This window comes from Ictalurus furcatus, chromosome 18 (genome assembly GCF_023375685.1).
Source record: "Ictalurus furcatus strain D&B chromosome 18, Billie_1.0, whole genome shotgun sequence".
In the NCBI taxonomy this organism is placed as follows: Eukaryota; Metazoa; Chordata; class Actinopteri; order Siluriformes; family Ictaluridae; genus Ictalurus; species Ictalurus furcatus.
The window spans coordinates 5,656,762-5,725,354 of NC_071272.1; the positions used below are offsets into that span (position 1 = coordinate 5,656,762).

A 68,593-nucleotide genomic window follows, 5' to 3' on the forward strand; every position below is an offset into this window, starting at 1 on the left:
ATAATGTGGTAACAGTGGGTTTGGTCGAAATTGGGTTTCTTATAACTATAAGAAACCATACATAGATTTTGACAAAATGACCTAGAAATGTTTTGTAGGTACATTTGCTACCTATCTTTTTGTGATGAAAATGGTCATAATGCCTAAAATGTCTAAAACCTTGCTAGCTAAGCGTGATTTACTCGCATAATGAATGTCAGGCTTTGATCAAGTTGTAAATTAGACTACAAAAATGCCTAATCAATTCGGTCTGTAATCAGACAGCGGCTGTCAAAATGCCATACTCCTACGCCACAATCAGAATGAAATCAATGAAACTCAAACATTTCAGCTCAGGAAAGTCTGTGGTTGTCAGTACTACTGTATATATCACTGAAAATGATCACATTTCCGCATGTGAAGGGTTTTCCCAGGCTGCCTCACATACAGTATAACAAATAATGGCTAGTGGGAGCTCAGTAGTTAAAATTCAGTAGTTACGATTCTGGAAGGTTATGAATTCAAATCCCAGGATTGCTAGAGAACCAAAGAGCTCAGCTGTATGCTTGTAGCTGTATGCTTATCTTAAATTTACTGTCTTTAAAGGTGCCTTTCAAGGTGTCTTGCAAATGAATAGATCAAATGAAATGTAGATGTAAAGGTTCTAGTGCGTTCACATTAGGTTGGAATTATAGAAATTACACGGTTAATAAAAACTCCAAGCTGTTTATCTCCTCAGACTTGGAATTTATTTGGAGCTCAATGTACATAATGTATCACAATGGTTTCTCGTTTATTAATTATAGAAGTACCAAAAAAAATGAAGTCAAATAAAACCATCCAGAGCATGAATTTGATTAATAAATGAATATGATTTGTCATACACCCTTAGAAACCACAAAGGAAATTGTATTTGGGTGTAGATATGGGAGTGACAGGCATCATATTTCCAATCAAGAATTCCTGCACTATTGAATGTGACATGCAGAAAGATGTCTGTCAACACACGGCTTCACACACCCACGACTTTGCAATGTAAATGACAATTCCTAAAGTATACCACAATAGCACCATGGAAGAAGGCCAACCCAAATTCCCAAATAATTGGCTGTGACTGTGGTTTAAATAGAAAAAGACAGGCTAATCGAGTAACCTGGATGAAAACATGAATAAAATAAAATAAATAAAGTCTTAATGGTTGTGTCTGGTGGCTGGCCCAAAAAACAAAAGCCTCAAGAAACCTGGGCAGCTGAATGCTTGTGAAAGGAAAATCACAGCTAATAATTTTCAGAGCATTGAGTAATACCGTATATTGAACTGCTTCCAAAATTGGTAGCTAGAAAACCTCACCACAGCAACCAAATTTTAAAAATGTTAATTTTTCAAAAATTTTAATCCATTTATGTGGAGTGTCCGCCATACAATTTTATGTGTAAATTGTTGCTATAGAAACAATAATGTATTAGAATGAGTGCATTGATACAAAACTGAACTGAATTACAGCTAGCACTAATGTCAAGAGCTGTTACAGAAAATTAAACAACTACCGTAGTATAAAAGCTACTAGTGCATGGAACAATGGAAGCCTATTTAACCTAGCTGACAACTATGATTTAGCTAGCAATGATGTACTAGAGTACTGGAGTGTAGGTCAGATCGGGTCACACAGCATTACAGTATTAATACAAAGCTAGCTAAGATAGATAATGTCAGGAATGAAAAAACAAACTTTGGGTTTTTACCCTAGAAACGTCAACTGGATCTGTGAGAAGTTGAAATTGAAACTGTTCTCCTAAATAGAGACAAAGAAATAAAATTCTAGAAACCTATCCCCTGTTCTCCTTTCCCCCCATTTTTCTCATTTGAATTTTTATTTTCAGCTGGAAAAATATAACAAACCAGTATCATAGTATCATGTGTGCTTTGTTATGTTTAGAGCTATTCCTGCACCCATTTCTTAATCCGTAGTGCATGCTGGGATTCTGAAAGCCTGGTAACGAACTAAGCACTAAGCAGATGCAAAGACTCATGAAAGAGTGAGTGAGACAGGGAGGAATTGAGTGCAGAAAGAGAGAGAGAGAGAGAGAGAGAGAGAGAGAGAGAGAGAGAGAAAGAGAGAGCAAGAGAAAGATGTCAGAAAAAAAAGAGCAGAGACAGAGCAATTCCCCAAGGTCTTCAGCGCAACACAGTCTTCCGAGAGCACATGTCTGCCTTCTGAATCAACGCCTCACCTCTTCTCTCTTTGAAGAAGTTACTTTGCCATGCAGTTTCCCCCAGTGGCGGTGCCTGCATCGCAACAACACGCTCCTGCTTGTCTCTATATGCTTGATTTTTATTCAATCTTCACCAAAGATGCGTGACATTGACTCCTGAGGGCTGCGGGCCTCTCGAGAAACAAAATCAGCAAGAGAGTGTGATTCTGAGTCAACAGAAATACAGAGTAACTCATCGACATGTCAAAAAGCTGTAGGGGACAATCCCACTGCTCCCATAAACAACCAACAGACAGGGCTATGTCTCATCATTCACAGAATTGAATGTTAATCTGAAAGTTATCTGAAGAAAATCTGCTTTACTTCAACTGTTTTGCGGTTTCAAAAGCAGAGTTTTTTTTTTTTTTAAACAACATTTTTTCAAGTTCAAGGTCCTAAATGTGGCTAATAACATGGTTGCCTGGTTACTAATAATTCTATTAATTTTCTATTACTGCAATCTCTTTAGTGGTTGGCACATGTTCCTCACACCTCTGGGGTGGGGGGTTTGAATCCTGCCTCCCCAGTCTAAAGACATGCAGTGTAGGCTGATTAGCTGATTAGCATTTCCAAATTATTCGTAGTGTGTTTATGGGTTGTGCGATTGTGCCCTGTGATGGGTTGGCACCCAGCATGTGCCCCGCCTGGTGCCCCGAGTTCCTTGAGATAGACTCCAGGCTCCTCAGTGACCCTGTGTAGGATAAGCGGTATGGAAAATAGATGGATGGATGGATGGATGGATGGATAGTGCCATCTGTAAATCAAATCACAGGTTTATCTCAATATGCTCGATGTAATATGTTGCATTACTATAATAAAGTTATACAGAGACTTGTATGGTGGATGCGCCACATCATCTAACCCTAATAAAATATTAATTTCAAAAAGTATTGTTATTTAATTGGCTGTTTTTAATTTTGTAAAATACAAAGCAGTATTGGCAGTCTGAATTACTTCCTGGTATGTTGTGGTGTTTTATTTGCTTTCCTGTCTAAACATGAGGTGTTACAGTGAGATTAATTGTTCTGTTCTGTTGAATTTCCTCGGTATGTTATTATGTTATTATATAATTATGATCAGTTTGTTTTGTTCTTTAGTTATGAATGCCTAAAATGTGTCAGGCATTTCCTTGAAACTTATAATTAAACTGTCTGTACGCTTATCAAGATAGTTACTCATCACTTTGGTATTTGTATCATGCATTTACTCAGTTAATGTCTAGGGGAGTGGAAAAGGTTCGTATTCTTTTCAGATTTCAAAAACATTTTTAAACAGGTCACAGATCAAAAGGATCATTTTGGCTGTGTGGAGCTACTTTCAGTTAAGGCACGCACAGAGTACATGAAGATCGTTCTTGGACCCGATTTGTTTAACATAAAATGAAGTTAAGATGGTGTAAAGCAATATATTTTCAAATACGTTCGTAGATACTGCACTGAATGTCTCGTTTCTCATTCTCTCTCATGCAGTGAAGCAGAGTTTGTTAGCCAAGTGCCGCACCCTGGTGTGTTTCTGAACTCTGAAACACATACACAGACACTTAATCAATTATATATCCTGGAAAAAGAGAGAGAACGAATATGCAGGTGCTGAAAAACACTGATATACAGTAGATCATCAGGGCATCCCAGCATGCAGTCCTTCATGTAGCAGCCCATGTGCTGGATCTTTGTAACTGGGACAATGCTTACAACCAGCACATGGATTGATCAGTTCCTTTTAAGATCCAAGACGGTGCTGTTCTTGGGGAGGTGATTGGCAGGACACTTTACAGTAACATCTGCTTGTAGTTTCACTGATATATTGCTGCTCAAGCATTAAATACAGTACATGTATTACTAGCTTTAAAGGCTTGACTACGGCCTGTCTATGATGAGTCAGGCCAAGCATTGAGGGAAAAAAAAAACAGTACGAAGAGAGACTGTAAGTGAGAGACTGAAAATTGACTAAGGCATGTCACTAATTCAGCACTTCAGTTTGAAACTAGATCTCAATGCCGAGTTTTTAATTGTAGCTGTAAATGTTCTTTTTTCAGTGGGAATTATTACATATAGGGTCGTAACCCAATTGAAGCACATGAAAGTCTGGTCAAATATTGTTTTTAAAAGTGACCATTTCAATCTATGTAATGCTAATAATGTAATAATCTTTACATAGCACTGTATGCTCTATGGTTGTGTCAGTGTTTCCATTTGATGTGTGTGTAGTGCAGCAGGCAGTGGGATTCAGAACAAGTAGCAAGTGCTATGGTTACAGTATCGAGGTGCAATGCGCCACTATTGAATGTATTTTTTTAAAAAATACAAACGTTCATTTTGCTAAAGTCATTAGTAAATGGTTGGTGACCGCCAGCCTACTGAACCTACTTGTGCTCCAGGTAACTATGAATAAAATAACTAATATCCCAGACCCTAATCGTCTTGTCCTGGGCACCTGGGCTCCTGATTTGTCCCCTCCCTGAGTGGGTTATTTGTTAAGGGTACCCAGGTGTTAGGAGTATGATGCGGCATTTGACTTACCTTTGGAGTGGGAAGCCATCTAACTGCGATGTATATTTATCTCCTGAAAAAAAAGCGATCTACATAGTCAACATTATAGAATTAATAAGTGAAAATATGTATGTATGTTGACTGATCTAAAGAAAATACTTGTATACAGCATAACTCATTTAAAAGTAAGAAGTGCTACTTATGATGTTGTGCTTATGATGATGCTATGAGTAGCCACGTTGATTTGTTGAATTAGGAGGAACTTGGAGGAACTTGGAGTTGAGGGGACCATCCCAAGTTCTCCAGTAAGAACTGAGGTGGGCTCTTGTTTGATTTTTTCCTGGTCTGAGGTCTGAAATTGTGAGTTATGACCTCTAGTTAAATGCAGCATGACTAAGGGAGTGTGTGTTAAAGTGTGTGAGGTATTTAGTTTGCTCGGTTTCCGGGTGGCGAGTCTTTCCCAAACAGTATTTACAGATTTTGACCCTAGGTCACATTTAATTGATGACCCCTGCTTTTTGTGTTTGTATTGCTGTGCCTTCTCTTTGCATATTTTATTGAACTTACTTCGGATGAGTTTCTGGCTTAATGTCAACGTTAAAGCAAGAATCCACATCTTCCCCATCACCACCAAGCCCAATGATAACAAGGAGTTTGATTCGAATTTATTTGTATAGCGCTTTTAACAATAGAAGATGTCAAAAAGAACAGAAATCTGGATGCAGATTTAGATCCCTAATAACCAAGCCAGAGGCAATAGTGGTGAGGAAAACCTCCCTGAGATGACATGGGAAAGTAACCTTGAGAGAAAAAGGAAAGCCACACTTTTCTGGGTGATTATGTGCATTCTAGTATACATCTGTGCAGGAGCACTGTGTCGAAAGGACATTTGGAAGTCATCAGCTTATGTATAAATGTGCAATGTGGTGAAAGAACCTTTATGTGACCTTTAGTGAACAATCAGTTTAGCTTGCACAGAGGGAACTGGTTTTGCCACCACACACTACAGCATCCATGCCAGGATATTAGAGAAAAAGGTGGGTATTTGCTCCAAGCATTGAAAACAGCAGAAGCCACAGGGAGTGTGGTTGCCTTTGATAAAGTGTTAGTGCAGCTGCTCCTCCGCAGTGTTTTATCTACTCTTCACTACTGCTTCTCATCAAGCACTATTTTTACTATATAGTACTAATGAGCATGCTGCATGGAACAAACAAAAGCAGGCTGACAGGTAGGTCATACAGAAAGAGAAAGAAGATGGATTTCCTTTTGATTACGGTAATAAGAGCTAAGATTTGCTCAGATCTTGACTTACTTGCAAGTAGAAGAGGAGGAAAGGCTCAGACAGTGAGAAAAGGCCTCCACTAAATCAGCGAATTGCAGCAATCAACAGCTGTAAGGTTACACAATTCAGATAACATCCTGAATATTGCACATCCTGCTGCGAAATAACACGAGGATAAAATCAGAATGTCACACATGTAAATGGGACCTAAGCTATTGGTCATGGACACAATGTGTGAGCATTTTATTTGGAAATAAACCTTTCACTATGAGGCCACTATATACTCCATTTCTATTTCCCATACTGCTTTTTCTACACAGGGTCATGGGGAAGCCTGGAACCTATCCCAGGGCACTCACGATACAAGACAGTGGACACCTTGGACAGGGTCCCAACTCATCACAGGGCACAATCACACACCCATTCACACACTATGGACAATTTGGAAATGCCAATCAGCCTACAATGCATGTCTTTGTAAAAGGGGAAAAACCCGAAGCACGGGGAGAAAATGCAAGCTCCAGGCACACAGGGTGGAGGCAGGATTCAAACCCCAAGCCACAGAGGTGCAAAGCAAACATGCTAACCAAAAAGCCATCGTGCTCCCTAAAGCAAGCATGAACCTGATAGAAAGTTTCAACTTATTCTAACCTGCTACAAGCTGCAAAAACACAGGCCAAGCTGGTCCAGCTGGTAGACCATCTTTGCCAGTTGGTACGTGCTGGTGGAAAGGAAACCGTTTCTGAATTAGTGCTACTAATGCTACATCATAGACAAGCTAGTTATAAGAAAAAGATCCAACAGTAAGGAAATGAGAAAATCTCAAATACTTATTCATCAAGTATTGAATAAAAGGAATTTGGAAAATAACTTATCACCTGGTAAAGAGAGTCTACCAGCTTGTGTTTTGGCAGCTGTCAACAATATGGATTATTCAGCAGGGTTTGTTTGTTTTACATACCAGTACCATCTACACTAAACAACCAGTTCCATCACATTTGCTCATCAATTCTGAGCAAATATGCTTACACCTCATACTCGATTGTGGTGTATCGCACAAACCGAACAGTATAACACTACACTCCTACACATTGTTTTGTGTATTGGACTTGTACAATATGAATTTCTGACCATATTCTTTCCTAAAATGTGTCTAATGACGTATGTGTAGTTTTTTTTTCTGTGCTGTATGTTCTGGTATTCATAGTTTCACTCAAAACTGTACAAATTAAAGAAAGAGACTAAACAGGAATAACATTCCTCAAAGGTGAAACCCAGGTCTACGCTTGTTCATATACACATACTCACGTGTACAAATGTGCAGACACTCACACACACACACACACACACACACACACACACACACACACACACACACTGACAAACACAAATGACATCAGCACACACTGACATATGTGGCCTCTGGAAGGCTCCGGTTTCCTGAAGCCAGTCTGGTAATGACAGATACAGTTTCAGAGTCAAGTCTTAAACATTCCCTGATTCTCTTCGTCTCAGTAGCACACACGGCTCTAGCCAGCACACATGTGGTTAATAAGCTGATGTTGTGCAGGGCCTCCCTATGTGGCCAAGGGAGGCCCTGCACAACCCTAGCCAGCTAAAATAACCAAATAATCAGAATTTCTAAAAACAATGGCTTCCTGACTTTACCTCGAACTCTCACCTTAGCATTTTGGGGTCAGAGAGCCTAAACTTGAACCACCCGTTTCTACTGTGTTCAGCTAACTGACATTTCTGTTTAACCCAACACTCTGTCATCAAAACTGAGAGACAACAACAGAGCTAAACCAGGTCCAGCTGTAGGAGACAGGAGGCTCTGCTATACAACCCCTTTTCCCAGCTCAGAGACAAACAGGGGTGTTTTCAAAAGAATGTCCTCTATTGTTTCATATCTACATCTATTTCACCATCAGAAGAGCTTGGCACATTATCTGTATCCCATACTTGGAATGAAGCTCCATTGGAGGAATGTGTTTGGCTAATTATCTGCACTTTACTTGAGGTTTTTCTTTCATCTTATACTTTTGGCTTTTACTTACTTATTAATATTTTAACACCTCTGCCGAGTTTTTGAAGACCGAAAAATACTATATTCCCATGCTCACAACAAAAGAAAAGCAGGAACTTAAAGCTGCCAGTGACTACATGGCACAATCACAGTCTCTTAAGAGAGTTTGATGACACTTATAGACCTCGTCTGGGGAAAAGTTTGAGCAATTTCAGAACACAAACAGATTTGTTAAGAGCCTTTAAAAGCAATGCATTGCTACAAAATCAAGACAACCTTGTACATAAACAGCAAAACACATTTGGTTGGCAAGACAGAAGCACAGTTACCATGGTTACTAAAGCTGGTCACAATATGTGTGAATGTGAAAGGGCTAAAGGTTGATTGAAAACCTTTAAATATATGATGTTAAAACATCGTGTAACTCATTGAAACTCCACCCTTAAACACATCGAAATATTTGTGGTTTTGTGATCTAGCCACTTGGTCGGTGTCGAAGTCCTTTTGTAATTCCTATGAGAAGTTAGTGGTTGTCTGCGATGCTGACATCACACGAGAACGTTGTTAGTGCTGTTATAGTGGTGTTTTTAATAGGAGGAAAATTTTTAACAATCTCAAACATAAGTGATAATGGTCAGGTTTCGTTGTTAACTCCTAAAACAAAAGAGCACAGCTTTCTTTTCTGTCACACCATTTTCCGGTTATCTTTAACATCACATTAACTAGTTGAAATAGTGGAGACAATGAATTGCAGCAATATGACGGAATTGTTGTAGAGAGTAGTTAGTGATCTATTAAATAACAAACACAACGGCATAGATCGAGGACGGTGGTATTAACATGAAGGTTCGAGCTTTTTAAAGCTGATCTGTATGAACAGAGTGTCTAGGTGAGGGGGTGAGATAGCTGGACACGCTAAAGGAATAAAAGGATAAAGCGCTGATGCACAGGCCACTATATTATAAATATTGACATGCAAGACATTAAGGGTGGATTTTTCCTTAAATATCGAGCCTCAACTCAGGCTCATTTGCTGAAAGTGCTACTTGGATTGTTCTCTTATAAACATTATCTCTGTCTTTTATTCCCCGAGCAAGAAAACAGATCCCTCAGATGGTTGTAATTTAGGTTCAATACAAGGAAGACAATAGTCTCTTCTATTTCTCCTCACAGACATATGATCCCCATCATAAGAACAACAACCAGCTTATTCTCTCCAACACCATATATTTACATGATTCAATAAACATTTATAGACAGAGAGCATTGCATTACTATCTCTCAGGCCTGAAAGAAAGCCTTTGCAGCTCTTTTCCTATACAAGCAAACATCATGCATTTACTGAAAGGCGATTGACTTTTGAAAAACAGAATGCTTTAATAAAGAGGGAGATAAAAAAAGCAACTGTGTTTAGTGAGGTTAGAGCAAATTCGATCAGCTTCCTTTTTAAGTATTGGCTGATGTTAGATCGGTTAGTGAGGTTGTGTTTGTGTGAATGCCCACTCAATGCAGTTACCGTGTCACTTCGAAAGAATCGGTGTGTTGGGGAAAAGAATCAATTCAGTCAAACTTCAAACCACATATTAAACACCAATACAGCTACCTAATATATTGTAATAATTACCATTTATCATCATATGATGCATTTTTAATGAAGCCATATTAAAACTAGAGTTTTCCTAAACAGTCTTTTCATCAAGGTCCTTAAATTATTACACACATTGTCAAAAATAAAGAATAGCTACTGTATGAGATTGATTAATTCTCGGACTTCATTCAAGTGCATTCATACTGTAAAGATATCCTACATTTTCATTCATTTCATTCTTATTTATACTCATACCACCTTTTACCTGTAGATATTTCACTAACCCTGAGTACAGCTCACATACTGTACATATGAAGTAGACTATGCATTTACAATTTTGTTCAAAGAAAAACCTCCACCTTAATTGGACAAAAATAAAAGAGTCAATTATTTGGCTTGTAAAATGTTAATTAGCAACCAAGAGGCCACAGGTAACCCTGGACATGATGCTACCACCACCATACATCACTGTGGGGAAGGTCTTCTCGGCATGCTGTATTGGATTTCCACCAAAAACAGTTCCGGGGGTGGAAAAGTTTCTCATTTCAAAAAAGTCTGGCAATCCTGGATGTGTATTAATACCACCTGTGCTTTACTCAATTTTATGCACCATAGTTCATCCACTCCACTTTCAGGGTTTCTGCTTCTTTTATTAACATGACTAAACAGTCCTGGTCATGATGGAGGTTGAGATGTCTGAGTTTAATCAAGCACTCGGCATTAGCAATGTTTACTGGATTTCATCATCTTCAGAACAGATCCTCTCGTGGCACTTGTCTGATTACTAATCTCTCTTCGATTTGCCTGCCAGTGATGCACTATCACAAAAGAGTCTCTATTCCCGTGGTTAATTAAATCTGATTTCTCACACCGTCCTGGAAAAAAAAAAAAAAAAAAAAAGAGAGAGAACGGAGATGGATCTCAGCTGGAAGGAGAGCAGAAATTCAGCTCCAAAATGGACACACTATTAGGCAGCAGGTTGCACACAAATGGAAAAAAAAAATTACTTTTAAGACACATTTCATAAACCCTACTATTGCTCAAATACTGTTAGAATATTCCTCTAATATTGACAACTTATAATGATGGTGTAATGCCATATGATGTACTGCATGTCCTTTATAACTAATAATGACCTGTGAATAATCTTGTCTTTTGTTTTTAGCACCAATAAAGGAATACACACCCAGCTTGCACATGATGATTCTGGTTAAGTGATATCAGAGTGGCGTTCCTGTTAAAAGCTCCCCTGACCCATAATCACGCAAACAAGTTTAACTGCCTTGTACAGCAAGTGGAATATTCTGAGAAAATCCATCCACCACACGACAATTAAGCCGTCTGTGTGCATCGTGTTTGTCTCTGAGGAAAGCTTGGACCTTACTGGGTCTACAGCTCTACATAATTCCTTCTTTGTATTACCAAATGAAGTAATGCAACCAGACTAGGCGCATTTATGAAACCATAAATTGAATGCTTATAAAGGAAACATTGTGAGAGCAGGACTGCTGGTGGAGCTCAGGGGCGAACACGTCTCTCGTCGAACGAGGCCGAATTGAGAAACCGGTTGTGCAATTAGTGTTTCTACATGAACATTAACAGGAGTAAATCACCTCTTTTGCAAACCATGCATATTCTTCATATTCCAAAGTGTCTGTTGCAAATGATGCCTTTTATCCAGATTATGAGGTAGAGGCTTTTAAGGATTGCAAAATTATGAGGTATGTGATTTGAGTTCTACCCAGAAAGGACATTACGGAAAGAACTTTTGAGAGTGTATGACTTTTAAGCTCCACCGCAAAAACCACGCTGGGATAAGAGCCAGACCAACCATCAAACCCTGTCAGATAGGTCATTTGAACAAGGGACGGCAGACATCAAAAGATCCTATTGTTCCTGAAATTTTAAAACAAAAAAATCTGGGAGAACGTTCCTTTCCGAGCACAAAAGCTTATTCTCTAGACCTTTCGGAATAACACAATTAAATTCGGAGTCTGCTTTCTGCTTTCTGTTGCCAGTCCACGTGAACTCAGACTGTCCTGCTCTGTGTAAATAAAGGACAGAATTGCCTAATAGTGTTTCTCCTGTTAATGTGTTTCTAAATCATTATGACTGGTGTGTCAAGATAATGGAATGAGAACACTGTCAAGATGTATTTGATAATTCTTCACCTTTATACATGCTGTTTGAATGACATCAGTGGCTTTCCTGTTTTTGTCCTGGAACCAAACGGTCAATTTAATGACCTCAAGGTGGTTTTGTAAATATGTTTGTAAATGGAGGCTGGATTAGTAATGTTTATCTCTATTAGTAATATATATATATATATATATATATATATATATATATATATATATATATATATTACAACCCCAATTCAGAAAAAGTTGGGACAGTATGGAAAATGCAAAAAAAACAAACAAAAAGAGTCATTTGAAAATTCTGTTCACCCTGAACTATATTGAAAACACATTATTAATACATTATTTGATGTTTTGCTTTGTGAATTGAATTTATTTTTGAAAATATACACTTATTTCAAATCTGATGACTACAACAATCTCCAAAAAAGTTGGGACAGTCGACTGTTTAGCATGCGGAATTTTCCCCCATTCATCCTTTATGCGTTTCTTCAGCTGTGTGACTGTACGGGGCTTTCATTTCCTTATTTTGCACTTTATAATGCACCACACATTCTCAATCAGAGACAGAATGTGGTTTGGCATTGTCCTGCTCTGGATGGCAGCGTATGTTGCTCCAAAATGTGTACATATCTTTCTGCATGAATGCTGTCCTCACAGATGTGCAAGTTACCCGTGCCATGGGCACTGACACACACCCATACCATGACAGACGCTGGCTTTTGGACATGATGCTGATAACAGCTTGGACGGTCCTTTTCCGCTTTGGCCCGTAGAACACCATGGCTGTTTTGTCCAACAACTATTTGAAATGTCGACTCGTCGGACCACAAAACACGATTCCACTGTGCTACTGTCCGTCTCAGATGAGACCGAGCCCAGAGGAGTGGGCGGAGCTTCTGGACAGTGTTGATATATGGCTTCTGCTTTGCATAGTAAAGCCTTAACTTGCATCTGTGGATGCAGCGGCAAATGGTGTTGACTGACAAAGGTTTACCAAAGTATTCCTGAGCCCATGTCAGGATCTCCATTACAGACTCATGACGGTTTTTAAGACAGTGACTTCTGAGGGATCCGAGATCACGCACATTCAGAAGTGGTTTTCGGCCTCGCCCTTGACACACTGGGATTTGACCGGATTCCTTGAATCTTTTAATTATATTGTGCACTGTAGAAGGTGAAACGTCCAAAATCCTACCGATTTGTCTTTGGGGAACTATGATTAAACAACTGCCTCACCTGTTTCACATCACCTTCTTATTTCAACTTCTCACATCACTATTAGTCCTGAATTGCCCCGTCCCAACTTTTTTGGAACATGTTGCATGCATCAATTTCAAAATAAACGTTTATCTTAAAAAAAAAAAAAAAACTATGCAGTTGATAAGGTAGTTGATGTTTTACCTAGTCTTTATACGTTTTTTGTGTAAATACAGGTCAAAGTACATTTACAAATCACTCCTCTTTGTTTTTATTAGCTTTTTCCATATTGTCCCAACTTGTTCGGAATGGGGTTTGTAGATGATTTACCTTACAGTGGAACGATGTATTTCAAATAATTTGGAGATCTTTTTAAATCCCTTGCCAGACTCATAGACATCCACAACCTTTTTTTCTAAAGGCCTTATAGAACTCTTTAGATCTTTGTGTGATTACACCTCAATAGCAAAGGGAACACCAGACACTAGATATGAGAGGGGTATAAATAAGACAGGTTCCACCTGCTCTCCCTAAGCAGGTTCTAATCACTGGCACCAAATCATGAACACCTGATTCAAATTTTATGGATTTGAAGGTGTGATAAATGTAGGGGTGTACTTACTTTTTCCATGTGACTGATCTCTTTCTTTTTTAAATTGTGAACATTACTACAAAATGTCAATTTTATTTGTTTGGTAGAGTGTATCACCTTTATTAATAGGCACTGTTTCAAAGAGGATCAAATGTTTGCTTGTCCAAATATGTAAAAAAACAAAAACAAACAAACAAAAAAAAACAATAACAACCATTTCCATGGGATGTACTTATTTTTGCACATGACTGTATGCATATATTTGCCTTAGAAAACAACATAAGGTGTACTAAGTACTATGCATTCCCAGGCACTAATATTGTACACGCACATATAATCCATTCTAATTTTTTTTGGAATATTGCAGTCTTTCATATTAATCTCGACATAAGTTATAGAAGGAAAAATTTTTTAGTCCTCATATAAGTTTTAGCAGCTTATTCATTGTACACGCATTAATACACATCTATGTGACATCCCTGCAGAGAGCAAGGATGATGGATGACTTGATCCTGTAGAGCTCACTGACTTGGCGGACCACATACATAGTCACGTGTTTATTCGTTCATTCATTCTTACTGGGATTTTTTATTTTTTTTTTACAGACAAAGTGCTGTTCCAGCATGCTTTGGCAGGACGGTTGATGGCCTACAGTTATAGCCTCGTTCTCTTTATGAAAGAAGCAAACAAGCTGTTCTGTGACAGGGTACAGTAAAGCTTATTCTGGCTACAAGTCAAGCTAGTTGCAAATAGGAGTAGCAACATGACCAGGAAAACATCTACCCCTGTAAGAGTTCTGCAGTTTGCCAACTTTCTTTTGCTCTTTCTACAAAAAAAGTCAGGGCGGCTATCGAGAGATTTCTTACAGAAAGTCAAAGCTTTGATGTGGAGTAAAAGCCTTTAGAGCTGATACTCTAAATACGTGTCAGTGTGGATATCTGTTTGAACGTGTTCAGGATCTGAGTGTTGTTAAAGCCTGCTATGAGGATAGAACAGGAGAATGATGAAGATGATTGTAGCAAATAAAAATATAAGCTCGACGGATTCTTCCGAACAGCTGCAAAATTTGAACAGTAACATCTGTGGAAAGTTAAGTTTGCAACTGCCATTCACTTCGCTTGAAAATCTACGGCAAGTCCTTGATCGCAGCACTTAGAAAAGTATTTTATTTTTATAGTGCTTTTTACAGTGTTTCAAAGCAGTCTTACACGCATCGGTGAGCAACTCAAGGGAGAACATGGCAAAGAAAAACTCCCAAGATGGAATTAAGGAGGAAGCGCCCTTGAGAGAAACCTAAACTTTGAATTTATTCTTACATTGGGTAATCTTAGGATTATACATTATATGGAATAATGATCATGATAACGTAAGTGATAAAGGACTGTATTCATAGTTTTATGACTGGAGTTCAAAAGATACATCAGTGTTTACACTAGGAATCACTAGGTTACGCAGAGGCTCACAATTGTTTGAGATTATTAAAGATTGTTGAAATTACCAGAGTGTAGTTCATGTAGATTGCAAGTGTGCGTCGTGAAATATATATAAAAAAACAGACTGAAGACAACTGCAGTACGCTTTGCTGTAAACTGCAATACGATGTAACATAAGACAATTTAAAAACAAACAAAATGGAAAGACTAGTACAATGATATATAAATAAGAAGATATGATCATGATAATCACTGCAAATTTGTGTTTATTTAATAGTATGGCTTCCACCATCATTATTCTGTAATTTAATAAAATAGCACTAGTGCATCCTATTATTTTGATGAGCACTCTTGAAAAAAGTGCCTATGGAAGGATAAGCTGAAGGATAGTTTGAAGGATAAGCTGACCAAGCACTCATCAGCAACACTAATAGCTCAAAGAGTTGTCCATTTAAGAAAAACAAAACTTGGTTCTTGAAGCAATGTCTCCAATTAAATTTTCTTACTTTCCCCTTTACAAGGAAATTACTGGGATGATATCATTCATTAATTGATTTAGTCTCACATTTAATTATGCCCTTAAATGACATTCTATAGTTTTTGTTGTGTGCATTTACAGCCCAAAACATAATACTGTATATTACACTGAAATCTGTGTTGACGTTAATCATTAAGACTTGCTCAAGCCTTTAGCAAGAAAAATCAGCTTAAGTCCAGGTCAGAACTTTACATAACTGAAACACGCCTCTATTCTTGGCTCTCCCAAGCATGAGCAACTCCCAATATATTGTCATTTCCATAACCTGATATTTATGTTCCAAAACCGAATCACCTGCTATCTGGAACAGCAGCTTCGTTTACATTTGACATATTCTCTCTAGTGAATATACAGTAAGTGTACATTTCTGTCTGGCTTGGCTACACACAGATGCACACAGCATACAGACAGACAGAATAAGGGACACATTCCATTGCTTATATTTTCATCAGCAAAGTGGCCTAAAGTAAAAAATAAACCCTTATAAAGACCACAGAATTATATTATATTATATATATATATATATATATATATATATATATATATATATATATATATATATATATATATATATATATTTCATTTGTAGCAAACCACATCATTCAATAAAGTACTTTAAATGTCTGTCATTTTCTCTGACAGGCCACATTTGAAGCAGTTACAAGTTATCCAAGCCTTAACAGAAACACCGCCTGGATGAAGTATTTCTGACTGAAACAAAAAGCTTTCTATGTAAACTCAGGTGCCAAAAGCAATATTTTCATGTTGGAAGCCATACCTGTCTACTGACTTCCTGTCTTATATAAGACTCATACAAACAAGATAAGACTAGTCCAGGGTAAAACAGCAAGAAGTGCATTTAAGAGCAGAGAGTACAAATAGTCTTGAACGTCTAGGCTTTTCAATTGTCACAGATTAGAGCTGTGATAATCTCCAACTTTTAAAAACCTCTGGGTGGAAGTTTTTTTTTTTTTTTTAACTTCTTTTTTAATTCCCACCCCCCCCAACTTCCCCCTTTCCCCAACTCCCCCCCCCCTCCCGCACACACAATTATTATATTTTTTTAAATAGCTGGAAGTCACATTCACACCCTGAAAACCAAAGCTGTACAGTATATAACGTTCATATTAGGTCTGTTATTTCGTATTATTACATTACATTATTTAGTAATCATTTAATAATTCAAAAGTTGACTAGTTGTTTTGTTTTTAGTCAGAAAAAAACTGCACATTTATCTGCACAGGCTCACCAGACTGTACATAATGCTAGCTATAATGTTTATAAAAAGCTGAACTGCGTTCCAAGCCATTGTAAAAATCCTTAAAATACACGCACCCATGACCGTATCATAATAACAGAATTAACTGTATTAATGCTCCAGGTTTTAACTCAATACAACCGTTACACTTAAGTCATTGTTATGTTCACGGAAGCCCTATTATTTGCTTGTTATGTTACTTAGTAACCAAATCTTTCTGTTAACAGACTACATTACGTGGCATAGGAATGACTTATTACTAATCGTATTAACTACGATTTTTTTAAACAATGGATTTTATCATATATTTTTTTACCATTACATTTTATAAAAGAAATAAGCCACTCGAGGGTGTGTGTTACAGTGATTTTATCGCACGTGTGGGTGAGTGTTCTTTGGCACAATGTAAAACTGAAGCTGAGGGAAAACCAAGATAGCTGAAGCAGGGCCCCAATCCTGCATTCTGTCTACAGAGCTTCAAAAAGATTTACTATACCCCTCCATACTGTACGTTCACACATCTCCCTGTAAATGTAAACGTCTTTCATTGGATTATGATGTGTTAATTGTTTCAGCTAACCAATAACCTTGTGTTAGTTCATTTTAAAGCATATATGGACAAGTGGATTATTCATCGCAGCATAGCCTGTTGTGAACAAATGGCTTGTTTTAATACCGATACTGTGGCCTAATATAGCCTACTTGTAAATCTTACTGAATATCACTTGGATAGCAGTGCCTGATCTCTGAACACAAACAATATGCATTGTTAGTGCTAGGCTGTTGAATACGGACAGATTAAACAACACACACACACACACACACACACACACACACACACACATATAGTTTAACTGAAGTCAGCTTGGAAAATAAGATTCCTTGAAATCTTATTTTCCTCATTCTCAGGAACCAACTCTGACACTCAACGTAAGTATCACAGCAAAGAGGCTGATTTAACAAAGAGTGCGCTTTCAGATCCTGTTTTATTTTCTTCCATGCACTCCACAAAAAGGCAGTTTTGATGTGGTATTAAGCCGTCAGCGTCGACTGTGGCGCCACAGCCTGCGAGTCCGGCTCCAATAAAGGGAAATGAGAAAAAAAAAAGCCACATGTTTGAATATTCAGTGCTCAAGATGCAGCATTACGAGTCCCTCAGAAACACTAGGCACAAACATTTTATGATAATATGTTCCCATAATTTTTACAACCACTCACACTGATCCTTTTCCCACATGTCCAGTCCATTTTATATGATGGCCACACGTCTCCTGGAGCCTCATCCTACTGGCAAAATGGTCTACTTTCGTCCATAGCATCCACTAACATCCATAAATAGCACCAATACTACGCTTCAATTTTCTCTTTTTCTGTCTTACTTCTTAACATACTGTAGTTGAGGTGGGATTTGGATTGACTGCTCAGGAAGTGAAATTCCGTAGCAGTCACACCTGAGCATTATTACCTTTATTATGAGCTGCTTTTGTTCCCTAGACGGCTCCCGAGATCCAGTCTGTATTACAGCTAATCCCAGCTCGGGTTATGACTGAGCCAAAGATCAAAAGTTCAAGGAGATTTCTGGCAACACACAGATGATGGTAAACATCTCCATCTGGTGGACACAGCATAAAAAAATGAGCTCTGTGAGAGAAATCCATGACCTGAAGGATTAATTCAAGTTTTCCGAATCAAACCTACATTATTAAGATGGCCTGCTCTATCAAATATGAGCTTTCTTAGATTCCTAGAACTGTAATAAATAAATAAATAAATAAATAAATGATACAAGAAAAATGTTATTCATTTTTATAAATAGAGACAATGAACTTTAAATATTTCTATCCAAAAGTGATTATATGTGAACATGTCCCTACTTTTTTTTTTTCACACTCCAAGTAAACTTTCTAATATTTTAAATAAGGCAAGATCAGACAAGTAAGCTAGAGTATCAACAATGGCATGTCCAGACATTTAGCATTAAAAAGTAAATACTGCTCATGCCAAAGTCATCAATTACAGTAGTGCTTGAAAGTTTGAATAGAACAGAATAGAATTTTCTATATATCCGCATAAATATGACCCGAAACATCATCAGATTTCGATATGTAATATCACTGATATGTAATATTGGATCATTTTCATCAATAAATAAATGACCGAGTATAATATTCATGTCTTGTTTGTTTAATTGGGTTCTCTTCATCTATGTTTAGGACTTGTGTGAAAATCTGATGATGTTTTAGGTCATATTTATGCAGATATATAGAAAATTCTACCTGTAAATTTTCAATCACCAGTGTACATGCTTCTGGTGCCACCTAGTGTACACTGTTAAGAAGAAGAAAAAAAAGTTTCCAGGAGGGGTTATACTTCAGAAAGAAAAGTCTGTGACAGGAGAACCTTCTGCTGTAGATGTCTACATAGACTCTTTAAGGTTTTGCCAAGGGGCCACAAACCAAAGAGCTCTTTAGGGACTCTTTTGTACTTACAGTGCAGTGCAAAATTCAGCATAGCCTTAAAGAGTTTCAAAAACAAATCATTTTGTTTCAAACATTAGAAACTTCAGTATCAGATGGTAAGACACAAGTTCATTCTTTCATCTTCAGTGGGTCACTGAGGAGCACTCACACTACGGACAATTTTGCAAATGCCAAACAGCATGTCTTTGGACTGGGGAGGGAGGGTTGGCTAGGGTGCCTGGAGGGGGCCCTGAGGCATGGGGAAAGAACGTGAGCTCTGTGCACACAGGGCAGAGGTGGGATTCGAACCCCAAACCCTAGAGGTGCAAGGCAATCATGCTAACCACTATTTGTCAAACAAAAAATCCCCTTTCCTCCATTCCAGGCCTGAAAGTGAATATTTGAACAGAAGATGGCAGCAAATTCTCATGCTTTGGAAATCACATATGAAACATTTAGAAAAAACATGAACATAATGTTTTATATTAGTAGACTATAATTTATAATATAATATTATATACTATATAATTATAATATATAGCCAATCACAAAGCACGTTGCTAAAGAGGCGGGGCTTGAATGTGAACACCACGCAGGAGGCAGGGCTTGAACAAAAATTCCTTAAATAAAAAAAATAAAATAAAATAAAACAAATAATAAATACTCAGGTAGTGAGGTAAAAACATGAAACCTACACCAAATAGCTTATTTGTGACAGCACTAGGCTACTTTCAGCTGTCTTATTCATTTTAGTTGCATAATCTTTCTAATTTGGACTAACTTTCTCATTTTTGACAGCTTTGGGTGATCCTTTATTTTGATTCTTTCTTTATTTAAACATTCAACAACAAATGAAATTAAAAAATTAAGTCCATGCAGCATTCGAGTTGTGTTTTAGCTACATCTTCCCAGACCATTTCATTTTATGTATGTAACAACGTACCAGTATAATACTTATGCTAATTACAAATTGTATTTTTGTGTTTTGAGCAAATAAAAGTTGATCACTTTTTAAAAAAAATAAATAAATAAAATTCAAATATAAATTTTAAGTATACTTGCATTTTTAAGTATATTTGCAACTCAATCCAGGCACTTTTTTTTGCCATGAAACACAACAGCAGCAAATAAAAAAAAACTACATTTATCACATATATTCATTTTTAATCGGTGGACTACTTGAACTTGGTCTACATTTAAACCTGAGTTTTGTAGCCGCCATTTTGTTATTCAGCATAAAAACAATTTAAAAGCTCTCGCGAGCAAAGTACTCATTGGTAGTTGCCCTGGAAACCGAGCCCCTTTGAAGTTTTAAACGACCCTAAAAATGGCTGCCGTGGGCCTGTCCCTATTCCAAGTGCCCTACGTAGGGTTCATCACTTCAGAATGGACCGTATTGGAGACTAACCCCTCTCTAATTTCCCTGCGGGGATTAAACACTCCAGTGGCACCGCCCTCTCCTCCTCCTGCAGCGCTGTGTCAGAGGGGCGTCTCCCGGTCCAGATTACAGTCAAAGCGCTCTGTGTTTATTCTGCACACCGAGACAGGACACTCAGCTCCCGCAGTCACACCCAGAAGATATCACTCAACAGCAGGTAAGACGTTTTTCTGTGTATGTTTAAGCAGCATTACTTAATTACGAGCGACTGCAAACTGTCCTAGAAGACTGTAGATACTAATGATGTGTCGTTCCAGGACGAATCGGTTCAGTTGAGCCAGTTATTTTAGGTTAACGTTGAGAGCCGACTCGCATATATGACCTAATTTTTTTTAAATTGTCGTTATTGTTACAGTGTAAGCAAAGTAATATTATTTTGTTAATTAGAGGGTAGAGTAGAGTATAGTTGCTTAAACAAAATACTTAGTCAAAGAAAAACAATCACTGGTTAAAAAAAAAAAGTTAGGGAAAAAATGTCAGTGAAAAAGTCAGTGAGCTGAGTCAAATGAACTGATTCACTGAAAAGAGCCAGAATTCCCATATCATATCAGGCTGCGTAGTAAATTGGGTTGGGGTGGCTCACTGGTTAAGGCTTTGGTTTAATAACCAGTAGGTTACAAGTTCAAACCCCAGCACTGTCATAGTTGGGTCCTTGAGCAAAGCCCATAATCCTCATTTGTATCCTGTGTCAGTTGTAATTTTGCATAAATTCCTCATCCCAAGGAGCAACTGTAAATAAGTACTTCCTTCAACTAGTTCCCCTACTGAAGAGCGTTAATTGGCATGCATTACTGATCCAGAGTCAAACTGTAACTGTTTTACAGCCATCCTCATTTCCACTGCTCTTTCAGCACACCCAGGCCATATATGGCAAGGTAAAAATGAATTACAGAGCCAGTGTACACAATTTAGGCAAATTCACAATCACTGCTCTGAATTTCCTGGCAGAAAAGATAAAGATATAGTTATTAAAGCACATATAGTACTTGAAAAGAGCTGTTGTTTCGTTTCAAACCAGTGTAGCAACATTCTTTCCTAATCAATAGATGAATAGTGTTGTTCGTTGTCACCTTGGGGCATCAATATCCTAAAAAGTCTGGTAATTCAGTGCAATGTTTCATGTTCACTATATGACTGAAATAATGGCCTGCAGTGTTGCAATATATTGCCCACTCAATTGTGTATTAGCGTAATGCGTTGCAGCAAATTAAACTATGTACTAAAAGTAGGTTATCTCACACAGCTTTATAGAGATTTAAAATCCCCTCTCTAGTGCTTAATGTCTTGAATCCTGATGGAAAGGTTAAAAGGATACTCTACAGGGGTATACTCAAGCATGCAAATTTTTTATGAAAAAAAAAAGAAGGGATTTTCTGACGCATATTATGTTGGCTACAGTCTATATGCTAGATATACACCATTAATTAAAGAAGTATTACATATTGTAGGGGTTTCCTGTTTTGATTACTAAGCTCATGTCTCATGTTTGTTACCATGGAAACCCAGGCAAAACAACTAAACATTGTGCCCTAACTTTACCACAAAAGGAAGTGCATGGTCTAACGTTGTGTCATCGCTTTGTGGATTTTCAGTGTAATGACAAATGATGGTTACAGTAGGGTATGAGTTGTAATGTCAATGCATCGGATTTGAAGTGAAGAAAATGAGAATGTATGGTTTTCCAGGGGAGTTTCCGCCATGCAAATCCCTGAGTATTTAAACCTCTAATTTGCCTTGCAGCCCATGCTACTATCTGCAAATTAATCAACACCTTTCGACCAATCGGAGTAGAGAATTCAAAAACACTGTGGTATAACGACTGATAACGCACTAATGAGGGATGAGCTCACTGATCTGCTACAGCCATTGTGTTTACCTCGGGGTTTTTCAGTTGCAGGCTAAAATTATTCTAGTTCCTTGTCAGAGAAGGAAGTGTAGACTGACGAGTCCACTGTCCAACCACCACACTCCTTATCCTCTCATGCTGTACACACTAACTTTTTCCTTCTGCTTATTCCTGCTGCTCTAAACCTTCTTCAGATCCACCCCTGCATTAAATTGCAGCCTTGCTACCAACACAGCGCTCTCAGATCAACATCTATCCTCAGTTAGTGTTTACAGAACAATACAGTACAGTAGCTTGCAATTAAAGCATGCATTTGTGCCCACAGCAGACTTTGAACCCTTATATGGTCTCCTCAGCGCATTTTTTTTTACTGTATGTTGTATGAAGGCGGCGTAAAGGTGTAGTCATGCTGGGTAAACACAGTGCTGAGTGGGTTTTTTGCTGAAGCGGTCACTATTTTGCTGTGCTCAATATTAAGGGCTGAAGGAGAAGGAGAAGGAGTCGGGAGGCTGGGATCTCTCACTGTGGTGAGAATGAGTCAGACAGGGACACTCGATCATGTGTGTTTTCATAAATGAACTCAAGGAACTCGTGTAGGCATGGAACAGTGTTATCAAGAATGTGAGCGAGAAAAAGTGGAATCTGTAATGGTCGAATTTGTTTAAGGTGCTCTATACGGTTTTTGTCTTATTGACATGAGAAATAAAGAGAAGTCGGTGAGAGTATGACTGCTTACTGATACAATAACCTCAGATGACTGATAACAGTCTTGTGGACGTTCAACAACATTAAACATGACTAAAAACAGCCAAAAGGTACAATGAGTTGTTCTTTCACAAATAAAACTTATAATGTTTGACATATTGCTGTGGTATAAAAGGAATAAAACACTTCAGGACATACTGTTGTAGGAAAATAATCAACTTTGAGCTGGTAACAGTAACTTTGCTTTGTGCCGAGTTGCATTATCATACCTCCGCGTTTGTTGATTATTTTCCTACAACACTACTCCATGAAATGTTTTATCCCATACATGATTATAGTCTGTGTAAACAGTCTTTTATATGTAGCTTTGATTGCATGTTGACTGACTGAGACTCTTCCCTTTAAAGTCCCTGCCTTTTTTTTTTTCTCTTCCCATGAGCACACAAGGCATACATCAGTCATGTGACCTGGGTTATTTATAACACTGTTTGGGTTAGCACTCTCGCTCACAACGTAGGATGGAAATCTAAAGTAAACTGCGCTGATTCTGTTTCTTCTCCGACATGATGAATCGAAGTGCGAGAAAGAAGTGTGAATGTGTCGAGCTAGGGAAAAGATTCCAACTTCACTTGTGTACAACACACACACACACGCATATACACACCCATTAAATCCCTTGATAAAGATCTAATTACAATGCTTCTTCAGTGACAAGAGCATGTCTACAGGGGCCTGTTAAGTGTTTTTGTTCAGCACAGTTCTTCACATCTAAAAAATAATCTTGTCTAGAATGTGTTCCTTGATATCGATTTAAATTTAATAAAAGCAAGGTTAAAGGCAAGCCTTTAGTGTAGCTGTGTATCCAAGACACAAAATACAGCTGGCTTTGGGCGTGGTGCATTATTAAATAAGCTACTGTAATTTAATAACCCTATTTTATGCACAGATTTATTATTCAGTACCTCTAACAGTTTGGCGTAATAGATGACATCATAGACAGGAAAGTTTACCACAATATTTTAGTAACTCGATCACCTACGAGGCAAACACCAGTTCAAACACAGTTTATTTTATTATTTTATTTTATTTTTTTTACAATGTTTAACATTTGAACACCACTATGCTTCGTGTTCTTTTATGTACATCTTGACCTGTATTTGGTCTTCTCAGATTTTAAACCAAGACCGGAACTAGTACTTTAATGAAGCAACCACTTCCCTAAACTTGTAAGAATAAAAAGGGAATACCTGGTCAGTTTTATTGGTACTATAAAAGCGGAATAGACCCGGACTTCTGCAGTATATTCTTTAGTGATATGTTTAATTGGGTTTAAGGCCTACGGAAGTTAATATTTACTGCAACTGATAGCTTGATTCTTAACACAATGATGTTTTTTATTTGCCCCAAATGACTAGATTATACACTATGAATTTTACACTGTATCATACTAGACTGTGTACACTGAGTTGCCATTTTTTTTAGGTCCACATACCATACAGATGCAGAGGTGCCAAAAAATGTCTAACATGAAAATCCTAGCAGACGGAGAGAAAAATTGAGGTAAAATAAAAGATAATGTAGGGATTACATTAGACTGCTAGTTATTTTTTTTCTTTCTTCTTCAGATCAACACTCGGAAAACAAATGCAAAAGGTTGAGTGCGATTACTACTTTTATTCTACCGATGACAGATCACAGTCTATTGGCAGACAAGAGGTTAAAGTTTACCTAGATAAAATAGGCACGAAGCCCAAATACCCACTACCATCTTTCACGTCCCACGTCCTTTCCCTTTCAGTGAATTGGCTTTTATGTTGGGCAAATTTTATTCATATTTGGTCTGACCTCAGCAACCGCTAAACTCCAGATGTTGAAACTCTGTTGGTCTGTAGCCCAACTGATCAACCCATTTTACCTCATCCATAAATGGAAATGGACCGTCACATGTTATTTGGGTTGTGAATCATTCCCAGAACCTATATGACATATATTACTATGGTATACAGCCTACCCAACGTTTCACGGTCTAGAGTACGTCTTGTGAGGACTTCTAATGCTATCTACTGCCTCTGTGTGCTCCCTGTTTTTGGCCTGTCTCTCTTATTTTTACAAGAGGATTGGGGTGGACCTAAAAAATTTCAAACATCCTCAAACGCCCACCACAAGTGTCTCTGCCAACATGTGTCCCCAGTCCCAAACCTCACTGCAGTGTCATGCCAAAACTGATGCAGAACTATGTTAATGCTCAGTGGGTATGCTTGCACTCAGTGTTTGTATGTATATGTGGGTGTTAGGAAAGGCAGCTGGAGCAAATGTTTTAGCAGGCAGCAGCTGCTGTTCCCATACTGCTAGCCTGAGTCACAGCTCTTCCTCTTCATGTGGGCTTGGTCTAAATGTCCTTCAGCACGGGGAAAAAAAAACAACTTCCAGTCCCTGGGTTTATTTAGACTCCCAGTTTTGTAAGTGTTCTGTATGCTAGGCGAGGTGTTGTACAGTGGACCTAATCACCTAAGAATTACCGTTTAAAAGCTAAGGGTTTGTGTTCAGAGTTGGAGACTTAAGTTCAAAACATGACAACAGAGAAACTTCTCTGTGTTCAGTTTTTGCACCAAACTAGTGATTTTAATGGGTAGAGCTCGCAGGAGTATTTCAACTGTGTATTTCAAGGATTTGCCTTTGAAACATAGTCTGCTCATACCGAACTACCTTTCAACACACTTAGTACTGTTTGTCTTTATTCTGCTTCACCATATAATCCAACTATCCAGCGTCCAGAAGAGGACAGGTTCCCTTTTGAGTCTGGTTCCTTTCAAAAGTTTCTTCCTCATGTCCTCAGGGAGTTTGGGAGTCACCATATCACCTCTGGCTTGCTCATTAGCACTCAAAATATAACTCTAAATCTGGATTTCTGTAAAGCTGCTTTGTGACAGTGTCTATTGTAAAAAGTGCTGTACAAATAGAATAGAATTGAATTCAAAATCCTCTGTTAGTAGCCTGATGTATTGCGACCATATTAAGGTTGATGGTTGAATAGGTCAAGTGTGTATATGTACGAAAATAACAATGATTTGTCATCCTCACAAATTTGTTTCAGTTTAGCATTTTGCAATAGTGAGTTATTGAGGCGGGCCAGGTAGCATTGCTGCTTCACCCCTCCAGGGTCCCCGGTTTGATCCGGAGCACAGGTTATGATCTGTGTGGAGTTTTGTCCGTGTCTCCTCATGTCCATGGAGATTTCCTCTTGGTTTTCCTCCCAAAAACATGCTTGTAGGTGGATTGGTGACTCTAAATTGCACCTAGGTGTGAATAAGTGTGTGAATGTGTGTGCATGGTTCTCTGTGCTGAGCTGGTGTCCCATCCAGGGTGTATTCTCACCTTGCACCAATTGTTCCTGGGATAGACTCCGGATCCACCATGACCATGTTAAGGATAAAGCAGTTATTAAAGATGAACGAATTAATCACTGAGGCATGTTTCTGGACTGAGAATTTGCAGAATACGGTCCTCGTCTGTGAGATCTGTATTTTTCTTTCCAGACAGTATGGTGTACCATCCTGAGTTTGAGAAGGCAGGCCAGCAGCCTGGACTGCAGGTGTGGAGGGTTGAGAATTTCGACCTGGTTGCTGTACCAGAGAACCTGTACGGTGGGTTCTACACAGGCGATGCCTATGTGGTCCTCAACACCATCAAACAGCGCTCCGGTAACCTGCAGTACGACCTCCACTTCTGGCTGGGTAAGACTGTCGTCTATATGAGCTTTGGCCTGATCGGATCCAAAGCTGTTAGCACTTTTGCACTAAAGTAAGCTTCAGTAAAAGAACTAGGGTGAGAAATTTGTTATAAATTAGCAGTTGATCATGTCAAAATGGTTCCAGTGACCTCAGTAGGTTAAGATTTCCTTCAGCACTGTTCTACAGCAGTTAATTGGACCGGAACGTTTATACGATGGTCAAACCCGTGCAATTGTTTTTTTGCTTGTGTCTTCCAGGTGACGCTTGCACGCAGGATGAAAGTGGATCAGCTGCCATATTTACAGTGCAGCTGGATGATCACCTGGGTGGAAAACCCATACAATACCGTGAGGTCCAGGGACACGAATCTAAAACGTTCCTGGGCTACTTTAAGAAAGGTCTGCAGTACATGGTAAGTGACATGCACATGAAACAGGGTTTAAAATTGTCCCGTTTTCCATTATTAAAGGTCACATCCACATGTAGTATTGTAAATACGGGCTGTACTTGTGCAGGGTTTGTCCTGTTTTTCCGACAATATATAATACCTAGCAGTAAATAAACATCCTGCTGATTTTAGAATTTCTACACTAGTCAAATATAACCTAAAAAGCCATAAAGTATTTACAGACTTTGTAGTATGTTTGTGCTTGTGGGTGTGGTTAGTTTTTCAGATGGTCTACTAAAAAGGAGCATGCAAATAAACACAGCCACTCAAACCGAACATTTAAGGAGTGCTTTTGTTTTCTGTTTCGGAACGGCCGCTGGAAAGCGGATCTGCATCCGAGCAAACTGAGTACATATGAAAACTAGAATCCATGTGATAAAATACATACTTAATTTTTGGCCTTGTTGGAACAGTATGTTGTTCTGAACTCATTGCAGACGTGATCTCAGAACAGCGAACACTACAGTACACTGAAAAGACCCCGAGGCCAGAAAGTGAAGGATAATATCTTTGCAAAATGGTTTTGTCAGCCATTAGTAGTCTAAAACTCTTTGTCTGAGCATGCAGTCTCTGTACCCCTGTTTGCACTGAAGAAATATGTGCACAGTCACAATATTAGCAAATATTATAGCCTTAATAAACTGGAGCAGGTGGTTCATTAATTTGACTCGCAGTAAAACAGTCTAATGGGCATGTCACATGCTTCCAGTATATACTCATGATACAGATCAAGCTTGTTGATCCTCTGAATGTTGATTTTTGACTCTTTTTCTGCACTGAAGAGTCAGGAATTGTAATGCTTGTGTCCTTCTCGGGTTAGTAAAGCTAGTTGAAATGGAGGATCTTGTACTAGATGACTGTAATTTTCTATCATTTTCTACAAAATCTAAGTGAACTGTACCTGTTTAAAAAAAAAAAAGCATCAGGAAACTGTCGCTGCTTAGTCAGTTTTTTTTTTATATTGAAATTATTTGCTGCTGTATATACATGTTGTTATATAAAATAGTAAACGAAATGCATTCCAAACGGGCAATTACTTTTGACCCCTAAAGAAAAGGACTCTCACTGAGGGAGTAAGATACAGTCCTGATTACTTCAGAAAGAAAAACTAAGTGCATATTCAATCAGATGGAGTGCAAAAGTGTAGATACTACCACAGTAATATTGTTATATTTGTTGAAAACCTTTCACATATTTCTGTCGAATCTGTTTTGATTTTCAAAAGGCAGATCGCAGTGATGGGAGCAGCTGCGAGTTAATATGGATCTTCATGTCTATGGTGTGAAATGGGCTTTCAGTGCATCAGTCTCCACTGTACACACAGATGCAGTGGTACTGATGTCACTGAAAACCAGCTTCCTGACTTTAATCTTTTGTCTTCGTTTCAGAAAGGAGGAGTTGCGTCAGGGTTTAAGCACGTTGTCACCAACGAGGTTGTGGTGCAGCGTGTGCTCCAAGTCAAAGGTCGTCGTGTTGTAAGGGCAACAGAGGTGCCGGTCAGCTGGGACAGCTTTAACCAAGGCGACTGCTTCATCCTGGACCTCGGCAATGTGAGTATCTCATGGGCATGAAGGAAATGAAGGAAGACGGGTCAGTCTTAACGTTTCTATAGTAACTTACACAGGGACATGTGTAATAGTTGATATTAGTTAGGTTTTCTGGAAGGAGTTATAGTTATGTTAAATAATCAACTGCATCATTGTAAATCATCCTGGCGTAATTTATTCCTTACTCATCGACCATTTCTGTGTATTTCAGGAGATCTACCAGTGGTGTGGATCCAAGAGCAATCGCTTTGAGAAGCTGAAGGCCACTCAGCTTGCCAAGGCAATCCGTGATAATGAGCGTAGCGGAAGAGCCCGTGTGTACGTGTGTGACGAAGGTGTGGAACGAGAAAAGATACTTGAGGTAAAGATTCAACCTAAAAATAAATATATTCCGACTGTACTAACAGCAATGTTTATGCTTAGTCAAGAGGAGTCTCTTAAAAAAAGTTTCCATGTCTGACAACAGGTTCTAGGAGCAAAGCCAGACCTGCCTGAAGGAGCCGATGATGATGTCAAAGCAGATGCGTCCAACAGGAAACTGGCTAAACTGTACAAGGTGCTCTGACTATTCAAACAGATGAAACAGTGAAGACAACTCTTATTTAACTCCTTGTCTGAAGTACATTTTTCTAATCTACAGGTTTCGGACGCTAGCGGCACCATGGCTATGGCATTGGTGGCTGATGAGAACCCTTTTACCCAGAGTGCTCTGGAGTCCACGGATTGCTTTATTCTGGATCATGGTCCAGATGGCAAGATCTTTGTCTGGAAAGGTAAGCAAGCAAAGCCAAAGACATCAGCCTCAGCTTAGTATCTTTAAATGGTCAATGGTAATGGTCTGCACATATAAAGCGCTTTTATCCAAAGCACTTTACACTGTGTCTCATTCACCCATTCCCACACACACTCACACTCCAATGGTAGCAGAGCTGCCACGCAAGGCGCTAACTTGCCATCCGGAGCAACTTGGGGTTCAGTGTCTTGCCCAAGGACACTTCGGTATGTGGAGTCACGTGGGCCGGGAATCGAACCGCCAACCCTACGATTAGTGGACAACCCGCTCTACCACCTGAGCCACAGCCACCCAAGTACCCATGACCCCTGAAAATAAAGATTTTGATTTTGAAAAGCCACTGACCTAGGAGCATCTGTTTGCCATCATAAAGTATAAACCAGACTCAACGAATACTCATGATGCACACATTGTAAACACCCTCATGGGCTCCTGTCGTCCCATAAAGCTAGCTAGCTAGTAGCCAAACTTGTCAAAATACAACATAAAAGCTCATATTTTTTATAATCACAAATGTTAGCCAAGTTACACAACTAGTTTAGCATGCAGGTTTAGTGACTAAAAGCCTTTGCATACCTCATCTCTAATCAATTGCATATTGAATGTGGCCGGGCGTGCTATTATAGGAAAATAATCAATGACAGGGTGGCGTGATGAGACGGACACAAAGTTACCACCCCAAAGATGATTATTTTTCAGTAATATGTAATATTTCCCTGTGTAAGTTGAGTGCAGTAATATAAACCTGTGATTTGAATTATTGCCAAAACTACCATTTTTTAGAGAAAATGAATCCACATTTTCTAAACCAATCAGAATTGAGAATTCATCAGCGCTGGGGTGTAAATAGTAATAACGTCAACAAATTTGAGCCAAGCATCAGTAAATACGAGAAGTGTTAAGAATTCGAAAAATCCCATGGATTTTAAAACTTGAACAATGTTATACATTAGAAGTTTTGTCACGATGCATTTAACATCCGTTGGCCTCCGCCAAACAGGAAAGGACGCCAATGTTGAGGAGCGCAAGGCAGCCATGAAAGCAGCAGATGGCTTCATTAAAAAGATGGGCTACGCGAAGCACACTCAGGTGCAGATCCTCCCCGAGATGGGCGAGACTCCACTGTTCAAGCAGTTCTTCAAGAACTGGCGTGATGTGGACCAGACAGACGGCATGGGCGTGGCGTACGTTTCCAACCACATCGCCAAGATTGAGAAGGTGCCATTCGACGCTGCCACACTGCACGAATCGCATGCCATGGCAGCGCAGCACGGCATGATTGATGACGGCCGTGGAGAGAAACAGGTGAGAGCTCAGCACATGCATTGGTTTGAATTAATAATGACAGATAATACAATCAAATATTCATTCTCGCAGATTTGTGAACGTTTAATGTTTCAAAGCAACAACAGAGCGTCTCATATTCTCCCTTTACAGATCTGGCGTATTGAAGGTTCTGACAAGGTTCCTGTTGACCCGTCTACGTACGGCCAGTTCTATGGCGGAGACAGTTACATTGTCCTTTACAACTACAGACACGGCGGCAGACAGGGACACATCATCTACGTTTGGTAAGATTTCATGAAATTGTTTCACACATCTAATATATAAGGAATAAAACACTTGGGGACCCGACACGAAGCAGAGTTACTGGTAACACCCCAGAATTGATCATTTTTCTATAACAGCACATCCCAGTTGTTTTATTTATAATTGTTATATACCAAATTATTCCCAAAATATTCCCAAAATTTCTAAAATCTGACTTCATTGCAGCTATTAGATCTTTTTTTATTCATAATGGATAGCATGGTGCTTCTATTTCCAGCAGATAATCAGAGAATTATATAAATAGAGCCAAGCAGCACTGTCTGTCGAGAACCCTGAGGTGCTTGAGAATGATGTGTTGCAGCAGACTCTGAGTATTTTGTTGATCAGTTGTTTACAGAGCGCAATCTTTTCCTGCAGGCAAGGTCTGGACTCCTCACAGGATGAAATTGGAGCATCTGCCATCTTGGCCACGCAGCTGGATGATGAGCTCGGAGGAGGACCTGTGCAGGTAAGTAATTGTCCTCAACCTCATTTGTTATTTGTCAGTCTTTTATTTATTTATTTATTTTATATTTGTATACAAGAGTTATAGGATGTACATAATATGGTATTGTGGAAAATATCCTCAGGTCCAATTTTGGAACTGAATCTTCCCCAAGCAAGCAGCATACATTATACACAATACAGTGCCCTCCACTAATATTGGCACCCTTGGTAAATATGAGCAAAGGCTATGCAAAAATTGTCTTTATTGTTTAAACTTTTGATCTTTTGTTCAAAAATTTCACAAAAATACTCTGCTCTAATGGATGTCAAACAATTCCAAACACAACACATATTTATCCAAAAAAAAATACAACAATTATTGACACCTCTATGAATTCATATAAGAAACGTATATTTGAAGTATATTCCCATTGTTATTTAAAAAATGTTTTAGTACACCTGGGTGACTAGGAACAGGAAATTGTTCAACCATGACTTGCTGTTTCACAGGGGTATAAATATGAGGTAACACATAGCCCAAATTCACTTAGTCATTCATAACAATGGGTTAGACCAAGGAATATAGCTGTGATGTGCGGCAAAAGGTTGTTGAGCTTCACAAAATGGGAAGTGGCTATAAGAAAATAGCACAAGCATTGAAAATGGCCATTTCCACCATCAGGGCAATAATTAAGAAGTTCCAGTCAACTGGAAATGTTATGAATCAACCTGGAATTGGACGTTGGTTTATATTGTCTCAACGCACTGTGAAGAGTATGGTTCGAGTGGCCAAAAAATCTCCAAGGATCACAGCTGGAGCATTGCATTAGTTAGTTGCATCTTGGGGTCAGAAAGTCTCCAAAACTACAATCTGAAGTCACCTACATCACCACAAGTTGTTTGGAAGGATTTTAAGAAAAAAGCCTCTACTCTCATCCAAAAACAAACTCAAGCATCTCCAGTTTTCCTGACACTACTGGAACTTCAAATGGGATCGGGTTCTATGGTCAGATGAAACCAAAATAGATTTTTTTGACAATAAACACCAGAGGTGGTTTTGGTGCACACAGAGAGGTAGCCATATGGAAAAGTACCTCATACTCACGGTTAAATATGGTGGAGGCTCTTTAATGTTTTGGGGCTGTTTTTCTGCCAGAGGACCTGGACATTTTGTTAGGATACATGGCATCATGGACTCAGCAGATATTAAATGAAAACCTGACTGCCTCTGCCAGAAAGCTTCAAATGGTCCGTGGTTGGATCTTCCAGCAGGACAATGATCCAAAACATACATCAAAATCAACACAAAAATGGTTTACTGACCACAAAATCAAGGTCCTGCCATGGCCATCCCAGTCCCCTGACCTGAACCCCATAGAAAACTTGTGGGGTGAACTGAAGAGGAGAGTCCATCAGCGTGGAGCTCGAAATTTGAAGGATCTGGAGAGATTCTGTATGGAGGAATGATCTCAGATCCCTTGCCATGTATTCTCCAACCTCATCAGGCATTAACAGGAGAAGATTCAAAGCTGTTATCTTGGCAAAGGGAGGTAGCACAAAGTATTGACGAAAAGTGTGCCAATAATTGTTGCACACATATATTTAATAAAGATATTTTTTTGATAAACCTGTGTTGTTTTTGCAATTTTTTTTATATCCATGACAGCAGAGTGTTTTTGTGGGTTTTTTTTATTTATTTATATTTTTTTAACAAAAGATCAAAAGGTTCAGCAATAAAGACAAATGTTCACAGCCTTCTTTGCTCATATTTATCAAGGGTGCCAATACTAGTGGAGGGCACTGTATATTTATTGTCCTTCTGACATTTTATGTTTGCTCAGCTCCATCTTCATCTTCATCTTCATCTTCATCTTCATTTGTCATTCTTTCCTGTCCTTTTTGTATTTGCTGCTTGTGTGTTTATAGGTGGCTGGTGCGCCTATCACTACTCAGGTAGCCCCGTCTCAGACCAGCATGTCTCTCTTTCAAATAAATAAATAAATAAATAAATCCCTCACCACAGACACTAAATGTGGTGTTTGTGTAAAGAATTTCCTCAGGATGTTGCACACGTCAGAGAATACCTATCTCCTAGAAGATTGTTCATCTGAAATAAAGCTATTTTTCTCAGATGTATAAGACACTAAACAAGACAGCAGCTGGATATTAAAAAGACACAGTCTATTTAAAATTAACCTTTTCGGAGAGGTGCCAACATTTACAGGTTAGGCATAGCATTTTCTGTGTGTGACCCCTTGCTACATAACGTATAATACATGTTTGTTGTTGCAATCCGGAGCTATGAGTCACTTCACAAGTGCAGATGATTCCTGTGTATTGAGACGCTCCACGAAAGAACATAATCAGCGTGCTCTCTGTATATTTGAACTCTGAGATGCACAGATTGGGACAGAAAGTGACAGAAATTGACATGGACTTTTTTTTTTAAGTTAAACATTTCTGCAGTTAAATATCAGTTCAGCCAGTGCATGTTTTATCATTTATTAGAATGGAGCAGAATTTTTTCGTTAGCAATGTTGGCACGTCTGCTGTTCACATCCTTCACATTCTTTCACATCTCATCTCAGCTTCGATCATCCTTTTGCTTGTCTTTGCATGTTTCCATGCACCATGTATGGTACACCTTATTGCCTTGTGATGTTTGTGTCACACCAAATCCTGATGGTGTATCCTATTCACTGTCCAACAAACCACTTTAAAGTTGTGAAAAACACACATCTGAATGCATTATTTGTTGTGTGAACTTCTTGCATGTGAAATGCTAAAAAACAAAAAAAACAAAAACCCCATAATCCTGTTAAGAACAGGAATAAGCTGTCAGATGCAGGATCCTGGGTAAAGCTACATTTCAAAATACTTTTTTATATATCAGCCTCAGAAGCACAAACCTCAGGAGGAACATTTAGGAAACTTAATTTGTCCAAATATGGCTGGAATCAGGCTGAACAGTAAATAACTGCATAATTCAGCCTGAGTAGAGTGGAAGGGAGACAGTTGGTCCCAGTGTTCGAGGAAGACGAAGCAAAAGAGCCCTTTTTGTCTGAAACCTGATGAAGCAATGTTTTTCCAGCCGTTGCCCAGCTCGCAGTTACCCAGCCAGCCAGAAAAAAGCTGCTAAGAATGTTAGCATTAACAGGGCACTCAATCTGATTGGCTCACAGATGCCACCTGGTGGGAAGCAGTAAAAATGAACCTAGACATAGGATTGAGATCTGTTATCTTCAGAACTGAATGATAATTAAGGCTCCATTGCAGGTTTAAAAATGATGCTCCTGCTTTGCTTAAGAAAAACAAACTCCAAAATAATAATACATAATATGATCTCATTTTTATGCAGTGTATGATTGATTCCATGACAGGGATTCCATTTGTGTCCCACTGATATTACATTGCATTACATTATATATATATGTAAAGTAAGATACATTTTATAGACGTGTGTTTCTCAACGATATTTTAGATAAGTAACATAAAGATAAAAAAAAAAAACATTAAGAAACTTATACTTCACTTAGAAAATAGGTTTATGACTGTCCCAGTCGGCTATACCTACGCTTTACTTTGAAATATAATCATTAAATGACTTCAAAGGTCATATTATTTTGTGCATTAATGTGTGGATCCATTTAACATCACATGCATGAAACATCATTTTCATTGAATCATCCATTACAGTTTATAAAATGTACGCTTGTTCATATTCACTCAACCCTGCTACCTGAACATATTCACCTCTATAAAATATTTGGAATATTCCACAAGTCACTTGTTTAACAGGAAGTGGCATCATAACAATTTCCTGCATTTACTAGTCAGTTTTTAATAACCTCTGAACTAAAACATGATTTTGAAAGGTTAGATCTTCTTAGATAGCTGATTCCGATTATATATATTCATATTTGTTAACACTGTGCTAAATTTACATTTGCTTCTTTCTAGGAGTTCTTCTACTTTTAAAAAAATAAATAAATAGATTTGGAGAAAAACAGTCTGATTTGGAGAGAAAGCACAGTTAATAATGTCACCAAAGAGGCTTGAACTGACCAAACTGTACAGAATTTTGTGGGATCCAGAAGCTTTTTACCACAGAACCTGCATGCTTTGCTAGTTAGCTAGCTAGCTAAGTTAGATAATGTCACTGACTGGAGAAAAATATTTTGGTTGTTATCATGAGAGGTTTGTGTACTGTTAGATTGCCAAGAATGTGACAAATCAAGATTCAGACTCAACCCTGAAATCATAAATGTGTCTTCCTGTGACAAATGAATGCTAGTTTGCTAGACTTTTACTAGCCAGCTAGCTATTTGGGATGGCAGAAGGACTTTTAGCGTAACAAGGCAAATCCCTAGATCCTGCTCTAGACTATACACCTTTATATAGGTGTATAGATGTTCCTAGGCAATTTTAACAGTTTATTCTACACTATATTATTTTTAAAGGTTTGAAATAAGTACGAGATTAACTCTGGTATATCTTGAGTAGTATTTAACTGTGTAAGTCTGTTTCTCAGGTGCGTGTGGTTCAGGGTAAGGAGCCGGCACACCTCATGAGTCTGTTTGGTGGAAAGCCCATGGTGATCTATCAGGGAGGCACATCCAGGGATGGAGGTCAGACCGAACCGGCACAGACGCGCCTGTTCCAAGTGCGCTCCAACTCAACGGGATGCACCCGGGCTGTGGAGGTCAGTATGTAACACAAATATCCTTCAGTGAGCATGACATGAATTATAGAGATCCTTTAACGTAATAACAGCTGTCTAATTCATGTGCTTGTTTATAGGCGTTTATATCAGTGAATCCAGGTTTAACTAAGATTAACTGTTGGTGTACATTTAACCATATTGAACGTTCTCTGAATTTGTAGCTCTTTCATTTAAAAACACTTTCTTGACATATTTTTCATATCGGTCAGGCCCCTCAGACAGATTTCAGGCTATTATCGTAGGTCTAAGCCAGGAAGATATAATTGGGGAGGCAGGAGACATGAGAAAATGGGCCCAAGTGCAGAATTGGCTTAAGGGATTAGAATGCAAGAGGAAGCTTTAATTGCAACTCTAACTCTAACTTGAACATGCTACCTACAGTACCAAGACACAGGTAGTACAGGGGACAGAGCACTTGGTGAAACTGAAAACAAAGAACAAACACCTTCTCTTCTCAAAGAGGCTGAAGGGAAAGCGTGAACTCAAAAGTGGAAAGGTTTCTCAAGAGAAGGAACTCGAGAACCCGAGAGGGTGGCTAGGTTGACAAGGTGAGGCCAACCTGGCGCAGAAGAAAGGCTAGAGTACAGCTCTAGTTTTCAGAATTACCGATACCAGCTTAATCTTGCCCTCACAAATTGAACTCAAGACTGAGCCGCAGGCTTCCATTAAATAGAGCCAGGGACAGGCAAGACTGATTGAGAGTAATTACCTGGCAGACTGCTCATGTCTGCCTCTGGTGGCCAAAGTCGACCTAGCAGGCCTGGTTACTACAGAAACACCATATACTAAAGAAGTTAGTGTGAGTTTGTGCTTATCGAAATTCCCCTCTCCAGGTTGATGCTGTTTCCTCAAACCTGAACTCCAACGATGCCTTTGTCCTGGTGACTCCATCGAGCTGCTTCATGTGGGTCGGCGTTGGTGCCAGTGACACTGAGAAACAGGGAGCACAGGAGCTGTGTGGCATCCTCGGGGTCACTACCTCTGAGATCGCAGAGGGCAGAGAGGGCGGTAAGAGCAGAGCTTTTTAAACTGGTTTCTTAGTAACGTGACAAGCTGTATTTGTTTGTAGCTGCTATAACGTAGGTGATAACAGCAATCTAACATAACATGTTTCATGGATGAACCATAACATTAAATGCAACTATAAATGGATAAAAAAAACTTGAAAACTTCATGAAATACATGGTGGTAACAATAACTTTGCGTTGCACTGCAACACACCACCGTGTTTTGGATTACTTTGCCACAAGTTTTTAAAAAAAATTATAATAATTATTCCTTACATATAATATAGTAATTACGTTATTACATTAAGTATACTTTTATCTCTGATGTGCAAGGCATGCTAATTTACCTTTGTCTGGAATGTGCTAATTTGCCCTGCGTAAGGATTCATGCTGTTCATTCGTATGCAGGTGACTTCTGGGCAGCTCTGGGAGGAAAGACGGAGTACCGCACATCCACCAGGCTGAAGGATAAGCTGGACACTCACCCACCCAGACTGTTCGCCTGCTCCAACAAAACCGGACGCTTCATCGTGAGTGCTTTCACAAAATGTATTTATTATGTATTTATCATGTATTTAGGACTGCAACAACGAATCGACTAAATCGATAGAATTCAGTAGTAAAAATAGTTAGCCATGAATTTAATTATTGGTTACAGGGTCTATGGTTTGAAACAGCCTATTGCACCACATCAAATCACTTCCAGCTACAAGTAGCAAAGCTCTTTGAATCAATTAGTTTATTCGTTTTTTTTTTTTTAACTCATTAGCATTGCCAAATGCGACACTGTTTTTTAAATTTAATTAACATGCACTGTATATATGTTTGCTAGATGTTGTGTGTCAAGTCATCTAATCACCATCCTGTGTTTACATTACATCGACAGTGCTGGGAGTCGATCACGAAAAGAGTCGACTCGCCGATTCCAGGCGTTGAAAATTAAAGAATCGATCCTTTTGGCTTTAGAGTCGTTTCCAAATCGACACCAGAAATGATTCAGTGTGTTTCAGTTAATGAAGCTTCCAGTGGATATCCGCCTTTATTTTGAATTTGACTGGCCAGAATTGAACCAATCATATCAGTTAATTATCAAAATAATTGTTAGTTGAATCGTCCCATATGTTCAATGACGCACATGCAGCAACCGAATAACGGCACTGTTTGTGTTCTGTGCAGATTGAGGAGGTACCTGGGGAGATGACTCAAGATGATCTGGCCACGGATGACGTCATGATCCTGGATACCTGGGACCAGGTAACATTAAATTCTCCCTTTACAAGTGACTCAAACAAACAGAATGCTCCACATTTTACAGTGATCTGTACAGTAAAAATCCGGTCGGAAATTTAAACCTGTTCAAACAACTTTTAATTATTGAAATAACTTTCAAATCATTTTCGAGTAGCATGCACGCATGTAAATCAGACGTGTTGACATGAGACATGTCTCCTGGGATTTCTGACTGCTGCGGTTGTGTTGCAGGTGTTTGTATGGCTCGGTAATGAGGCACAAGAGGAGGAAAAGACCGAGGCAATAGCTTCAGGTGAGGCTCATTATATTTCTCACTTATGAGTAATACATAGAACACACTCACGTGTGTTATGCATGTTTTGGATTGAAAGTGGATAACAGCTGTGTGTTTAACCCTGTACACTTGCAGCTCATTCAGTTATTCACCGTAAAACACGTTTTTTAGTATCCATAATGAAACTTCTAGGAAAGGTATATAGTTAAAAGAGTATTGTATTATTAGATAGATTATAAAATATGTCATAAAAATGAACGAGGAATAAAACTCTTCACTGTCTTTTAGCTGCCCGCTACATCGAGACGGACCCAGCCAACCGAGACCGCCGTACTCCTATTGTGAAGATCAAGCAGGGCTTCGAGCCTCCTACGTTCACCGGCTGGTTCCTGGGCTGGGACCACGACTACTGGAGCAGCGACCCTCTGGACCGCGCCATGGCTGAGCTCGAGATTTGAACCCTCACCCCTGACCTTTAAAACCCCACTGCCTTAGTAGGGTAGCAGTGGAAGTTGCCCTTTGCCACTGATTGACATATTTCCATTGGAGCATTTGGGAGTTGCTGAGAGATCAGTGTAAAAGGGCAACGTGTACACTCCGAGCCTTGTCTTTAGTCAGAAGCTTTAATTTCCAATTGCACTTTTTTTACTGCATTTTAAATGTAGGCATTATATTCCTAGCTGTATTTAAGCGATAGGTTGTTGGTTTTAAGGTAGATCATGTAATCTGAGGTGGTATTCATGAAACGTTTTTATTCAGTAGTGCCGTTTCTGTAAAGACCAAAACAAATCCAATCATAATTTGAGATGTTTTGTGAATCGCAGCTCTTGCTCCTATAACGGATGATAAATCTCAAATTAGGAATCACCAAGGAATGAAGAATTACCATGACTGTTTTACTGTTTTAAGGTTGTTATCTTCCAGAATACTGTTACTCGTCAGAACAACAAACGGCCTCTTTACAGATTCAGAAATCCAGATCCTGAAAGTGGGTTTTAATAAAATAGCGCAGCCTGGTTCTTCCTGTACGTTTGCATGTAGTTTGTTTTTACGTAGGAGTAGATCTTTGAGGGCAATATTTTAACAGCAATACTATCTTCCCTAGTGTGCACTTTCTTGTCGCTTTACGGAATATCTGAAATATATAATTATTCGAATATGTAGTGCCTCAAAAATAGTAAAAGCCAAAACATTAGTCCTATGCTCATGAATTTTCCACCATGTAGCGTATTCATAGTGATGCTCAGGAGTTTCACAGGGATGCCATCCGACTTTGAGTAGTTACGCCAGTGGGTGCTACTGAACAGTTTGATATTAAAACACCAAAGAACACCAGAGATTAGAGATAATATTGTGGGATTGATAAAGACCACATGCATTGTATGACCAGGGCCTTGTCCTTCACACATCCCATAATATGATAAAATGACATGCAGGATAATAATCATTCCAAATGGGAATTGGTTCTTCAATCACGCCTGAAAATGTGATTATTTTAGGTGGATCAAGTTGTTTGGGATAACTACATGCTCCTGCTTTGCCAGGAAAGGGCAGATACATATAATCAAGACGCAAAAACATGATTAGAGTCGCTGATTGGCTACAGAAGACATGCACAGTTTAGTTCAGTGTAGCTATGGGATACTAAATTGCTTGTGCTAATGAAATTTTTTCCATTTGTTGGTTTCATTTTGGTCCAATGCTAACACTTTAATTAAAAAAAGTACTGTATACCCATAAGTAGTGGAGACTTATGAACCAGCTACAGCTGTTCAAATTGCTTTTAGCATTTGCATGACCTCAATTTGATAATTGTGCGATATATTTAGTAATAAAGCAAGTGATTTACTTTGTTCATAAAGCACTTCTAAATGTGCAATCTCATCATGGTTATACAGAGTAAGTCTGCTCCGGATTAGGTTTGAGCTTACGGACTGCTTGCTGCTTGTTTGTAACCGAGAATGGACCATGATCATGTCAAATCAACAATCCTCTTAAGAAGAACAGGCCTCTGGTGGTCTCTGTGGTGTGTATGTGTCTCCACGGCTTGTTTAGAATAGCATCATCCTGGATCAGCATGAGAAAGAAATTTCCAGTATGCAATACTGTGCTGTAGTGGCAAATTCCAGTCTTTGCTGCTTCTGTTGTATAAACCCTGTTACACTGATACCAAACCGATGCCCTGCCTTACATTTGTTACAATAAAAACAAAACAGCTCTGTGCATCATTTTTAAGTTGTCTGATGTGTTTACTGCGGTCGGCCCGTAGTGTACAAACGCAGACTTCACAGATCAGGTAAATAATTTCTGTATATTTATATTCACATGCATTTAAGGTTAAGTACACAATACAATACCAGAGCAGAACCGGTGTCAATGAGTACGAATGGAGACATATTGGGGAGACATATCTAAACAAAAAGACACTGGTCAATAATTATGGCACATCACTGATTTTCTCTGAAACAAGAAGAGAGACGGAATACAAAACGGCAGCAACATACACAAGATACACTTTGAATAGCTGAACCAATATTCCTTGCTGGTTCAGGAAACAAAACAAAATACACAAAAGTAGGGTACAAAGTGATGTCAAAATCTTTAGCAAATAAACACACTGCAAAATAGAGTTTTGTAACTCAATGTGATATTAAATTCATTTTTTTTTTTTTTGTTATGTTATACTCCATTTTTCTCCCCAATTTGGTCACCTGCCAATTCCCACCACCAGCTCTCCCCTATCAAACGGCAGCTACCAGCTGGGGAGAATAAAGGTTCCTAGAGGCTGGCTTCCTCCTAGATGTGAAGCCAGCCAATGGTGTTTTTTAGCAAATTATTACTCATGCAGCATCACAGTACAGATAACACGCTTGGAAGAAACCACTATCTGCTCTCGTCCACATACACGAGCTCAGAGGCACCCATGATTGGCCAGTGTCGCTGTGAGTGACAGGGAACGGACAATTTTGGCTCCCGGCCACAGATGGCGTCATTAAGATTCAACCTTATGCTCTTCCGAGGATAGGGTGAACAAACTCAAACTCAGCATGAATATACACTCCCGCCTATCTGAGCTTTTAATCACTACTTATTCCTCTTAATAAGCTCAATATGGCAAACCTTTAGCCAAAGATACTTACAATATTACATTTGCAATTTTCTTATGTTTAAAAAAAATATGTAAGAAAATACTCGAGATATTAGGAAACCTTAAAAAATAAAAAACAGCAGATGATGTATGATTAACATTTATTATTAAGGCTTTATAAGTATTGATATGGCTGTTATAGCAGCTCTGTCAGAGAAAGTAATAGGCACAGAGAAATTAGGGCTGGGTTACATGGTATAATATCAATATCGTGATAAATCGAAGATCTGATGTCAAATCAAGTCTTTAAGTCTTACAGATTTCAGTGTTTTTTTGGGTTTTTTTTTAAATATATACGCAGCAAAAAAAGAAACGTCCTCTCAAATTCAACCGCTTTTATTTCTAGCAAAATTCTTAACGTGTACATTTTTGTATTAACATAAAAACGTTCAACAGCTGAGACATAAATTGAACAAGTTTCATAGACATATGAGTCACAGAAATGGAATAACGAGTCCCTGAAGGGGGGGGGGGGGGGGTCGTTATCAAAAGTAACAGTCAGTATCTGGTGGCCTCCAGCTGCTTTAAGTACTACAGGGCATCTCATCCTCATGGACTGCACCAGATTTGTCAGTTCTTGCTGTGAGATGTTCCCTCACTCTTCCACCAAGTTCTCGATCACGTCTGGGGGGACACATGGTTACATGTAATTTTCCACTGCAAGGATGATCAGCTGTCCTTCCTGTCTCCCTGTAGCACTGTCTTAGGCGTTTTACATTACAGACATTGCAGTTTATTGCTCTGGCCACATCTGCAGTCCTCATGCCTCCCTGCAGCAGGCCTAAAGCATGTTCACGCAGGTGAGCAGGAACCCTAGACATCTTTCTTCTGGTGTTTTTCAGAGTCAGTAGAAAGGTCTCTTTATTGTCCTAAGTTATTGTAACTGTGACCTTAATCGCCTACCGCCTGTAAACTGTCCGTGTCTTAAGGACTGTTCCACAGGTGCATGTGCAATAATTGTTTATGGTTCATTCAACAAGCATGAAAAACATTGTTTAAACCCTTTCCAATAAAGATCTGTAAATCTTATTTGGATTTTACAAAATTATCTTCTGTAAAAAAAAAAAAAAAGGGTCATTTCGGGTTTTTTTGCTGAGTTTATATTTAGATAATATTTATGTATTATTTTATCAGCTTTCTTTTATTTATTTTTATGTATTTCTTATTTTGTCTAGAGATTAAATAAAAGTGTCATGAACTAATTATTTAAAGGTATATTTTAAAATGCAATACTACTGTTTTCCTTGCAGTTTGATACATTGACAAAATGTCTCCGTGTATCATGATATGATATTTTTGTCATATCACCCAGCCCTAATAGAAACACTGTCATCAGTGATGCTTCTGTCAGACTACCACTGACTTACAGTGATAAAAATATCACAGCAGTACAGAAAGAGAGTGTGTGTGTGTGTGTGTTAGATTCTTTAAGTGCAACTTATCAGTATTTACCTGCATTCCATTTAAAATGTATAACTATGTGTTTGTGTCAGAGTGTGTGTGTGTGTGTGTGTGTGTGTGTGTGATGTGTACACACACACTCAGTGTACTCAGCGCTTCATTAATGACTGCAGCATATCAATCGGCAGGGGGAAGATGATGGTGGAGTTTTTCTCGGCGGCAATGGTGTTGAGGGTCTGCAAGTAACGCAACTGCAGCGCAGATGGAGACTCGGCGATCACCAGAGAGGCTTCCTTCAGTGCTCGAGAAGCGTTCATCTCTCCCTCAGCGGCAATCACCTGAGAGAGAGAGAGAGAGAGAGAGAGAGAGAGAGAGACAGACAAAGAGAGAATATAACACAAATTCAATCAGTTCTGATCTCTGATGGAATGCATCTTCAAGCATATAGTAATTCCTAATAATGGTTCAGAATAGTAATATAAACCTGTGATTTGTTTTCTAGCCAGAACTACTGAATGTAAATATTGGCACCCACTATTCAACCTCACTTGTGAATTTTGCCAATTAACCACCACAATCCTATTTAAGAAGGTTTTAGTTCATAATGACTACGTTTACATGGACAGCAGTGATCTAATTATTGACCTTATTCTGAGTAAGACAATATTGTGATTAAGGTGTTTACGTGAGTCTCTTTTTTTTGGAATATTCATTTCATGTTCCCGTTTTACACGTTATAGAACATAGAGCGATTAACGGTACACATCGTTACGTCCCCACGCCGTCCGACGTTCCCTCCAGAATTTCACTTATCGACATACAGTTGGTCTTCGTTATGGTACCGTATACAGTTTTGGGTGTTTTTATTTTTACGAAAGCTTCAAGTGCAGTTAATTATTTGTCATGCTATACGTGCAAATAGACGACTGCTTGAAGCCGTGGGCTGCGTCCCAAACCGCGTACTTACATACTTTATAGCAGCTGAGAGACATGTATTTCTCCTACTATATAATAGGTAAGTACGCGGTTTGGGACGCAGCCGCATTCTCGTTTGCCGTCAAACGGTTGAGCGCTACAGTGTGTGTACGTGTCCTGTCTCACAATGCGGTGAAAACTCCCACACGACGTTAATAGTGTGATTAAGGTGTTCACATGTCTATAATGCACGTCGATAATGCGACTAAAACAGGAATACTCCACACGTCTTAATTTCATTTGTGTTTACTTCGAGTATGACTTTAATCGGATTAAGGTAATAAAAAAAAAATAAATGGCTGTTTACATGCTAGTTTCTTAATCAGAGTACCGTCTTAATCGGGTTAATATCAGATTATTGTTGTCCATGTAAATTTACTGACTGATTGTGGTTTTATTTGCACTCCTGAACTAAATACACATTGGTTAACAGGACACTTTGTGTAAGTACATACATATACATACACATATACATACTTACATACTCATGGTGTATATTTGTACGCTCTAGTTTTGTCTGCACTCTCCCTTACCCCTTTACCCTCTGTTATACTGTCTGCATAGTGTATTGATTGTTCCTGATATTTCTTTGGAGTAACTGCATCTCATTTCACTGCGCTTTATTATCAAATAAACGGATTTCCTCTCGTTTCCGGTTAATCGTACGCTCTTTGTCTTTTAGCTGCTACATCTCATCTCATCGGAGCGTTTTTTCCCCCCTTCTTTCTTTTTAATTTTTACCTGCGTTTGTATGTTTGAGGTTTGTTTTCTGTTTTAACTGCTATGTCCCAATTCACCTACTATCCGTCCTAAACGGTATCCGAAATTAGAATCAGTGTGCCCCAGATTGTAGTATGTTGAAATGAGTATCCCAAAGGTACCTGGACGGTCTACTATTTCTGGTAGATTTTCAAAGTGTGGATCCGTGGACATTTTTTCAGCTAATATTGCCCACAACTCCTTGCGTGAGGGAGAAAATGTGACAGACGAGCATAATGACAGTGATGTGTCTTCGGTATTTACGTGTAAGCACTTACCAATTTTCTTTTACTGTCATGTAAGATAAATGGTTGGATAATGTGTAAAAAAAAATATAAATAAATAAATAAATAAATAAAAGGAGTACCATGTTTATCTTATAGGGTCCTAACAAGATCCTAATAAACTGGCGTGTTGCAAATGACTCCCTTTTCACTGCCAAAAGGATTTGACAATGTTCCCTTCGTTACATGACGTGCTAGTATGTCCCAGTACTTGCATACTCTTTTGCTATACGCTCAAAAGTATGTACTTTTTCTTCACAAAACTTTTAATGCATAGTATAAGTAGGCAAATTGTGATGCAACAATTGTTTTTTTGTTTTTGTTTTCTATCGGTTGTAGCAGAGGTCCAGACCCAAGCTTGAGCAGCAGATTTCTCCAGGTCTTGACCCACCATGTGTGACCCGTGTTAAATATATGAATATAAAAATAAGAATTATTATTATTACTCTTTTATTCTCCGTGCTCCTAATGTAAACGTAGTTTTCCCTGGTTATGGGAAAGGGTCATTCTGAGAGCAGCAGGCTCCCAAAACAAGGAATGATGAAGCCAAGAATGTTCTAAATATAACAGTAAAATGAGCGCTGAGGCCGTGGATATGGCAGTCCACATCCTGTATTATTTGCTTTCCTGTGTTTAAACCTCGAAGGAAAGCAAAGATGTTTGTAATAAAAAAACAGCAGCATACTGCTCATATTGTGGGATTATTTTAGATATCTATGGCTGCTGATATAACTTAGTTTGTTATTGGACAGAAAAAAATGGATAATATTTTGTTAGTTTATACTGCAAGATTTAAAAAGTCAATTTTAATTATGGATGCTGTGGAAATGAGAAAATATTCTGAATCAAGCCTGTGCCATGTGTATAAATGTGCATGCGCATGTGTGTATGTGTCTCACTTTAGCTCTGGCCTCCCTTGTAGCCTCGGCCTCAGCAGCCATAGCTCTCTGGAGCTGTAGGGGCAGTTTAACATCTTTAATCTCCACCCGCTCCACCTTGATGCCCCAGTCATCAGTCGCGTCATCCAGAGTGGACTGGAGGAGAGAACAGGTAGGTGTTTTTATTTCACTTGTTATATTTATGCAAGAACAACGAACATCAGGACTGACAGTTCGAAAAAAAAATAATGACAAGGTGGCAAAGGAGCTGTTTTACATGTTATTAATGAAAAAATGTCGTTGAGACTTAAAAATGTTTATTTTTTTAATTGCACTCCAAAACTGAATAAAATCCAAAATAGCTGAGTATAAAACTAAACATAAAAAGGATCTAGAATTACAAAAATGCAAAACATTTCCACTTGTTCAGAACACCGTTTCAGTGCATTGTTATATTTTTTTGTAACTCAATGTCCTATTCAATTCAGCTCTCGGAGTTTAATTCTCAGGCGGGCGTTAGCATGTTCGCCTCACACCTCCAGGGTCGGGGGTTCGATTCCCACCGTGGCACTGTGTGTGCGGAGTTTGCATGTTGCCTGCGTGCTGCGGGGGTTTCCTACGGGTACTCCAGTTTCCTCCCCCAGTCCAAAGACATGCATGGTAGGTGGATTGGCGTGTCTAAAGTGTCCGTAGTGAATGGGTATGTGAATGTGTGTGCATGGAAGGAGCCTCCCCTGGCGCATCCTGGGCAACGTTCAGTATCATACTGCTGAGCGGCTAATCCTTCCACCACGATGGTTCCACTATGAAGTGGAACCTCGACACGAAAAGAAGAAGAGGAGATTCTCAAGCGATAGGTAGTTGTTAAAATACAGAGGGTCTGCAGGCTGGAACACCTTGTTGATATGAGAGATCAGGGGAGGATGACCAGACTGGTCTGAGCTGACAGGAAGTCTATAGTAATTCAAATACAGTGCTGTGAAAAAGTATTTTTTCTGTTTTTATGTATATCTCATACCAAATTGTTTCAGAAATTAAAACAAAATCTAAGATAAAACAAAGGCAAATACAAAATACAGTTTTTAAATGAGAAGGTTATTTATTGGAGCAAAAAAAAAAAAAAAAAAGTCCAATACCAACTGGGCCTGTGTATTTGCCCCACAGTTACTAATTCCCCACATCTATGAAACTGCATTCATAATGGGGTTCAGCTGGACTAGACTCAATCAGGCCTGATTACTACAGACCCTGTTCAATCAAATCAACACTTAAATGGAACTTTTTCAACAACGTGAATTTGGGTAAATTATCTTAACCAGAAACACACTATGCCAAAGTTGAAAGAAATTCCAGAAATGATGAGGAAGAAGGTGTAATACTGGGAATTCTGGAAAGAGTTACAAATCTATTTCAAAGGCTCTGGGACTCCAGAGAAGCACAATGAGAGCCATTATCGCCAAACGGAAAAACTCGGCACAAAACCTCTCCAAGAGCACAGCAATGACTCATCCAGGAAGTTACAAAAAGAGCCAATGACAACATCAAAGGAACTACAGACCTCTGTTGCATCAATAAAGGTCAGTGTTCATGACTCCAGTGTCAGAAAGACACTAGGCAAAAACGGCATCCATGTAAGAGTGGCGAGGGGAAAACCACTGCCAGAAGAACATTAAGACTCATCTGAATTTTGCCAAAACACCATGATGATCCTCATACCTTTTGGGAGAATGTTCTATGGATTGATGAGTCGAAAGTGGAACTGTTTGGAAGACAGGGATCCCGTTACATCTGGCGTAAACCAAACACAGAATTCCACAAAAACATCATCATACCTACGGTCAAGCATGGTGGTGGCAGTGTGATGATGTGGGGATGCTTTGTTGCTTCAGGGCCTGGCTAACGTACAATAATTGAAAGAAACATGAATTCTGCTCTCTACCAGAATCATTTTTCAGTCCAAAAATGATCCAAAGTGAAGGAGTAAGTCCTAGTCCTAGAAGTAATTGAAAGACTGATCTCCAGTCATCGGAAGCTTTGGTTGCAGTTATTGCTGCAAAGGGTGTCACAACCAGTTTTTAAGTTTAAGGGGGCAATTAGTTTTTCACATTGGTGATAGGTGTTGGATAACCTTTTTTTTTGCTTCAATTTTAAAAAAAAACAACCTGTATTGTGTGTTTACTCAGGTTGCCTGTGTTTTATGTTGCATTTCATTTGAAGGTCTAAAACTGTTTAGTATGAGATGTACACAAAAACTCACCTTGGACTTAAAAGCTGCTGATTTGAGACTTGGCCGTTATGGTAAGTAACCTGATTACAATGCCGGTGTGTGTTTGTGTGTGTGTGTGTGTGTGTGTGTGTGTGTGTGTGAGAGAATATCTCACCTGCATACTGTGGGCAATCTCTTCGCGATCAGACAGGATCTCTGCTAGGTTCTTGGTGCCCAGAACGTTCCTGAGAGTAGTTTGTGCCAGGAGGCGAGTGGCAGCATCTGCATTGGTGATGTTGGCTACGGCCAGGGTGGCGTTCTGCACGCGGTAATACACCACGCCGTCCACACTCACGGTCACAGAGTCTTTAGTGAGCACCTGAGGACACATCGAGACACACACACACACACACACACACACACACACACACACACACACACACACACACACACACACACTACATGAGTCATAATGACAAATGGTGGCCCACAAGCCAGGGAGAACCTTCTCCTGCCTTAAAAGTGGTGTTTCACAACAATTACAATTTTTTATTTATTAATATATGACACTATGATTTTTTTTTCTTCCTGTAACTTATTTATAGTTATTATAAATTTTATGCTGTCCTAATTTAATGCTAGCTCCTGTGTGGTGTGTACACACATACATATATATAGCTCACCTCCTGAGGGGGGATGTCGAAAGTAATGGTACGCATGTCCACGTTGATGAAGCTGTCCGTACAAGGCAGTATAAAGAAAAGACCTGCAGGATCATGACACCACAAAAGACACTGTTCCTGTAGTGATCTTAATAAACAGTAGAATCTGTGACAACAAACTACAGTATGCAGCAGACATATAATCTGTCTACAATTTATTGGGCAAGAGCGCTTCCTGTTTATTTTAGCATATAAACCCACTCTGACCACACTGAACACTTCTTGGAAGTGACTCGAGTTTGTTATGGTAAACCACATCACACAAAGCCAAATAATACTCCAACACTGGGTGTAAGTGGATCAGACTCACATTTTAAATGTTTTTTTTTAAGACTGTGTTTAGTCCTAACTAAAAACTTATCAGACTCAATGTTACTCTCATTCTCATTCTTAAATAACCACAATCAGGTCCTGCACATTCTTTGCTTTTCCAGCATCTTCTGCATATTTCAGCCCTTTCCATCAGCGGCTCTATGATTTGGTGATCCATCTTTTCACACTGAGGACAACTGAGGGACTCGTACACGACTATTACATAACAGTTAGATGCAAACATTCACTGGTGCTCAAGAAGACAACACGATACATTAAGAGTCAGGGGGGTGTAAACTTTTGAAAAGGATGATCGGTGTAAATTGTTATTATTTCGACTACTGTTAAACGTGTAAAAAAAAAAAAATCTTAGGTAGCTTCTGAAGGGCAGTATTAAACAAAATAATTCACACTAGAGATGCACCGATACGATAAGCGATTATTCAGAGTGATCTCGGCCGATACCGATACCGACAGTTCTGTCTTTTATACCTTCTTTTAAATTAATAATGATTAATTCCACAATTCTGAAGGAAATGCAAATAAAAACTTTATTCTCTATATTTCAACAAGCTGTTTCACAGTAACTGGTCTCATAAACAGAAAACACATTACTCTAATTAACATTACCACATGAACTAAATTCTGAAGATTAAAGTAAGATTTCTTAACTTATTGAATGTTATTAATTCATATTAACATTGACTGAATTCTAAAAAACCTCCTGTTAGTCTCACATTCACTCACCACAAACAAAAGCATTTCTACTTCATCACTGATCATCAAACTGGTAATATATAGGCCTAATATAATCCTTTCTTTGATGATATTAACTCGTATTAACATTAACTGCATATGAAACATACTACTCTACAAATATAGTTTTCTGTGCAATATATACTACTTTTTTGTCACTCATCTTCATTTAAATCTTTCAACGTGTACTAGGCCAGTGGTTTTCAAAGTGGGGGCCCCCTTGGGGGCCACCAGGGGGTGCCCGGGGGGCCTCAACAATTTGGTGTGAAAAATAAATAAATACACATTTTTTTCTTTCTCACTCTCAGACACACACACACACACACACAATCAATTCCTAATGTAATGTAATGTAAAGATGTAATATGTAATTATTAATAAAAAAAAAGGGGGGACGTATTCAGAAGTCTGTATTTTAATGTGTTATAAAGACATCTTGCAAAAGGGGGGTCTCGGTCAAATGTTAATGCCATTTGGAGGGCCTTGCCCTGGAAAAGTTTGGGAACCCCTGTACTAGGCCTTTAATTCAGCGCGAGCAGCACAGGAGCACTGCTGCTCACTTCCGGTGTAAAATTTTAGCAGTGCAGAGATTACAGAGCTTACAAACTGCAGTTTTGTCAGCAAGAGACATCATCTTTACACACAGCACGAAATCGATATATGTATATGTTTTCCTGCCCTCTTTTGATTGACAGGATATAATCGCTCCTGATCATCGGATGTTTTTAAACTAATCGGCCGATAGCGGGAAAAATAGCCTGAACAGGATGATAGGTGTAAATTAGACATGCACCGATGTATCGGCCGATAATCGGTGCATCTCTAATTTACACCGATCATCCTGTTCAAATGTGAAATAAGGTGGACTTCTCCATTAAATCGGGCTACCTCAACCACTTATTACGTGAAACCTTATACAGAAATATAAAAAGGCAAGTAATTCAATGTTCATTTTTCACCAAATGTGGGTCAGTGTGCCGTTTCTGCACATTGCTAAAATTTCAGTTCTGTTTCAACAGACCCATGATAACTTTAATGTCCTACTTGAATAAATTCCCATAGGATAAATCAAGGCAAGCAAATGACAAGCAAGTATGCTCACATTCAGAACCATATAGCAGACTTACATCGGACATCGATCCAAAGTGACATAAAAACATGATTGGCTGTGTAAATTAGCAGCAGCTGTTTAAAAACCTTGTAAAGGAGCAGTCTTCTGCACCTACTGAAGGGTTTCAACCAAAACTTACCAATAAATTGACCAGTAAAACTGCTACAACACTTGCAAGAACTTGCACAAATCCTTTATTCCTTCATTAAAGGTGTCCCCCCCCCTCCCCCGCTGATAAAATTCTACTTTTGAATAAAGCATGGAAAGAGAGTAGTGAGAAAAGCAAAGCATTGGAAGAATGTGATGTTGAAGGCAAACAAGTGAAAGCCAATGCCTTTTCAAAAGGCAACTGGGAAGTGAGCCAGAGAGCAGCTGGGTTGTGTTACTCTGTTGTTATGGTGCGTTGCGCCACGCTCACGACTCTAGTGGAAAATTCCTCACCTCAAGGACGTAATCATGAGCATCAAATACAAGATTTGATCTGCTTTCGGACCATCGGCAGGTCAGTGACGGTGAGGTTGGCTAGTTCTAATGTTAGTTACTTCTCTCAGTGCTCTAAGCCTGGTGGGAAATACTTTACATCCCACAAGGTCGAACTCCAAAATGCCAACCAACAGAAAGCCAAATAAAGAAAGAGATAAGTTACAGCAAGTTTAGGATTTAGAAATGCACCACTAGCCTGACCGGACGCACATCTCTAAAGCTGGTCCAGTCAACACAACGCTCCTTTACAGTGTTTTAAACAGCTGCTGCCAATTCACACAACAAGGCGTGGCGTTACAGGGCGGTGATGCAGCCCGAGCTACTGTTCCCGCCGCCAAGTTCATTATTTCGCTATAACAGAACATGCCAAAGCAATTTTAATACTCGTATACCGCAGCATTTTTACCCGTTTATAATTAGTGGGGCTTAAAAAGCACTACTATTGTTATCGTGCATACTTAATAATAATAATAATAATAATAATAATAATAATAATATCGGAATGCCGGAATTCCCGCTACGGAAGCTGAAAGTCGGAAATTTTCCCATTCATTTTCATTGAGTTTAAAATAAGTTATTGTCCGAATTCCACGGGTGAGGTGTCAAATCGATCGGCTTATTGAGAAGAGGTGGGCTATGCCTTTTATAACCGATCGGAATGCCGGAATTCCTGCTATGGAAGTTCAAAGTCGGAATATCTCACATTTCCCATAGACTTCCATTGAGTTTCAAAAAGTTATTGTCCGAATTCCACGGGTGAGGTGTCCAATCGATCGGCTTATTGAGGTGTTCTATAGTATTGGCACCCTATCTGGCCGGCTCTCAGAAGTTTTGGCACCCCACACGGCCAGCTCTAAATGTATTGCCTCCGTACACATTCGGCTCTAAAATGTATTGCCGTCCGATCTGTCCGCCGCTAAAAAGTATTGGTGCCCTGTCTGTCCACCTCTCGAAAGTATTGGCGCCCTACACGGTCGGCTCTCAAAAGAATTGCCGCCCTACATGGACGGCTCTACACATTATAGGTGGCCTGTCTGCCGCACTGCATGGCCAGCTCAAACGGTATTGGCACCCTACCTGTCTGGCTCTCATAAGTATTGGCGCCCTTCACCTCCGGCTCTCAAAAGTATTGGCGCCCTACGCTGTCAGCTCTCAAAAGTATTGGCGCCCTACAATGTGGGCTCTCAAAAGTATTGGCGCCCTACACTGTCGGCTCTCAAAAGTATTGGCGCCCTATGCTGTCCGCTCTGAAAAAGTATTGGCGCCCTTAGCGTCCGGCTCTCAAATGTATTGGTGCCCTACGCTTCCGGTTCTCAAAAGTATTGGTGCCCTACGCTGTCAGCTGTCACAAGTATTGGCGCCCTACGCTGTCGGCTGTCACAAGTATTGGCACCCTACGCCGTTGGCTGTCACAAGTATTGGCACCCTACGCCGTTGGCTGTCACAAGTATTGGCGCCCCGTCCCGGTATCGCCACGGCAAGCACCACTCACATTTTCTTCAGGAAATGTACTGGTCTAGTTATATTTAATGCTGTACGTTTAACGTAATGTCCGAAAGATAAGTCGGCTCCTTACGTATAAACGGTCGCTTCCTCACTAGCCTTCTCTTTTTGCTGTTTGAGTCTTCAACGTAGCTTTTCAAGTTAGAGAAAAACAGGAAAGCGCAAAAAGCCCTCATGGCGGAAAACTCCCTGGAACTTTTTTCAGGCTTTCAGAAGAAACTAGACGAACTGCCGTACAGCTTGCAAATAGCGTCAACGATAGTGTCAGCGGCTTTTGTTGATGTGTGCAATGATCGTGTTATGATAAACTCGTCAAAATAGACTCTACAAGCAAGAAAAATCATGCATTTATATGATTACCGAGTAGCCACCTAATAAGGTTACCAATTTCTTTTGCCTTTTACGAGCATGACAAATTTCTTTATGGTATAAACAACCTTGTGTTGTCACTGGTGCATGTGCAAAATAACATTTACATTCTAATTGTTGATTCCTAACTCTCCTATTAAAAAAAAAAAGAAAGAAATAAAGCAAACTTTTTCTGGATTGCTCTCGGTTCGTTCCAGCCATCCTCCGTGCAGTTTTGTGCATGACTGCAGAGTTCTTTTGTTCTTTATATCAGATTTGATCTTAGCTGGCATTTCAAAACTGCCCCTGCAAAGGACGGATGTTGAATGTAGGCCAACAGGAATGGAAAAACAGTCACACTTTGTTTGTTCTCTGTACCAGGTTTCACTGCATACCACGCAGCCATTGTGGCAGACCACCGTGCCACGAGTAATAAATTAAAATAAACACAGTGAGCTGTTACAGGAAGATAATCAATAATGCGGTGGTGTGACATGCAGGGGAGGTACACTTACACTTACCATCCTGAAGCTGATTATTTTCCTATAAGCACACATCCCAAGTTTGTGTTTATTAAAGAATGACATGCGGTACTATTTATTTATTATTTATAGTCACATTTAATGATGTGGAATGTCTGTGAAAAGTTCCTTTTATCAATTATAAACATTATTATTATTCTCGCTTTTTCTTCTCTCTTGTAGGTAAAAAAAAGACAATGACAAAAAAAAAAAAGCAGTCTCCTTCAATTAATGTTAAATAAACACCTCCTTATTGGAAGCTTGACCATGTTGACCATGTCAATGATCACCATATTAGATCCTTTTCTTTGTTAAATAAAAACATCTATTTATTATTATTAGATTTTAATTATGTGATGCGTTTGTCATACAAGTCTGTCAGAGCTGGATCAACCTTCTGACGAGCCATTCAGGAAATTCAATATCACTGTGGTATAAGGGCAAATAAACAAGTATCATGTAGCCCAACACTGTGGTCTCACTAACAGGAACTTTGGTGAATAGGTTTATAAGGAAATAGGCTGTGACTGTGCCTGCAGTGGCTTTATTATCACAGAATTATCATTATGAATTTCTTCTTCCAGTCTTTCATTGTATTAGACACACAGCAGAAGTAGAAGTGCCTCAGGGAAGTTTGTTATTCCTTCCAAGACTAATTATAATATCAGGTCTAACACTTATTTTGAAGGTATTGCCAGAACTAAACTGCATAGGATGTCTGATCATGCATTTTGCTTGGTATGGAATGATATTACATTCTAACTAAATGAGTTAATAAATGCATTGTTATTACTTAGTATTACTACATACTACGTTACTTATACAAATATTGTTATACCACAGTGCTGAATTCTTATTCACACATTAAAAAAAGTGTTGATTCATTTTCTATTACAGAAGCTCTGATAGTAGTTCCGACTTAAAAAAAATTAAAAAATAAAAATAAATAAATAAATAAAGGACAATAAATGCACTCATTCTTATATATAACCGTTTCTATAGCAACAACTTACAAAGGGATTTTGTATTTTGCATTTTCTGCTGTAATACATTCAAGAGAATGAAAATAGAGAGCCTGGTAAGGGAACGTCTGTTTACAGCTGCTATAATGTCGTATAATGTCAGTGATAACAGGATCTTGTTTCACAAGACGTTAAATGTAACTGTAAACAGATTAAAAGTATGACATGTCGTTCTTTAACAAATAAAAAGAAATGGTAGCGTGGCCAAATAGCTGTAGTACAAGATGAATAAAAGATTTCAGGATATACTGTTACAAGAAATATTCAATTTTAAGGGGGTAATAGTTGATTATTTTCCTTTAACCGCATGCCCAGTCATGTTTTATTCCGCACATGCTATACCCTTCCCTAATTTTTTATCTATCTGAAATTCAGTCATTTATCATGGAAGTATACAGACGTATAGACCTGGCCATTCTTAGACTCTACACATTCACAGTGAAATGCTGACTTGTGTTAAAAATAATCGTCAGTTTGAATAATACAGTAACATAGTTAAGCTGGCTAAGTCTTGAATTTGATTCCCTCCCTCTACGCCTGAACTCTGTGAAATGTCATAAGATAAGCAGACGTTAATCTCAACCCTATTATCTCAAACATTACAATATAACCATTCACCTTTTTCAATTTTTTTATGAAGGACATGTATCACAGAGGACGAACAGTCTTACCTGGTCCTTTGGCTCCTCCTCGCAAAATACGGCCCAGGCGAAAGATTATAGCCCGTTCATACTCCTTCACTATCTATAAGGATAAACAGAAAGATTTAGTGTTATAACCAGAGCATAACCTGTTTATTTTACTTCACTATATATAGAGATAAACAGAGTGGGAAGGATAAACAAAAGGATTAGGCTACATATATATACATATACACATATACATATTCATATTATATATATATATATATATATATATATATATATATATATATATATATATATAAATATAAAATCTCCTTATCTAAGTATGTTCTGTCAATAATTAGTAAGCACGAACTTTCACAGAAAGAGGCTAATTGACTGGCATGGCAAACAACCAGACCCAGGCCTGATTTCAGGACCTGTCTGTAAACATGTACGATTATCGCATTTACTCACCATTAAGTATTTCATGCAAAACTCTTTAATGACTTTTAAAGACGGCATTTTCGCGAACATTTTCATTCAGTCAAAAGCCCTGAAAAGCTCAATGTGTGTGGTTCAAAATTTTGTTTTGAGTCTGGAAACCGTAGCACACCGCAACGCAGAGTGCCAATGAGAATTCAAACTTCAAAATTCTGAAGCTTGGTGCCAGAAAAGTGTATAAAGAATATCAGACGCTCCAGATCCCTTGGGTGGGAGACTATTATCCGTTAAACAGACTTAAGGGCTTAAGGGAAAATAAGAGCAGCCTTAATGAAAATGAGTACCACTGATGTAAGTTCTCATTACATTAAAGGACGTCAGGCAATCCTCTGCTGTTCCCAACTGACCAACGAACATAACCACATCATCAGCCGAGGAACACCCAACAATCGTGTAACCATGTAAGGTCAGCTGTGCTATCATTTGAACTATCTATGACTTTTCTAGTGAGAAATAACAAACTGTAAGCTACTAACTGTAATCCTCTTGACCCATATGACATCACTCTGATCTAGGGCTAGACATTTCCTGTCAGTGTTAACAACATTGACAAACCGTTTCTGTAATAAGCATTCAAGCACATTTGGTGCTGCCACTTACCTTAATGCACATCCATATGGAGACAGGAAGAGTGAGGATGGTCAAGAGGATCGAGAATAGCACCAAACACCAGCCACAGAAGCCAATGTCACTGTCTGGGCTCTCAAGAACTACAAGAATAAAAAATAAGAAGTTTATAGACTGCACCAATTCCATCGCCATAAACCACTCATAACCACTACAAATGAGAGCATGACTTTCAACACGTTTGCACCAGAAGTCAGAGTAGTTAATGAATTAGCTTGTATATATTGTAATATTTATTGTCACAAAGCTGCTTTTTAGAAATATAGGTGTAGAGGAGTAAAGACAAACAGTACTAAGTGTGTTTAAAGGATGTTCAGGATGAGCAGACTGTGAATTAGCGTTCTGAGATGAGCACAGGACAATATTTATGATTACAGCAGCAGTTCTTAGGTAAAAAAAAAAATCTACAGTAGCCAGTTTGTATTTTGCAGCATAACAGTATTTTCAAAAATATTTCAATTATGGGACTCCCGAGTGGCATGACAGAAATGCATTCACGGTATCATCCAGAGATCTCGAGCTGGAATCCTGGCGATACCACAGCCATCCATGGCTGGCAGTCAAAAGAGCAAAACTGGCTGTGGATGGGAGTGATGGCACAGTCTCTCACCACTGTCAATCACAGCAACACTAGCCAATTGTGGGCGTCTGTGAGGTCATGTATGTGGAAGAGGGTGGATAGAACGTTCCGCCGAGTGTGTTATGCCAACCTGTAATGCAGCATGAGCAGCAGTAAATAAACCACATTTCTCATTTTCCTATGCTGGATCCACACTGTTTACAGGAGTGAAATGCTCAGAAACCTCAAGCTTCCATGTTTTCTCTGTGTCTTGTTTATCTGTTTGATTTCATATGAAGCCTGTTGGGGTGGCACGTTGGCTTAGTGGTTAGCATGTTTGCCCGGGGTTGGGGGTTTTTGTTACAGCTCCGTCCTTTGCATGTTCTCCCCATGCTTCGGGGGTTTCCTCCTCCAGTCTGAAGACATGCGTTGTAGGCTGGTCCAAATGCATTTCAAAATTGTCCATCATGTGTGAATGTGTTTGCAATTGTGCCCTGCAATGGGTTGGCATCCCGTTCAGGGTGTCTCCCAGCCTTGTGCCACGAGTTCCCTAAGATAGGCTCCAGGCTCCCCCGGAACCAGAGAATGGATGGATGATGCCCGTCAATAACCTATTCATCATTGTAAAGAGAGTCCAGCAATAAATCAAATTCTTATCACTCCTCTATAACTGAAAGATTATTTATAACCCATATACCATTATAGACAACATGTATCACCTCAACCTCCATTTCAAAACCTGTGTATCCATACTATCAACAACATTGTGCAATGCAAGGATTAGTAGCAACTTTTTAATTCTCTAAAGCTCAGTGCGAAAATCATGCTGCATAAACACTCAGCATAGAGTTAAAAGCATTTTTCCCCCTTCAAGCCACTCTTTACCTTCAAGGTCAGCAGCTGTGTAACGGCATTGATCTAAAAACAGTAAGCATTGCAGTGTTTACTACACTATATACTAACACAATTATCAGTGATCATCCAGCAAAAGAATATGAGTTATTACATACATACGTTTTATATATACACGTATGCATATATACATACACACAAACAAGTGCATCTCAAAAAATTGTTATAGAAAATTAATCACCACCTTCTGACCAATCAGAATCGAGAATTCAAATGCACTGTCGTATAAGCTACACTAGTTGTGTACTGTAACTCTAAATCTAGCTTAGCTAGCCTGCATTTTTCAGTCATATACATACATACATACACACACACACACACACACATACATATACATATATCACAATAAAGATATTTCTAAGTAGTAAAGCTGCTGATGACAAAGCGGTCCAGGAATACGGTCAAGACTTTGAGGTGCACTTACTCTTATAGAGGGGAAAACAGGAGATGTGAATCACTATAATACAATAATTCCTGTACACTGAAGTGCTTTGGTAAGAATAATTACAACAGTACTACAATGATTTCAATAAACGTTAACTAGATATGACTCATTAAGTCTGCATGACTTGCAAAGATACAGATACCGCTGCATTCCCAGCCCAGAGTTGGGTTTCCTGGGGAAATGTTCTTAAGGGTGGCCGTGTCACCATCATGCCACGCCCATGATTATATAATAGTATTAGATAAAAGTTCCTAACCCTGATCTCAGGTCACGTAGTACCGCATGTCCTGCACATGTTAGTGTTTTCCCTGCTCAAACACACCCACTTAATCTCAGGAAGGATTTTTCAATAGATAATTAGATTAAGTATGTGTCTAAAAGCATGAAAATGTGCAGGACTGTGCAGGACTGTGTACTATAAAAAAATATTAATTGATTTGAGATTTAATGAGTTTATTGTTTGTTGCTGTAATGAACAAATGAATAAATATAAAAGTATTTTTAAAAAATAAAAAATCTCCACAAAAATGCAGAATTTGACATCATTCGGTTGCGTAACAGTTGCGTTAACTCCACCTACTAGCAACCACCATGAATTCAAAACAACGCACACTGATTATTCTGCAACGCTGTAACAGCTGCAGTGTAATGTTACCTGTTTGTCGGTTCTTCTTTCTCTCTTCTCTCACTGAAAATGTTTCTTTACTGTCCTCCATTTCGGAAAATACCGTTAAATCACCCAGGACGACAAGATAAAACCCCAAATAAAGACCGCCCTTTCCCTCAGGACCACGGATTACACTGTGACACAAAGCGTCAGCTACAGCCGTGGTCGCGAGTAGAGATAAGCCCCGCCCCTCGTTAGGATTAGCCAGTGGCTGCGTCATTACACGCCCCCAACGCCCCCTACGTGACGACTCAGGGCGTCCGCCATGTTTCGAAGGTCGAGATTTGCCTGTAAACAAAACAATACGTGTTGGGGTTTTTTTGTACTTGTGAAAACGGCTGTAAATTCTGCTTGTTTATGAGCCTTTCCAACACTAATGTATTAATACTGTGCTACTCATGACAAACGATATAATAAAGGTTATATGATATGTATGTAATACTGATTCTAACCTGCACATTTGGGCCTTCATCTTAAATAAATTCACGGCCGCCACCTAGCGCCAAGGAGTAAATATTACCAATTTCACACTGATTAGTGCATTTGTGTTCAATTACTTAGCTTTAGAATCTATAGGTAGTACTGTTTCTCATTGTAACCCCCACAAGACACAAACAAGTGACTTGTCACTTGTGAACATGGGGTAAGGTGAAAGCTATAAATATATGATCAAAGAGTGTTTGATATGAGGTTTAAACTCTTGATTTGATGTAAAAACATGCCATGTACCTAAGATTTTTCCATATGTATAACCATGTCCATAGACACTGGGTATAAAGCAGCTGTCATACTATAGATCTTATATTGAGATGCTTATTTCTAGGTGAGCTGCCCTCATCCACATACTCAAAGTGATCAAGCTCAGAATCTCAACTCTCATTTGCCTTCCTTTTCTGGGCAGCCATCCAGGAAGCCCCTTAGCCCATTCCCTTCCATTTCCTGAAGGTGTGATTATCCTGAGAAAGTAAGGGGAAAGTACGCTCTGCACGCTGGAGTGGGCTGGGACTTCATGCTGGATAATCCTCTTTTAATTAGGCTAAGGAGAGGGGGATATGGGACCCCCTTGGCTTAGTCACAGCACATTGACAAAGCATCAAGCTGGGACAAGTGCACATCGCTGTCCAGCCAGTTAAGGCCTAACGCCACCTTCTCATGCATGAAAATATGCTCTTCTTTTACCTAGAAGCCCCCACTGATCTTACTTTTTTCCAGGGCTGTAAGCACAAGTCTCTCTCTTATTTTCCAATTCTATCTTATGGCTCCTGCCACCCTGTGCCACCCCAGTAAGCCTCATCCATAATAATAATAATAATCATCATCATCATCATCATAACAGAAGTATGGTAGAAAATAAGATAGCAGGAACAACACAACCTGCTCCTGAGGTTGATGACCTTGAATCTGACTACTATACAGTACAACAAGACTACAGTAAGAGTGTTAGGCCAGAAGAAGGCAGTATTGCTCTTCAAACAGGTCATGTACTCAGAATTAATAGATGGCATTCAGTGGTGAAGAAGGCCTGTGCCATCCTCAGCGTGGGAAAAGCTGCTGAAGCTTCCTGCCATCTGTTTCCTCTCCTAAAAGCACAGATACAGGAAATATGGCGGCCAGCGTAGACATTTAATTAAAAAATGTTACAATTTCATTTTATTTAAGCATCTTACCATCTTACCAACTACTGTAGTTCAGGAAAAATAAGGCCTTTGTTTTTTTTGTTTTTTTTGTTTTTCCTTAAATTGAAGAATTAGTAAGTAAACATAAAAAAAATTATCTGGTAATTGTTGATCATTTCAAACGCAAGTGTTTTTACACAAATGTTTTATATGAACAAAAACTTTTATATGAACTAAAACTAGTATAAAACTATACACACACACACACACACACACACACACACACACACACACATATATATATATATATATATATATATATATATATATATATATATATATAGTTGTGATTCATAACTTTTCTGAATTTTAAAATGCACTCAGCACATACTGTATATACTGTATATATAAGACTTTTTAAAAAAAATTGTAACCACCTGCTGGAATTGTTTGATGCTTTCTTTTGATGTCTTTTCTTATACCTAAAAATATTCTTAAAATGTATATAAATGTATGTGTGTATTATAAAATAAAAAAACATAAAATATGGTATTTATTTAAAAGCATAATGTATATATATTATTATATACGTTTTTAGTATTTTTACATTATTTTATAATGTATTCATTTTTAAAGTAGGAATTTATAATTCAGAATTTTACTGAATTGAAAATATACTTAATACATTTAATGACTACAACTTCAAAGAATTGTAACATACTTTAAAGAATATTTAAAATCTTTATTTTGTTTAATTTTTAATTTTTATTTTGTTCTATTAATATTTAAATATAGCAAAAAATGTCCAAGTCTGATTTTCCCCAAAGCATGGATCCACAGAAATCATTGTTAAATGGTAAAGTTAACATCACATTGAACAATCTCTCTTACAGATAGTATGATCTTAACTTTACAATGCTTTCAGGAAACTAGGATCGTTTCTTACTACATCCCAAAGCATTAGTTGTATTAACTAGATTTTTGTCGTGTGACACTAATGGATTTTGGTTTGTCCTGTTGTTCTGAGACAGTGAAAGAACTGAAGGACGCTTTGCATTCTGCCCCATCTCTCTCGCTGAAATGAGTTCTCTGTCAAAGAGGATCGAGGGCCCACACATCTGCTCTCCCCTGAGCTGCTGTACATAAAACATGAAAAGGCAAGTCTATATGAAAAATGCACAGAGCTGTGGATTATAATGCGCTTGATACCCTCCTGTTGTTGAGAAGACAGAAGGACTGAGAGGGAGAGAGATGTATGGAGTGAGTGAGAGAGAGAGAGAGAGAGACAGAGAAAGAGTGAGAGAGACCTGCCCTGGATTGATTTCTTCTTCCACTAGAATGGGTTTGATGGCAGGCCTGGATGAGCGCCTGTGCAAACATTTACTCACAGTGCACCATCTTCCGATCGCATTACAAAGATTGATTGTTCACTCCCAATCTCACCTACTGCTGTTTCATTGGCCAGCGCAAAATCAAACACAGGTTTGAAACAGGGGAAATCGGAAAAAGGGAGGGACTTGGTAAGCGCAGGGGACAGGCAAGCTGGCAATAAAGCGTAAAGGACAGCGAGGACGTGCGTCTTCGGCAAACTCGCCGCCTCCTTGCTGAGATGGCTTGGGAGCAATAAGAAGGTGATAATTTATATAATGTGTTTGAGGGAGGGTGATACCATAATGTAGCCGGAGAGACCTCGGCAATACACACATCACCGTGAGCCAGATCGAACTGGACCCAACTCTGGTTTACAAGGTGACCCAGGGCTTTTACCCCAGGCTTTTCCAGCCCACTTCACAATCCACATCCAATCAGGCCGACGTAACTGATATTATCAGGGAAGCGAGTGCTTCCAAAGACACTACGAATTTTTCCATCAATATCTGAGTGGCTGAAATTAATGTGAGCTAAACATGATGGAGGTTAGACTGTGAAAAGGCAGCAGGGGCTCAGGAGTGGGGAAGCAAGCACTGATGAGGGGCGCTGACCTTACACAGGCTGGGTCAGTACACAAGGAGGGACATCTTGGCTAAGCTAATACCCCCCCCCCTCCCCCCACCCTAGCAGTTCATCCAACAAAGGTAAGACACAACAGATCACGGCTCGAGACTCCATCAGATTAAGCTCCGTCCTCGTGGAAGCATCGCATCTCTCCCTCACGTCGTTAGCATTTAGATAGGCGAGAGCAGCAAGGCCGGGGTAATAGGCTTTTCCCGTCAGCTGAAGAGAGGAGGATTAAATCAAAAGAACAACAATGATGAGAGAAAGAGTGGAAGAGAGCGATGCGGCATTATGCCTGATTGACTATGAACTCATTAAGCGAGACCTTGACTTGAACTGATGTTAGAGGTGATTGCAGATGATCACATTTAGAGGATATTCACCAGCCCTTGCACTCGCTCTACTCTATCTCCTATCACTCCACTCTTCTCCCCATTTCATCCAGGTCAGCTGGTGTCCTGTGGGAGCAGGCTGGGAGATAGCATCACCGCTCGCTGTCTGCTTGATCTCCTAATTCTGCTTCATTTAAACCTCATCAACTCTTCCACTGGACCGGAAGACGAGAAGAATGAAAACAGCTTGCGTCTTTTTTTTTAACCTCCACCCTAGTTTTGTTGTCAGATCTGATATTATACCTTCACACGCCAACACCAGGCTGTCACGCTTACAAACACACACATGTGCGCATTGCACGAGTTGGCGATCTCAACAGAATGGAAAAAAAGGACACTAATCCTGCGTAACCCCCGACGCAGATACACACTGAAAATTTGGCATGCCCTTGTGGCTGATGCAGAAAATGAGATTACTGTATTTAAATGACTATGATAATAGAGTCCATGCCTCTGGCCTCCTGTAGGAAAAGAGGGATTTCACCAATGCCCATTGTTAGCAGTTTAGCTGAAAGGCCTCGTCTGCATGTGCCCATAATGGGGATATGAAGACGAGGTCTTTCGTCTTCACCCTGTTCACTTCTGTCCCTGTCAGTCCCCCCTGGAGGCACAGATGTAGGGGGTTCCCTTTGTATGGACCCCTAAATGCAAGGTGGATGAATGTCTTGCGAAGCATCTTGATGGAAAGCGCTTAGTGCATTTTTAATGACATAATCCCATTGCTAATCAGAGTTTGGTGGAGATCCTTTTGCTGATCGGGACTGAACAGGTGTCCATGTCTAGTGACTGAATACGGAGGGCTTTTTAAAATATATATATATATATTTGAAAAATATACGCCAGAGACAGCCCTGTGCACATTCGTCCCAAAACTATTCTGAGTGAAGATACCTGGAGGAGGATGCATCTATTCATTTACTTCACACTTTTACCCCAACTCTCCAAGCAAGCTTTTATATGCAACACTCGTATTCCAGTTGCACCGTGTTTCTGCACTGCAGAAAACAACACACACAAAAGAAGAGGGAGGAAGTAGAAAGCAAAGAAAAGACACATCACCCCATGAAACTCCAGCTACTGTATACATTAACCCAGCGTAGGGCAGCAGAAAATAGTTGCATATGGACATAAATATATACGTGTAGGAGGGCACAAGAGCATTTGTTTGTACAGGAACGGCCGCTGTGGCAATGAAATCACCAGTGTGTCACAGAGCACTTCATCATTGGTGGGTTTTTCAGCGGGGCCTGAGTGTCCCCTGTCCCCCGTTCTGGCTCCCCAGGTCCCCCGCTGCTCTCCTGATCTATCGCTGTTCTGCGGCACTGGGAGCGATAAATCACCATAATGCTCCCAACCATGATCTGTACTGCAGGTGAGATGGATCTGTAGGAGTGGGTGCCCGCGACAAGCTGCTTACTGATGGAGTTTGTGTGTCTCAGTGCGAGTTCAGGCTCCTGGGTTCTACAGGAAGTCTCGAGGGATGTGACTTAGGTGGGTCAGGATTAGCTGAACACTGATTAAGACACATCTCAAGCAAGAGAATATGATTCAGAAAGGGGAACATAAGATTTAAGTCTGGAACAAAGAAGAGAGTAACACATTAGAGCCACTTTGGAAAGAATAGCAAAAAGTTCATATATAATACGGCGTAAAGTATGAAACAATTAGAGTCCAATTTACTTCAACAGCACAATTTTAGCCTTGTAGGAAGACACAACCCTGGGGGATTGGCGGGTGGAGAAAGCAGTGGATACGAGAAATAAAAAGAGAAATAAATTGATACTTCTAACAAGAGCAAGTAAGCAAAAATATGTCAATGCCAACAGTTTAGTATTACTAAAACAGATTTTCCAGGAGACATAACAAAGAGAAATAAGGAGACAAAACAAACAATTTGGAGATGACCTGAAATCAAAACTGACCTTTTCCCACCCTGTCAGTGCTTGTCCATGGTCATATTGTGCACAATTTATCATTATCAAATTCAAGGACTTCTTCCTGCCTCTGTAATGATTTAAGAAGTATGATACAAATATACTTGCTAATGTATACTTGGACAGATGTTTCAAGTATTCTTACAGTTTACTTTTTTATATACTAGCATATTTATCTATATTTGGTCAATTATAATTACATCATGTCTAAATATACTTGGAAAGAAGTGTCAAGTATATGTACAATTTCCTTTTGATACACCAGTATATGTAAGTATACTTGGGGAGAAATAACCCCAGTGGTTGATATCATCATGTCTTCATATCATCATGTCATACCATCATGGAAAGTATTACACTGCTGTAAGTACAAGAATACTTGCAGTCTACTTCTCATATACTATTAGGTTTATGTATAATTGGAGAGCAGCACATGCACATTAAGTATACTCCAGTTTACTTTATTTTACGATCTTTTAAATGTTTAAGTATACATGGAGAGAATTATTTACCATTCATCCTTCACCCCTGCAGGCTGATAGCTCTTGTGTCATAGAGGATATACTGTACTGTATATATTCAATGTGGTATAATTCTAGAAAATTGTTCTAAAGTGTAATCTAATACAGCATTTTTGGAAGGAGTCTCCAGTGTCAGTACATTAAATTTAAGCTCCTTTATGACACTGGAAAGAGTTGTGCTTTTGTCTTATTAACCTTAAGAGAGAGTAAAAAGTTAGGTTGGAGAGGGAACGACTGTTTACAGCTGCTATAAGATAAGTGATAACAAGGACTAACTTCCATGGCAAATGCAGTTATACACATAAAAAGAATGGTGTCTCTTTTTAATAACTTTTTTTTTTTTCAAATTGTTGACATGTTGCTGGAGTATAAGAAGAATAAAACACTTCAGGACATGCTGTAATAGAAAAAAAAACTCCTTTTGTTGGTTATTTTCCTAAGCCAAGAGTTTTATTCATTACATACTTTTTGTATAGATGTAAAATTGGCAAATATAACCATCCCTCCAACCATCCTCCATGCCACCTGTCCTACACAGGGCCGTGGGGAGCCTGGAGCCTATCCCAGGGAACCTGTGGCATAAGGTGGGGGACACCTTAGACGGGGTGCCAACCTATGGCAGGGCACAATCGTACACACATTCACACACTAAGGACAATTTGAAAATGTCAATCAGCCTACAGCGCGTGTCTTTGGACTGGGGGAGGAAACCAGAGTACCGGGAGGAAACTTCTAAAGCACGAGGAGAACATGCAAACTCCGTGCACACAGGGCGGAGGAGGGGATTCAACCCCCCAACCCTGGAAGTGCAAGGCAAACGTGCTAAACACTAAGCCACCGTGGCCCCCTCCAAAAATAACCAACTGGTGGCTAATCAATAATATCATTTCATTGAAGACTGTTTCACTCAGAAATTTCATGTTAGAGAAGAAAAATGCTCCACATTACAATATCTTTTGCATGCAACGCAAAGTCCATATTCTCCAGTAAGGAATCAGACATTCTGTATAACTATACAGCATGGCCCTGGGATATATAGTGTGATATAGAGACTTGGTTGTCTGGTGTAGTTTCAGTGCATTACATCAGTGTGTAAGTGCTCTAGCAGGTGGGAGGCTTAAGGCACAACACTACTTAAACTTTTGTTTACTTTTGTTTACACTCTTTCAGTTGCTTGTTGCACGTTTCGAGTCGGATGCCTCAAAGCCATTTCCACTGAATTTGACAGAGAGACAAAAGAGAGTGCATGAATGAAAGAGCAAAGAGTGAGAAATCGAAGGTTTTGCAACTCTTCAGGTCAGGTTGAGTTGCCTGAGGCAGAAATATCTGATGCTGCTTTCAGACCTCTGCATTTTCATTCACTCTCCTAGTCTGCTGGATAGTCTGAGAAATTCAAGAGAAAACTTTATTTATACTTTTTTTTTTTGTTCAGTATAAAATTATGTTCTACATTTTTCTTCAAAGAAAACAGTTAGCTTTACATCTTCACACAGCTATATTAAAAAAAAAAAAAAAAAAAAAAAAAAAAAAAAGATTGTCAGCATCCTTTAGATAATAGTTAAGAAAGCAGGGAATTTGAGATCGGAAACATTGTGTGTTGTTTTACATTTCAATGCACTGGGTGTGAATTTATATGAATCTAAATCTGCATATCCACTGTGACAGGTTCAAGTTGGATTGCATCATTAAGTACTGTATATGCCTGCCATTTGAATGAGAAATAGTCACAGGTTTGCAGCAGGAGCAGGTTCTCTCAGGACTGTTAGAGGCCTTTCTCTTATGAGTGCAAGCTTAAACCATATAGAGCACCAAAAATATGTTCTAGGTGAAATTCTAAATGCATATTTATGATGCATTATGAAACTCATATGCTCTACAGATAAAATACTTCCCATATCATCTATCAATCCTTCATTAATTCTTGTATAATAATAAAAATGAACTTGGTCAAAACAATCCTGAACTGATCTACATCCACACATCAAGCCTACAAAATAAAATTTCAACATTGCATTTTAGAAAATGTATCAGTAGTTCTTCCACACTCAACCTGATGCTACCACCAATCTAATCCAATGGAGCTTGTAATACACCAACAGAAGCTTTTATTAATGAAGATTTTTATCCAAAAAGCACCAGAACCAACTTGAGGTGTATTAATTAGTCGGAGTGTGTTGAGTTCCCAGTTCCAAACTCAAACTGATATTGTCATAGGGGTTTTAAATGTAATAAATAGATAAGACATACAGGAAGTCCGGCCCTGTCTAGAAATAAAGGGATGAAAGGGAGAAAGAGAGGATTCACAATGTGGGCATTTTGGTGAACATCATGT

The 68,593-nt window shown here is 39.0% G+C and overlaps 2 protein-coding genes across 3 annotated transcripts; one reads left to right on the forward strand and one right to left on the reverse strand.

Annotated features, from left to right (window-relative positions):
* The first annotated feature begins 20,710 nt into the window (after positions 1 to 20,710).
* gsna (gelsolin a) lies at positions 20,711 to 41,265 on the forward strand. Its single transcript, XM_053648382.1, has 16 exons — positions 20,711 to 20,832; positions 26,763 to 26,960; positions 27,215 to 27,369; positions 28,794 to 28,955; positions 29,164 to 29,313; positions 29,419 to 29,508; positions 29,593 to 29,725; positions 30,746 to 31,050; positions 31,183 to 31,316; positions 31,714 to 31,804; positions 36,314 to 36,484; positions 37,339 to 37,513; positions 37,921 to 38,042; positions 38,689 to 38,766; positions 38,995 to 39,055; positions 39,326 to 41,265. Exons 2-16 carry the CDS (start codon positions 26,768 to 26,770, stop codon positions 39,493 to 39,495), a joined length of 2,190 nt encoding a protein of 729 aa, XP_053504357.1. The 5' UTR covers positions 20,711 to 20,832; positions 26,763 to 26,767; the 3' UTR covers positions 39,496 to 41,265.
* A 69-nt stretch (positions 41,266 to 41,334) lies between these two features.
* On the reverse strand, positions 41,335 to 59,983 carry stom (stomatin). Of its 2 annotated transcripts, XM_053648383.1 has the most exons (8): positions 59,792 to 59,983; positions 58,665 to 58,697; positions 57,194 to 57,303; positions 56,138 to 56,210; positions 49,372 to 49,454; positions 48,864 to 49,067; positions 46,504 to 46,638; positions 41,335 to 43,924 (listed from the first exon to the last, which is right to left on the reverse strand). In XM_053648383.1, exons 1-8 carry the CDS (start codon positions 59,850 to 59,852, stop codon positions 43,736 to 43,738), a joined length of 888 nt encoding a protein of 295 aa, XP_053504358.1. In that variant the 5' UTR covers positions 59,853 to 59,983; the 3' UTR covers positions 41,335 to 43,735. The 2 variants fall into 2 exon arrangements, with proteins under 2 accessions (XP_053504358.1, XP_053504359.1); XM_053648384.1 differs by lacking the exon at positions 58,665 to 58,697 and having other exon boundaries at positions 59,792 to 59,980.
* Positions 59,984 to 68,593: the final 8,610 nt, after the last annotated feature.

Excerpts from the sequence above, each read along its gene's own strand:
- gsna (XM_053648382.1), top strand. The coding sequence starts at position 26,768 with ATGGTGTACCATCCTGAGTTTGAGAAGGCAGGCCAGCAGCCTGGACTG. Across the intron at positions 26,961-27,214 it reads CGACCTCCACTTCTGGCTGG|GTGACGCTTGCACGCAGGAT; the intron begins GTAAGACTGTCG and ends TGTGTCTTCCAG. Across the intron at positions 37,514-37,920 it reads CGCAGAGGGCAGAGAGGGCG|GTGACTTCTGGGCAGCTCTG; the intron begins GTAAGAGCAGAG and ends ATTCGTATGCAG.
- stom (XM_053648383.1), bottom strand. The coding sequence starts at position 59,852 with ATGGAGGACAGTAAAGAAACATTTTCAGTGAGAGAAGAGAGAAAGAAG. Across the intron at positions 46,639-48,863 it reads AGATTGCCCACAGTATGCAG|TCCACTCTGGATGACGCGAC; the intron begins GTGAGATATTCT and ends TCTCTCCTCCAG. Across the intron at positions 43,925-46,503 it reads CAAGGGAGGCCAGAGCTAAA|GTGATTGCCGCTGAGGGAGA; the intron begins GTGAGACACATA and ends TCTCTCTCTCAG.